This window comes from Marmota monax, unplaced genomic scaffold (genome assembly GCF_021218885.2).
Source record: "Marmota monax isolate L192 unplaced genomic scaffold, Marmota_monax_Labrador192_F-V1.1 WCK01_AAM20220418_F8-fsc00020, whole genome shotgun sequence".
Lineage (NCBI taxonomy): Eukaryota > Metazoa > Chordata > Mammalia > Rodentia > Sciuridae > Marmota > Marmota monax.
The window spans coordinates 23,693,116-23,753,906 of record NW_026692912.1 but is presented as its reverse complement, the minus strand read 5'-3'; the positions used below and the strand labels follow the sequence as shown (position 1 = coordinate 23,753,906).

The following is a 60,791-nucleotide window of genomic DNA, read 5'->3' as shown; positions in this document are numbered from 1 at the left end:
GGTGGGGTGGGGTGTGTGTGGATGGGGGACAACCTCTCAGTCTGGGGAAGCTCCTAACTTGTAGTCTTTAGCAGCCTGGCCAGGGGAAATCGCCCTGCCTGGGGAGCCTGCCGAGAGGGCTGCCTGTCAACCTCACGGGACCATCTGGGAAGTGGTGGCCCTGATAGGGAGATCATTTCTTAAAGGCTATTTTGTGGGTTCCTCCATAAGCCCCAAACTTACTGGGGTATCCATCAACACAGAAAGAAAGGCCTGGGAGGCAGCAGTGAGCACTCTTTACTCTGTTCGGTTATACACCATCAGCCACCCACGGTGACCAGCTTCCACCCAGTCCCTCCTTACAGGGGACAGTTAATACAAACAAAAATAGTTCTCTACAAAACCAAGTTTCCACCCCTCCCAACCCTTCTTTCTACCCCCAACCCCAGATGGTGAGTTCCTTGGTCACCAGGCCGCTGTGGGGCTCGGGGTCTGGTGGGTTGCAAAGGAAAATAAAGAATATAAAAGAGAATCGAGTCAGCCACTAGAGTGGTAGGCAACTGGAGTTCCGGGGCCGCTGGCTGGTGTAAGCCAGGGCGAGCGCAGGGGTGTGTGCAACAGTCCTGCGTGTATGTGAGGTCGGGGCGGGATCTGGGGGTGTTGGGGCGAGCAGCGTTTCTCCCGGCCCCCTGTCTCACGGACAGCAAAGGAAAAGAAAAGTGAAAAGAAAGAGAAATTAAGAAAAATAAAATAAAGAGGCGGCAGGTAATATAAAAGAAAAACTAAAACCCAAATCGCAGGCTGCAGGGGCAGGACCCCACAGCGCCCCAGCTGCGAAGGGAGGGCAGTGCCGGGCGGCGCGGTGCCGCGAGGCGGGAGCGGGAGGGCGGGAGGACTCTGCTGAGTAGCACCTGGGAGCAGCTCGGCCGCACCCTTGTCGCCGCCCGGCCTTGGACGCCTAGGATCCCCGGACGCGAAGCGCGGGGCGCATGGCGCAGAGCGCGCGGTCCACCCTCCCCGGCCGCGGGTCCCCGGGCAGAGCTCAGCAGCCCAGGCGGGCGGCCAGCCCTAGCAGCAGCAGGCAGCCGAGCAGGGTGGCGGGACGCGGGGCGGCCCCGGGCGCGCGGTCGCAGTCCAGGCCGCCGTCGTCGTCGGCGAGGTCGCAGCGCGGCTGCTCGCAGCGCACACCAGTGTAGCCGCGCGGGCAGGCGCAGCGCTGGTTCTGCAGGCAGGTGCCGCCGTTCTGGCAGAGCAGCTGGTCGTCGTCGCACACGTTGGCTGCGGGGCGGAGGGGGCAGTTGACGCGGCTGGTGGCTGGTCCACCCCCCATGTTGGAGCTTCTGTGACGGGCATAGGGGAACCCTTGGGGCACGGCCTGGACCAGGGCACGTGAGGCTCAGGGCGTACTTGGTGCAAAACGCCCCTGCTTGGTTGGTAACGACGCCCGGCAAGACCTGGCCCCGTCTGCCTCTGGCTGCCGCTCCCCCTGCTCCGCTCCGGCTCGGGCCTCGGCGCAGTTCTTCAGGCGCACCTGCCGCCTCGCCTCCAGAGCCCTGCCACGCTCTTCCACCCTCGGCTAACGCCCACTCACCCCTGGGCTCTCCACCCGGGCTCGGTCTCCCTAGAGGTTTCCACCGGGGAAGGACCCTGCCCACTAACACATTAGGCCCCGCCCACAGGGGGCCCCTCCCACCCCGCCCCGCCCATCCGGGCGGGCGCGCACTCCGCACTCACGGTAGCAGCCCTGGCGCCAGTAGTGCGTGGGGAGGCAGTCGTCGCACTTGGGCCCCACCGCGCCCTCGCGGCACTCGCAGAAGCCCGTCTCGTTGCACCGGTCGTGCACGGAGCCGATCTGGTTGCAGTTACATTCTGGGAGGACATGTGCATGGGCGCGCCGTCAGGGTGACCGTGGGTGCCATCCGCGGGGACCGCATCCCACCGGGCTTCGCACCTCTCCCAGCCGGGTCTCCCTGTCTGCTGGAGCCCGCGTCTGGACAGCAGGTGGAGACTGCCTGGAAAGTCTAGATCTCAAGGGAAGACTCCATCTTCCTCGCTTGGCCCTGGCGCTGTGTGGCTCGGGCTAGTCCCTTCCCCTCTCTGGACAACTGGAGGGGTACTCATTCTTTTCAGCCCTGAAGAGCTATGAGTCTGACAGGTGGCAGGCCACCAAGCATCTGTCTAGGAGGCTGTGGAGTGTGGGTATGAGGGGTGACCCCTCCACAGGGCTGCCCTCCTTCTGCCCAGCAGGATGGTGGAGGGGTCGAATCCCTCCATCTCCCAGTCGTGGAAGCCCAGTGCTCTTACCGGGATTGGAGATAGAGACAGGGAGAGAAGGGGGCACCTCTAATCTGACTGGCCCGATGTAGCACTGGCAGCAGGATTCTGTTTCCATCTCTCAGAGGAGATGGAATTACCTGAAGGCTGCTGCCTTGGTTCAGGCCACAGCTCCAGTCTCACAGCAGCCCCTCCTCTGCAGCCTGCGGGGGTGCACAGTGGGGCCCCCTGGCTGGCTGGCTGGCAGTGGGGACAGCCTCTGAAGCTGAGACCTGGTCTCTGCTGCACACAGGTGGCGGGCAGCCCGGGCTCCCCTCCCTGGGCTTACAGGGTGTGTTGGTTGGGTGTTATGGGTTTGGCTCTCTGGGTTGGTCTGTCCCGTGTGGGCCCAAGGCCTCCGTGCATTTTCTTTTCCTCTACCCCAAACCCGTCTTGGAGTAGAGTGTTGAGAAAGCCAAGCAGGGCCCACAGGGCAGCTGGTGTGAGCTGGGCCTCTGCTTATGAAGCATTTGAAGGAGACGCTTCAGCAATAGAAGAGGTTGAAAGCCTTTAACCTGATCACCTCCCGATCTTAGTGTGGAGTCAGAGAGGGCAAAGGACTGGCCCAAAAGCACACAGCAAGGCCAGCTCTAGAACCCAGCCTTTGCCTCTAGCTAGAGGCTCTACATCTCCAGGACCCGAGGGAAGAAGCTACGGGTGGTCGCTAGCAGAGCAGCTCTGCAGGCATCTGTCCCTAGAGGCACCTACTGGAGGGGGCCCTGGGTTGGGATTTCTGCACCACCCAGGTGGTTTCACCCAGGGCCTCCGCCCAGCCCTGCCCTGGCTGCCTGCGGCCTGCACCTTACCGATGCAGACGTTCTCGTCGTCCAGCTCAGCCGAGCCGTTGCGGTAGTAGCCCAGGCGGCAGTGCTGGCAGTGCTGGCCCCTGGTGTTGTGCTTGCAGCTGACACAGGTCACCACGTTCAGGAAGTCGATGTAGCTGCAGCGGTTGGAATGGCCGTAGCACTCACAGTCTGGGCCGGCCAAGCGGGAGAGACACCCACGGTCAGTGAGCATCTGAGGAAACTGAGGCATGGGGCAGGAAGGACCCACCCCAGGACATGAGGGGAGGGAGGGAGGCATCTTTGGAAGAGGACCCAGAAGGTGCCCCAGGCCTCAGACACTGGTGTGGCATTTGGAAAGAGCCAGGCCTTCTAGCTCAAAGCCAGCAGGACCCATGCAGTCCTGTGGTCAGGGACCAGGAAGGGTGCCCGCACACCAGGGTGACTAGAAACTGATTCATGCATGGAGGACAGGGTGGTGCTGCCAGGCTGTGAGCTCAGGGGAGGCAGTGCCTGAGTTCCTGGCTGGCCATCATGTGGCCAGGGTTCCGCGGATGGCTGAATGCATGCACAGATGCTGGACGAGAGGGAATGAGCCAGGAGCTTCTTTCCCGTGCTGCTTTGGAAGAGGGTTGGGAGAAAACCACCTGTCCCTGTCCCTACAGGACCCTTTGTGATTAGTCTGAGCTTTTCATGGTTTTGATTGGCATCAGAGGGCAGGTTTTGCAGGGCCCTAGGCATCTCCCTGATCCCTCCTGGTCCCAGAGGGCTTCTGATGCTCGCTGATCCTGGAGAAGAGCCACCCCAGTGCCATCACAGGGCCGCCGCCAGCCCCTTCGTGTGGTTCTTAGGCTGACTCCTGCCCAGTGGCTTTGCCAAAATCGTGGCCACCTGGGGCAAGGCTCCCAGGTGGACTCCACAGGGTGTGAGAGATGCTGGAGAAGCAGCCTATGAGAGATGGGGGCCTCCCCACCCATGGGCCTCCTGGACCACCCCTTCACCTCATCACTTCAGAAGGAGGAAGGGCATCTTCCAAGTGTCCTGAAGAGCAGCGCCAGTGACCAGAGTGGCCCAGATTCTTCTTCAACCAAGCGAGCCCCTGGGCCACACCTCCCAAGGGAGTCAGGACAGACTATTTCTGGCAGCAACTCTGCTGCCGTTGGCCTGCCCACTGTCCCCAGGTTGGCTTCTGACTCATACTTGTCTCCAGCTCCCGTGGGGCCGGAGGGCCGGAGGGCAGAGAGGCGCAGTTTAACCTTGACCCGGCTACTCTAGGAGGGTTTTCTGAGCAGGACGCCAGCGGTCCTGTCCTGCACCCTTTTTTTCCAGTGGAGGTGGGGAAGAGATGTGGGGGGGAGGGCTGGTCCAGCCCCAGGCCTTCTCTTACCTTGGAATTCTTCAATAGGCATCACTTGAGGAGATTTGGGCTTGAGCTGGAATAGTTTGGAGCTCTTAGCAGGGGTGGGGACAGCAGCGGAAGTGCCCGCAGCTTGGAGAGATGAGAAACAAGCTCTTTCACCTGCCACTGTCCAGCTGCCCCGGGGTGGGCAGCCCAAGCCCAGTGAGAAGATGGACAAAGTCTCCTGAGATGCCCTGGGCCAGCCTTGTCACCTGCTCACTTGGAGGTAGGGGGAGGCCACCCTGGTGTCAGAACACATGCCCTCAGGGGGGGAGTCAGGCCCCTCTCAGAGGCTGGGAGTCGAAGCACCTTGCTGCAGGTGAGCTCCCAGGGCCGGCCGGATTCCGTCTCTGAGACCATCTACTACCCATCTGGATCAATCCCCCCGAGTGACCTCTCTGCCTCCGACATCCCCCAGAGTGCCGAGCGAGACACTCCCTGTTGGAGGGTTTCTGACAGGATGAGACTCTCTCTAAGACTCCTGGCACGCCACCCTCCGCCTCAGCCCCCAAACTCTGTGGGCATCTGACCCACCATCTGAACCCAGCACTAGCGACCTGGGCATCTCCTGTCCTTTCTGAAGAGCCTCCCTGCACCACTAAGGTGTCTGTTACTGTCCCTGGATTCCCACTTCCAAGCGTTTCAAGCCAAGAATGCGGACGTACCTGTCTCCATCGTCTGGGATCCCAGGGAGGCCCCAGCCCCTGTTGGGGGTGAGCATGCCACTGTCCCCTCTGGGAGTCTGTGGAGACTTACTGGGTCCAAGGAAGGGAAATGATGGCTTCAGCTGGCTCTACCTGTCTCTGTCACCACGGGGAGGCCTCCAGGTTGCTAGGAGCTGAACTCCATAACTGTGGGCCCAGCTGGGGAGCCCCTTGCCAGCAGAGGGCACTCAAAGCCCTGCTCGCCGCTCAGAGATGGCACAGGGCTGGGAACAGGTGAGGGGCCAGCTCCCCTTGTGGAGCTAGATGGGCCTGTTTCCTGCACACGTCCCCCCTGACTCCCCATGAGGCCTGTGTCCCCCACTCCAGTGCAGAGAGACACTCTTGGCTTGTCCTCACGGCCTTCTGCTGTCCCTCCCCGGCCTAGTCTGACCAGCAAGCTGACCAGCTTCCTGCCGCTGCCTGGCTGAGCCACCGCCCAGCCGCCCTCCCAGGTGCGCGCTCCCTTCTCCCTCACCCGCTTGCCAGCACCCTGTAGGTCTACCTGTCCCCTCTCTGGGCTCCGTCAATGCCTGTGATGAGGGTCCTGTGAACCGGGCGGCCAGTGAGAGGATTCCTGTAATGAGGGCAGTGTGGCCACCTGACTCTGACACCTGGGGGACTGTGGTGTCATGCCCTCCACTCAGCTGAGGCTGGCTGCAGAGCTCGGGCCTCCCCTCCCTGCTCTGGCCTGAGCTCCCAGATGCTTGTCTCTCTACACCCCTCCCTCAGTGCCTGGGATCTCCGTCCCACCCCGGTCCCCAACATGTGCACCTACTACCTCTACGAGGGACAGAGGGGCCCAAGGAGCTAAGGAGGGGCTTCTGGGGTCCTAAGGCCTGTTGCAGGCCCTGCCCCCCATACCTTCTGCACTGGAGGAAACCTGGGGCTGGGGGGAGCTCTCCCCAAGAGGGGCAGCTGTAGATGGCCTGGTCCACTCTTGCGGGGAAGAAGAGAAGAAGTCGAGTTATGCGAGGAGGTGACACCACCACACACCCACAGGCCCCTCATAAGAAGCAGCACTATGGAGGAAAGGCTCTGTCTACACTGGCCAGAAGACCTGGGTCCAAATCCACTACAGAGGCAGCATCTACACTACTGCAGCCCTGGGAGGTGCAAGCCCATGCACACACACACGCACAGTCATGTGCACACACATGCACACACACATGCACACGCACACACTGCTGGACACCAGGGGGCCCCGGTGCCTGAGAATCTGCGAGCCCTGGGCAGTCCTTCCTTCTGTGGAAAACTTGAACCTGGGGACTCTTCGACCCTCCCTGTGTGGTTCCCATTCTGACCAAAGGGTGTTGGACCAGGTCCTGCGCCTGGCCCAGACTCTCTGCCGAGTTTCTGGCTAACGGCTGCAAAGGAGGATGCGTGTCCTGGCAGGGTACCCGATATGTCCAGAGGCTCCCTGACACCTCTTTTCCAACCCCCAGCCAGGGACTGGAGTGTCCTCTGCCATCTGACCCACCTCCTGGGTCACAGCCCTCCCACCTCCCTCATTTTCTCTGGGGACCCGACATGGGTCGCCTGCCACACACCACAGTGCTCATCTCTAAGACCAACTAGGCACAGTGGGCAGCGTGGGCTGGGCTGGGGACGCGCTGCTCTGAGGGCATCCGAAGGACAAACCCAGAGGGCCGGGGGGGGGGGCTTCCCACTTCCTGAAGGGGGCACCCACAATGAGGACGGAGGAGAAGAGACAGAATCTGCAGCTAACGCAAGCAGGACCCCTCCCAGCTGCAGCGAGGGCCTTGGACGTCAAGTTGACATTAGTGTGGCCTTCAGAGAGGAAACCATGCCAGGGGACTCAAATTGGCAAGGGCTTAATTAGGGCCGCAGCCCTCAGGCACCCTAACCCTAACCCCCTCCAGGGCCTAGCGGGGAGGGACTAGCGGCCCCCTGTCAGCTGAGGGAGAAACCTCGAGGCCAGGGAGTCTGACCAGAGGCTAAAGGCCTGTTGGAAGGGCTGGAGAGGCCTGGGGCTATCTGGGGGCCAGGGTCTGGGGAGGAGAAGCCTCCCGCTGGGCTGTCCAGGACACGCTCAGGAGTGTGAGAAGAAGGTTCCATCCAGAGCTAGGGAGCCAGGAAGCCAGGCCATAGAGGTGGTGCCACCTCACGGCGCCCAGGCCCGGGCTTGGGTGGCAGAGGGGGCAGGGGCAGCTGAAGTCGGGGAGCCCTGAGCTCCCGTCCAGCATCTTCATAATCCTGAGGCCTTGGGCAGCTGCTCTTCCTTCCCTTCCTTTTCTTCTTTTAGAACAGCTTTACGGAGGTCTAGTCCACCACCACAAACCCCGCCGCTGCTTCCTAAGCCTCAATCCCACTCCCAGCGGGACTGGGAAAATGACAGCCTCCGTCACCTCCCCGCAGAGCAAGGGGCACAGCACGGCAGAGCGCAGCTCTGGGCTGGGCGATGCCCGCTCTCACCAGCTGGAACATCACCCTACCCACGGGCCTTCGGGCGCCCTGGGGGCTCCAGGTTAAGGCTCTAGGGGAGGTGAGGACCCTAGACACTGAGGGCTCAGCCCACTGGCTGTCACCCTGAGCCACTGCTTCCCTTAACACTCGCTGCCTGGCACAGGGCGCAGGAGGCAGGGCCCACAGCCTGCCCACCCAGATGTTTGTTCTTGAGTCTGGAGGGAGGGTGTCTCCTGCTCCCAGCCAGGGTCCTAGGGACCCTCATCATGCAACCCTCTGGGGTCACCACTCTGACCCCTGTCTCCTTTCATGCTCAACCTCAGGGTCTGCCCTGCACCCCTCACGCCAAATCAGAAGCAGCTTTGGAAGAGGATTCAAGGTTGCTCAGAGTGCCCAAGTGGTGGGGAGGGTGGCCTGGCCCCCCGTGGGAACGGGGCAGACCCCCTCCCCTTCCTGGCCATTTTGCTCCTATCTGCCCTTCACTGTAGCACAACCGCAGTCAGGAGGCCGGGTCACTTACGTAGGAAGCCCCGACTTCTTCACCCCATCTCTGCCCGGGAGGCTCCTCTGAAACACTATGGTCCCATCTTAGTTTGAGTGTCAGGGTGTCCCTTCGACCACTGGCCCCCCTGGCCCCTTGGCCACACTGGGATCAGGACCCTCCCAGGAGTGCCTCAGAGGCCAGGGGAAGAGGACTTTGGGAGCGGGAAGTGATGCCTGGTGCCTGGCTGGGGCTTGATGACAGGCTGGCTCAGCGGCCTGGAGGTCCCCTTGGGCCACACTCTGGCACGCCAGGGCACGAGTGCTTCCTACTCTAGGAGGCGGGCCCTGCCCGGGGCCAGGAGCAGCAGCAGTGGGTAGGGGACACTGGGATCACAGGCACCCACCTGTGGGCAGTGGGGTACTGGGGGCTCTGGGGGCCTGGGCAGTAGATGTGGAGGGGGTGGAAGCGATGGGCTCCCCGCTTATGGCCACGGTGGCCACGGGGGGCTGGGGGGCAGGGTCTTTCCGGGACCTGCCGGCGCCTGGTGAGAGATGGGAAAGCAAGAGGAGGTGAGGGTCAGGGGAGCCGGGCACCGCCAAGAAGACGTTGTGCCGATGCCGGCTGTGCAGACCCGCGTCCCCTGTGGGGCCCTCCCTGCCCACTGGAGTCCCCGTGGGGGGGCAGCCAGGTTGGGGAGGGCAGCTGGATGGGGTATGGCCCACAGAGCTGTGGTAGAGGGTGTCAAATGTCTTAGAAGCACTTCCGAGATTTGGGGTTTGCCACCAGCCGCCTGTTTGACAGGGGCCAGCCCCTTCCTGCTGGCTGCCAGAGCAGATGGCAAGCCCTGCACCCCCCGGGGTGGAGGGCTGCCAGGAGGGCATAAGTGAGCTAGTACCGAGTCCTAGTAGCCGGGTGCCTGGAGCCCTGGGGCCTGGCGACCTGTCCAGATGGTAGTAACAGCCGGTGGGAACCCCCGCCAGCACCCTCAGCCTCCTCATGACTCCCAGGACTCCCTTCCTGCAGGTGACCCACCAGTCTGACCTGCCCTGGGAGTTGAGCTGAGCTGGAAGGTGGGGGGCAGGATCTGTCACTGGCAGGAGAAGAAGGCCCCCCTTTCCTTGCCTAGCAGGAGAGACTCCTTCCAGATTTGGGGAGAGAGAAGAAGCCAAGGAATGAGTGGCAAGGGGAGCAGGGAGTGGGCCCAGGGGTCTAGGGGACCTGTGCAAAGGCCCTGAGGCTTCCAAAGCAGCACTAATGAAGCTCCTGGGGAGAAACGAAGTTGCCGGAGAGAGGCAAGGAAGCAAATGAGGGTGATGAGCAGAGGGAGCGCGAGGCCAGAGGGACGTCCAGCCCCCCCCTTCTCTGCTGCTCTTTCGGGACATACAAGGAGGCTTATGTAGTCTACTTACTGCCAAAGGCGGAGCCCGCAGCGGCACCTGCGGGGAGACAAAGGGTCACAGAGCTGGCTGTGGGGGCAGAAGGGGACAGCTGTCTCCTCCCTGCAGAGGAGTGAGTGGCAGGGCAGGGTGAGCCCTCGGAGGTGTCCCTCCCTCCGAAGTCCCAAGCTCTGCCCCACTGCACTGCGGCAGGAGGAGCGGCCTCTGGGCCCCGGGGACCTCGGCGGAGGACGAGCCCATTTATTCCCACTGCCACCAGAGAGGAGGGGCCCACTTTGCAGATGGAGAAACCAAGTCTGGGAACTGTGAGCCCCCACGTGTCTGTGAGTGCCAGGCACCCCCTTTGTATTCGATTTCAGATTTGGGGCCCCACAGTGCAGGCAGGGACACGGAGGTGGCCCAACAGCCCGCCGGGAGTGCCTGGCTGCCCTGTGTTAGGGGTCTCCGCTGGGCAGCGTGAGCACCCCTGGAACGGCAGCCCCACATGGGGTCCTGATGTCCTGCCCTGCAGGGGAGGAGGGGGCGTGGGGAGGAGGCCACGGGGCGAGGCCAGGCGCACCCTGAACCGGGCTTCCTGTGCCTCAGGAGGGAAGGAGGCCTGGGGTGTCTGACCGGAGGCCTCCCCCAGAGCTGGGGACAGAGGCACAGCCACAAACAGCAGGCAGGTGTTCCTGAGAAGGGCGTGTGGTGGCCCTAGGGCACATGGCTGTGGCCCCCACAGTCCGGGGAGGCGGAGGATGAGCACCCACACCCGACTCCCTTTACCACCCATGTGGGCGGGGTGTGGAGGGCCAGGCAGAGCTGACTGCAGGGAGCTCAGATGGACAAGGTGGCCCCCCACTGGGGCCTAGAGAGTGAGGGAGCAGTGGTCAGGGCAGAGGAGGCTCCAGGCTGCAGGACAGTCACAAGAGACGTCAGGAGAGGGATGTGGGGAGTTGGGGCTCAGGGGTAGGGGATAGTGGGGTTCTCCCAGCAGGTCCGATGAGTAGGGGTGCTTTCGGAGGGTTCCCAGGGCTCTGAAGCAGGTGGCCCCCAGAAAGGACGGCCTGAGGGGAAGTGGGGGGTGGAGGGCCGTGGGGTTCCTCAGCAGGGCTGAGGCAGGTTGGGGGGCACAGGCTCTGGGAAGGGAGGGAGCCTGGGCAGGTGTGGGCGGGGGCTCCAATCAGGTGACCCCCGCCCCGGCAGCTCCCCTGGGGACTATGCTACTTGCTGGGATGGGGTCATGGAGAGGGGAGGAAGGGTTGACCTGGGGCTGGGACCAGCTGCATCTCCTCCTCTGTCCTCTCCCTGTTGCCCCAGAGGCAGGGGACCCAGTGACACAGCACCCCTCCTCCCAGAGGTCCAGGAGGACCCTTCCTTCCTGGTGACGCCTGGGGAGGCAGTGGGGGGCTGGCTCCAGGGCTGTCTCCCCAAAATGGGAGCTGTCCCATCCACCCGCTGTGGAGAGGAGCGGAACCAGGCCAAGGCCAGGGCTGAGGTCTGTCTGTCCACGCTGGTGAGATAGGCGAGGACTCCCGCCTGGGGTGAAGGTGGGGCGCGCGTAACAGCAGGCCAGAGACCTGGCAGTGGACGCGGGCAGACAGGAGGCCCTGCAGAATCCTTCCTGGAATGGGGGAGAGGAGCTGGGAGTGCGGGCGGGGGTGGGTGGGACAGGCCTTGGGACAAAGCGGAGGCAGGACTGCCAGGGGAGAGGGTGACACATTGAAAGAAAAGGTTCAGGACAAAAGAGATGGGGAGGGGACCTGGGAGGAGGGACCAGGCAGGGGGTGGGCCGCACCAGAGCAGTCAGTCTCTGTGCCTTTGAAGACCCTCCAGTGCTGTGAGGTGCTGGAGCATCGCCCGTTCAAAGTCCTGTCACGCCGGCCCAGGCCCCTTGTGTGACATGCCTGTCACGGCCTTGCCGAGCTTCAGCTTTGATCAGCCTAAAGCCACATGAATCTTTCCCCGTCAGGGCGGGTGCCCAGCAGGGCGGGGCGGTCCTGGGGCAGGAGGCTGCTGCCTGCCCTTGGCGTGGTCCAGGAGGTCTGGACCCCACCCTGGCCGTGACTCTTGCTGTTGTGCCGGGAGGCCCCGAGGTGGCTGGCTGGCGGAAGTGGCAGTTCGTCAATGTTGGGGGGAGGCCGGGGGGCATGCAGCGGGCCCGCTGTAGCCTCCGATGGGGACAAAGGACAAAGCCCTGACAGGTGTTGGACACGGGAAGAACCAGAAGCGCTCCAGGGTCCGAGGGGTGCTCCCCGAGCCAGCCAGGCCCTTCTCCACTCGCAGCCCAGCAACTCCCTGGGGTCCCTGATTTCCTGGAGGCACCTGTGGCCTACACTGGGGGCATGTGGTGAGTGGGGGACCCCTGAAGGGGTCTGCGATGCTGACCCTTGTGGGCAAACCCTGCAAGGCCTTCCTGGCACTGGGGAGCGGGGGAGGGTAGGACTGGGCAGGCCCTGGGGCTCACCGAGGGCCTCAGGGGGTGCCTCAGAAAACAGGAGAACAAGAGCCCCAGGTCCAGGGGCTGGGCTGGAAACGCCCAGGGAGGGGCCCCTGCAGCATGCGACACCATGAGACACGTGACAAGCATCCCGTGACATTCCGCGTGGGTCCTGCTTGCCTGGAGGGGGGTCTCCACCCCCTGCTTCCAGGGGCCTCCTGCCTGCTTCTCAGTCAAGGGGGGAAGGGCAGCAGGAAGGGGGCTGGCCAGCTCATCCCGGGTTTCCCTGGGGCAGTGAGCCCGCGTGCCAGAGGGTCTTGTCACAGGCTCCCAACAAAATGTGTGTGTGTGTGTGCGCGCGTGCGCGTGTGTGCGTGCACACATGCACACACCCAGGCCTGCGTACATCTGTTAGTGTGTGTGTGCTTATAAGCCCAAGGGCACATGTGTGTCCACATGTGTGCCAGGTGCACATCTGTGGGCCGCAGCCAGGCTGGCGGGGGCCGGGGCGTACGTACAGGCGTTGGGAGAGCCGTGGGGCAGCGGCAGGTAGGAGCCGGCGCGCCAGGCCCGCGTGCGGAAGTTCTTCTTGCACCTGCCGCAGTCGGGGCCCGTGGTGTTGTGCTCACACTCGCACTGCAGGCTGCCCTCGCGCACCGAGCACAGGTTGGCGTGCAGGTTGCACTTGCACCTGGGGAGACCCAGAGAGGGCAGAGAGGTCAGCAAGCAGAGGGCAGGCCGGTCGGAGCGCCCCCAGGAGCAGGCTGGGTGGTGCCGGGCTGGCCTAGAAGGCACCCTGCAAGGCCACCAGCCCAGCCTGCACCCAACTCCTCCTCTGGGACAGAAACTCCCAACTCCCAGTCCTGGGGAGGGTCTGCGGCACTTTGAGACCTCTCCCAGCTGGAGCCTGGACCTGCAGTCCACCCCTTCTCCCAGCGTGTGGTTTCCAGGGTCCGATGCCGCTGACGGGTCGGGCTGATCCCTGGTCCCAGACGCTGTATTTCTAGGAACTCAGCTCACCTGCGCTCCTGACTGAAGGCTGACAGGTAGCAAGCGCTGCTCCCGGCCCTCCTTACTCAGACAGGGACCCCACCAAGGCGGCTCCTGTGCTACCCAGCGGTGGCCCACACCTACTTCCTGGAGGGCAGCAGAGAACCCCAGCTCCCAAACCCGCCAGTTCATCCACACATGTATTATTCATTCACTCATTCAAATATTTATAGGCAACTCATTATTCTGAAAACTGGTAAATAAAGGGAAGAACCAAGCATTGATCCTGCCTGTCCTACACAGACTGTACCTCAGGGCCACTGAACGTGGAGGGAAGTTTCTTTTTATAGAAGCATTTCATGTTAGGATCAGCAGCCCCAATGAATAAAGGGCTCCGGGCGTTGAGAAGTGACGCCCCGAACATCACAGACAGAGACAACCTGAGAGAGTTTCCTGTAGGAGAAACGCCCCTGCCCAGAGCCACTGAGGAGACTGAGTGGACTTGAATGGGACCAGACAGTTCAGAGGATGGAGCTGCTTCCACACAAACCAGGGACACAGCCGCACGATCCAGGCTGCAGGAAGGGCCGGAAGGGAGGATGGATGGCAGAGAGGGGACCCCGATCTAGAGGCCCTCAGCGGCCATCACCCCGGGCAGTGTGAGCCTCCTGGATTTGGTTCCCACGCTATGTACCCTCCACCACACACGGGATCCGTGGAACTTTGGACGCTGACTATATTTTCTGCTGTTAACGTTCATCGGGTGTGACGATGATGATATGGTCATGTGCCACAGACAGAGTCCTTGTCTGTTACAGAGGTACCACAGATAATGGCAGGTGAAATTAGCTGACGACTGGGATTTGCTTTCAAATACAAAAAGGGGAAACATGGATGGAGATACTAACGAAGGAAGAAGGACCGCTCGTGGACAGCTGAAATGACAGGCGCGTCATGGTGGATCCCCTCTTCTTTCATATGTGTGTTGGAGAGTCTCCACAGTACAAGGTTAGAGAGAAAGAGCTTTATATTCTGATACGGGAAGATTTCCAAGATATACTGTCAATTTTTGGAAAAAGCAGATTGAAGACTGATGTGTTTAGTAGAATCCCATTTTTATTAAAATATGGAAGGAGAAATATTCACAGGGTTCCTGTTAAGAGGCAGGCTCTAGCTTGGCACAGTGGCCATGCCTGTAATCCCAATGGCTCTGGAGGCCGAGGGGGGGGATCACAGGTTCAAAGCCAGCCTTAGCAACTGAATGAGGCCCTGAGCAGCTGTGATTAAACACCCCTGGGTTCAATCCCTGGTACCAAGGAAAAACAAGAAACAGGCTCTGGTCCGAGAGCAGGCGTCTGCTAGTCCACAGGGCAGAGGGGCCGCTCTGGCGGAGCCTCAGGTCCAGCTGAAAGACGATCTTAAATATCAGTAATGGGCGTGGAGGCCAGGAAGAAGGACAAGTAGGTCACCCTGGTGACACTGGACAGTAGGTCCAGAACCCTCGCCCTGTGGAAACTGGAGGGAGCCTAGGGTGTCTACAGACTTGTTACTAAGTTACTAACCACTGACCTTCATAACCGTAACAGGTCGCTAACAGGGAAACTGCAGGGGAGACGGACTCACGGCAACTTCCGGCCACAAGTCTCTGCAAACCTGAAACTGCTCTAAAGGAGTCTCCTAATTATTGCAGTCCACTGTCCTTTTCAACCGTGTCAGTGCCCAAGCGCTACATAAAGGGGGAGCAGGGGGTCCTGATGCCATCTGAGGGTGCAGGACGGGTTTCTAGGAAGACAGCATCAGGCAGAATAGAATCCAGCTTTGAAGGAAATAAGAAAGTTTATTCTACTCTCTGCAAATTTTGATAAAAACAGGATTCTCCTAAACCCATCAGTCTGCGATTTGCTTTCCCCAAATATTGACAATCCATCTCAGAAATCCTCCCATATCAGAATAAGAGGGAAACATCAAATATGAGTGACCAGCTCTGGGAGCATGGATCCACGTCTTCACGAAGGAGAGCTACGAAGAGGAAGAAGTAGCCACCACTCCTGGGGACAGATTCAGAGGCCGTGCACATCAGCTCATTCAAGGGCACCCAAGGCAGGGAAAGGTGTGGAGGGTTTCTGCCCCTGGACTGCGGGACGTCTTCCTGCGTCTCAGTGGGAAGACTGGTCCCACTGGGGCTGCTCCTTGACAAGTGGAGGACCCTTACCAGGCCCAGCACACACCCCGGGAAGTCTGCCCACTGTGAGGACAAGCCACCAGTTTCCCAAGGCAGAGGTGGCCCCTGCTCAGCCGCCTTCTAAAAGGTCAGCCGCTGGCACTTGGTTGGCGGGGTCTATTGTGATCTGGTTTCTTCTGAAACATCACAGCAGTTTTAAACTAGAACCTGCAAGGGGATTAAGTGCCGCCAGCCAGAAAGGGAGAACCTTCTAGAAAGAACAAGAGCATGACGGAAGCCCCCTGGGGCTAACAGGAGGTCAGAGGGAGGAAGCAGCCTCTCCAGGGCACGGGGTGGGACAGCCAGGGGCGGGCGGAGTGTCCTGCTGGGTGTGTGCTCCATCTCCACCGTTGCTCCGTTGCTCCGGTGACTGGTTGGCTTGGGAGCAGAGGGAGAGCTGTGGGAGGAGGCGGGGACCAGGGACGGGCACCTTGGGCCCTGTCCCCTCGTGCCAAGATTGTGTTCTGAGGGCTGGGACGTGGCTCAGGGGTGAAGCCTGACTAGCGGGGTGGGGTCTGGGCTCCGCCCCAGTTCTGCAGAAAGAAAAGAACACGGTTCCTGGCTGTCTGGCCGGTGCCCTTCCCTGCTGCTTCCCCCACGGGCTCTCACACCGCCTTCCCAGGGCGGGGCACTGAGCCGTCCAGGAAGTTGAGGGCAGAAGGATTTCCCCGGCCTAGGCTGGCTCCACGCGGGGTCTCTGGGCCTTGCTGCAGGATGGGAGCCCGCGCAGCGTGGGTTTCTGCTTTCAGCACCCCTTCCATGAGTTCCCCGGGGCAGCACTTATTCCAGAAGAGCCTGGCGCTAGAGGCCACTGTCAGGTGCACCTCCCCCGAAGGACGCGTCCAACCTGCAGTGGGTTGGTGGGAAGGAACCGGCCGTCCCTCGGGAATTCTCTGTGTGGCCAGATGGCAGGAGACTCTCAGGTTAGGCACCATCACGTTGTCAAATTCTACTTCAAGCCACAGGCAACGTTCCTAACACGAACGGTGCCCAAATGTATGCCAAGTGGGTCTCACTGGAACCTCTTGTCACCTTCATGTTACCAGCAAGGACACCAAAACTTGGAGAGGTGTAGCCCCTTGCCCAGAGTGATGGGGCTGCCCTCAAATGTCACTGGGGGTAGAACCCAGAGGAATCTACCCCCAGAGGCCAGGCCACCAGCATGGGATAGAATAGGAGTTGCCAGACAGTGGGACACGGGGTCGGTGTCGTAGCTGGGGCTGGAGGCGATGTGGTTCTCTTCTCTGTCAGTTCTTACACTCTCAGCATCTCTACAGCAGCAGGCGCAGCTCTCCTCTGCACAGGGCAACAACGTCACCTCGCGGAGCATGGAGGGCCTTCCGGCAGTGGCCCTGCTCCAGTGACCCTACAGTGGCGAGTCTCGTCATCACGATGGTGGGTGTTGACAGCAGGGGAAGCTGGGACAGGGCTGGGGACATGGGACATCTCTGCACCTGAGGCTCAACTTTGCCAAGAATCTAAAATTGCTCCAAAATACAGTCTGCGTTTATTTACAAGCAGGAAGGGAGGCGGCTTGCTCCCAAGCGCACTCCTGTCCTGGTAGGAGCAGCGAGTCCTTCCAGCCTTGGGGGCTGTTCCGCAAGCCGCCACTTTTCATATGCACCGTGCACTGCTTGTGTCCCCCTGGAATTCTCTGGAACAGAATCCCAACGCACAGCAGAGGCCCTGTCCATCAGCATTAGCTGATGGTGAGCTGTGTGGGCTGAGCTCCCCAGTCCCGTCTGGAACCCCACACGCTCCCAAACCCATCACTTGGAGCGTGGAAACGAGGCCACAGTGGAAAGTCCCTCACCTGAGCTCAGGCTGGGGGTCGAGCCACATTGTGGGAGCACTAGAGACGGCACAGATGACCTCAGGCTGAGCTCATGAGACGCACATGGGCAAACATTCCCAAATCCAAGACATCCCAACACCCCAGACGCAGGCAGCTCCGCCTGGTTCCTTTAGTCCACTTGGCTAGCTCGGAGGGCAATCCTGCCCCGGAGAACTCAACAGCAGCACCAGCCAAAAAGGGACCGAGAAGAAGCCTGTTCACTCTCTGGAGTCCCAGTCCCTCCACCCGCACATAGTGCTGTGGACCTACTATGTGCTCAGCTCTGGAGAGGCCCAGAGGGGCTTGGGCAGGCACTTGCTGGCCTCAAGGGCTCTTCTTCCTGGGAACACTGGACGCCAGAGATGGTCCACAGCAGAGACCAGTTCCTGTGCATAGACCTTTTTGGTCAAGGTTATGATGTCCTCCAAAACCCCCAAGCCCCACTCTCTGCCCACTGCACAAGAGTCACATGCACGTTACTGTATTAAAGGCTCTGACAAGTCCTGCAGGAAAGAAACCTGTCTGACTTTGTCTGATAAAAGTTTGTTTGCAGAATGTACTTGACCTCAGAAGGTTTCAGGTTTTTTTTCCTTCTAAATTCCTATTTAACACCCCACTGAGCCAGCTGGAGAGGAACACCCCAGTTGTATGAAGCCAGGGATGTTCTCCACACCATTGGCCTGAGAAAGGGATATTTTTAGATATCAGCTACATAAAGAAAAGATTGCCATCAACTCTGGGTGATCACATTGACCTTGACTTATTAAAAATGCATAAGAGCCCGGCTGAATCTGAGCAGCATATTGCAACCACGATAACAGGGAGCCTGAGCTGTCAGGGCTGGACGGGCCTGGGCGCACGGGGTGGGGAGCAGCCTGCTCAGGACCACGCAGTTGGTCTCTCCTGACCCAGCCCAGCTGTCCCTCCCTGACCCCGGCTCTGCTCAGGGGCCATCCTGCCAGCCCCGCTCCCCAGTCCCGTCTCTGTGGGAACATGAGACAATGTCCTGGCCTGTCCCACGCCCTGGCTGAGCCCTGGGATGAGCGCCATGCCCCCTCTTCACTGCCCTCCCAGCGTGGCATGGGACGGCTGGTCAAGGGCAAGCACTTCTTGGTCTTCCTGACTTCTCTAGGTGCTCGGAGTGACACCGTGCACGTGTGTGTGAGTGTGTGTGAGTGTGTGTGTGCGCGCGCGCGTGAGCATGTGCGGTGCTTGGGAATGGGGCCTGACTTCTCCAGCTCTCTGGTGTCCCTCTCTGTCCCTTGCCTCTCTGCAGCATGTGCTCCGATCCTGCCGTCCTCTGAGCTTTGCACCCGCTGTTCCCTCTGTCTCCACAGCGCTTCCAGGCTCCCGCCCTCCTCCTGGAGCCCACACTTAGGGGCAGTGTCAGGCCCCAGGCCAAGTGCCACTTCTCAGGGCAGCCTCTGCCACCCCTCCCTGCGGGTACTCTCCCTGGCTGTGGAAGTCCTCACAGTCACTGTCATCTCCCAAGGGGACATCGAGGTGATCTGGGGTAGAGGGTGCGTGAAATGCTGAACGGCTCCATAGGCCGCCATCTAGTTTTGAACAAGAGTATTTTTTTCAACAAACTGATCAAACAGAACTGTGACCTCAGGAATGTCATTGCCCAGGTGAGGCCAAAACATTTAAAGTGAGAAATACAACGGGGTGTACACCGGCATGTGGCCAGACCCTCATGTCCCACGGCATGAAAAATCAACTCAAAATGGACCAAAGACCTAAAGGTAAGAGCAAACCCCAGAAACCCTCAGGGGGAAAATTGGGAGTGAATGGTCAAGACTTTGGATTAAGCAACAGTTTCTCAGAAATCACAAAACAAAGGCCAACGTGGGAAAACAGATACCCTGGACTTCATCAAAGCTAAATATCTTTGTGCTTCTAGAAGGTGAAAAGACCACCCACTGATGGGGAGGAAAGGTTTGCAACTTTCATATCTGAGGAGGGGCCTAGGTATGATATGGGATGAACTCCGACAGCTCAAAAATAAAAAGACTGATAACCCAAGGTCTAAAATGGAGGAAGGATCTGGATGGTCACTTCTTCCAAGATATGTGAGCTGCCAGCGGGCAGGTAAAGTCGCTCAGCTTCCCTGGCCACCAGGGGAATGCGCATGGAAGCCAGGAGGAGCTGGCACTTCACACCCCCAGGTGGCCAGGGGAGAAAGAGGCGCCACCGAGGGTGTGGGGGGGTGGGAAGCAGCGCTCCAAGGCAGCCCTCTGCTGGAAGGGCTCCGTGCGCCGCAGAGAGCTGGGCAGGGGCCGGCCATCCCAGCCCAGGTGCGCGCCCAGGAGGGACGAAACACAAGTCTTCGAGAGCCCTCCGCAGGACAGCTCGGGCAGCACCAGGCAGACGCGGGGGCGGGACAGCCGGGTCCGCAGACAGAGACCAGGCTCTGTGCAAGGGCATCGGGAGCTTTTCAGCCTTAAAACCAGATGGAGCACGGACGGTGCTCCTCGGCTGCACCTCGAAAACCTCCTACAAAGTGAAACAAACCGGACACCAAAGGGCAGCTGCCGTGAGTCCATTCACACAAAATGCCCTGCGTCCGAGACGGACAGCAGGTCAGGGCTGGGCTCACTGGGAGGCGGGACTAAGGGAGTCCCCTAAGGGGGCCGGGTTTCTTTTTAGGGCCACGAAAATGCCCTAACACTGCGCGTGGCGGTGGTAGCACGCGCTGGGGATGCTCCAGAGGCCACTGAGTAGTGGGTTTCAAATGGACGGGTTGCAGGGCAGACGGGGGAGGGGTGCGGGGACATTGGAGGGGGTGCCTGGGCCAGGGGCCGCTCCGAGGTGTGCTCACTCCACGTACAGCCCGGTCCCTCTGGGCCTCGGATGCTGCCAGGTAGAGACAAGGACCCTGGGGGCTCAGGGCGCAGTTGGCTGGGCTGAGCGCCCCGGGGAATTGGCACAGCCCTTCCCCACGACCACCATCTCCATCCTGCCGAGGCCTGGGAGGAGGAGCGCGCCCTGAAGTCCCGCAGCTGGTGAGTGGCAGAGCCAGGCCTCGGCTGCGCTGTGGTGTCCCCAGCCCTCCCCAGAGCCCTGAGGCATCGGTGGGCAGGTTCTCCCGTCTGAGTGAGCACGATCCTGCTTGGCCTGGGCTGTCCTGAAGATCACGGACGTGGCCGCTTGTGATGGGGTGGGGGTGGGGGGCAGGAGGGAAGGGACACCCGCTAGTCGGCCGCCTGCACACCCAGGGCTGGGGCAGAATGAGCCCCGACACTGTAGGGGCCACATGGGGCTGTGTTCCTTCCTTGTGCCCTTCCCATGGACGCGAGAGGGTGGCCCTGTTCCCCTGCCCACTGGCCTGGATGCTCTGCCACACGCTGTGTGGCCTTAGTCAAGTTGCTGACCTTGCTTTATTCCCACTTCCCATCCCTGGGATGGCTGTCGGGAGCCAAGGACCAGATGAGACACAGGCTACAAAGAGCTGGCTTGAGGTGGAGAAACACTCAATGAATGCCCTTTCCCATTTCTTATACTTAACAGCGTCTAGAGCCAGGGATCCCGAAAGCTTTCCGTGAATGAACGTATCTAGCTCTTCACAAGAGCCTTAAAAAGAAGATGTTACTCCTATCAGACAAGGGAACGAGGCACAGAGAAGTTAAGCAAGTTGCTCAAGGCCACACAGCAGGTGAATCCTGCTGTAGGAAGGGTCTCATACAGGCAGCAGGCAGTGGCCTAAAGTCTCAATGTGTGTGTGGGGGGGTGGGGGGCAGAAGTGCAACCAGGCCACCACCCCTGCAGACCCAGGCCTGTGCCTCCTCCCGCCCTCAGACCAGTGTCCTTCTGTGATTCTCTTCCCTGTCCCAGAAGGCCAGTGGGAGATGAAGTAAATAAAATAAACAAGCAGCACATATAAATAATTCACCGAGCACTCGTACGCGGTCGGGCGCTGTGAAACCCACAGGCCCACTGCTCCCGCTCTGCAGGGGAGAAGGCAGGACTGCCACAGTCAAGGCCTCTGGGTGGGAGCAGGGCTTGGGGTGCACTTCAGAGCCTGGCCTTCTCCAAACAGAGGCAGCTCCTGAAAAAAGGGATCCTGGCTCATGTCCCCCCAACGCGGGCCTCTGCCTGCGTCCAGGGCGGGGCGGCGTCCCGCGAGGCCTCCGGTCCCGATTTCTCCCCTCATCTGTGGGGTCAGTTTTCCCAAGGAATCACTTACTGAAGCTGACCTTGGAGCGCCGTCAGCCTCCCCGGAAAGCCACCAGCTGGGTCACCTGACCCGCTAGGCAGCCCTTCACTTGTCCAGCAGAAAAAAGCAGGACTCAATCAGGAACCGAGGGGCAGTTCGAGGCTGGCCTGCCTCCAGGGAGGTTCCCTGCCCCCCGGACCTGGGCCCCAGCAGAGCCCCCAGTGTCAGCTTTGGGCAGCAGTGGAAAAGGTGTCGGGCAGCAAGCACAGTGTCTCACACACACACACACACACAGGAACACTTGGCCAGCAGCCAGGTCTGGCCTGGCCCTGCTGCTGATTTGTTGGTGACCTTGAACTCACCTCTCTGGCCCTCAGACCCCTTCAGCTACTCAAGGAAAGGCTGCGGGGTGTCTCACACACCAGCCTTGGTGCTTAACTGTCTGGGGGCCTCACTCTGCGGGGCACACAGCAGGTCCTCCATGTCTGAAAGGTGGGAAGGCGTTTTGCGCTCTGCGGTGACCAGACCCCTGCTTAAACCCGTCCCCCCACGTCGGCACAAACGTGGGCAGGTCTCACGGTGGCCTGTGGGACTGGAGTGAAGCTGTTCCCCTTGTCCAGGTGACACTCAGCAGCTCAGCACAGGGTCCGGCTCAAAGCGAGCCCCCCACCAACACCAGCCGTCAACACTGTTGCTGTTACTAATGGCCAACAAGCCAGAGAGGGAAGGTGGGGGCACAGGGTGTCCGAAGCAGAGACTGCCCTTCCCTGGCCACCCCAAGGCTCAGGCTGTCCTGCTGACATTCCACTCCCGCAGCCATCAGACCCCTGAAGCAGACATGATCAGTGTTCTCCGGGGCCCCGGGGTCTCCCCCAGTGGGATGTATCCTCTGGTCTCTTGAAGTCACTTCTCCAGAGTCCCTTGCCCCATGGTTGCCAGATTTAGCAAATAAAAGTCCAATGTGGTAGCCTGGGACAGTGACCTGTGGTCTCGGCTACTCAGGAGGTTAAAGCACGAAGAAACTAGAAGTTCAGAGTTCAAGGCCAGCCTTGGGGACAGGAAAAACAAAATGGAAAAAACAAAAAGAGTAATAAAAATACAGATGCCAGGTTACACTTGACTTTTAGATAAACAATGAATGATTTTTTGTTAGCATAAGTATATCCCATGAAATATCTGGGACATACTTATACTAAAGTTATTCCTTGTTGATCTGAAATTTAAACTTAATGGGGCATCCTGCATTTCATTTGACAGCTCCCCCCACCACCTCTGCTCAGCATGTGGCTGAGATTCACCTTCTGCCCTAACCCTGACCCTTCTCACTTCCTGGTGTGAGGTGCACCCACTCTCCTGCTGGAAGCTGGGCCTGCTGGCCCTCTGTCTACCCATGGACAGAGAGCTGCAGTGACCTTCTCAGATCAGTTGTCTCTTTTTCTGGAATTGGCGGGTCCCCACTGAGCCCCAGGAGATCACAACTGTTCAGGGACAGCGCCAGGCCTCACCTCCAGGGGAAGACAACCCAAGTTCTCGGAAACGTGGCAGGCACAGCTGGGGACCTGACAGCCAGCCACACGCAGGACGGCAGGGACACCAGCCCGTGCCAGGCTGGAGCGTGCCCTGTCCTGCAGGGAGGGGCAGGCAGTGCCCAGGAGCTGCCAGCGGGGGCACCATCTGGACCGGGTCCTGGCACCCGTGAGCCACAAAAATCGTGAGCTGGGTCCTTCCCTCTCCTGGCAGCAAGGAGCGGGGTGTTTGGAGCATCTCCCAGACAGGAGGGCGGCGGAATGTAGGTCAACCCCTGGCTGCCGGAAAGAGTGATGTCACCACTCCTGGGGAGGGCAGGAGCGGGAGTGTGGGGAGCCAGGACAGTGCTGGGCTGCACAGGCCCAGACCCGTGGAGACATGGAGCCTCACAGGGACCCCCTGACACGGGTGCACGGGGCGGCGGCAGGGGTGAGGGCAGGCCTCGCCACGGGGCACCCAGGGTTCGATCCACGAGTGCTTCTGAGGCCTGCAGGGGGCAGGCGGGGGCGCGGCCACCGTCCACACAGCCGCAGGGCCTTTCTCTTGCCAGGCAGAGACTGGTCTTTTGTTTGGGGAAAAACCTTTTTCTGGGTCTTGGGTTCTGAGAAAGCAAACGCCCTCCCTGCGCTGGCCTGGAGATGTCTCAGGATGAGGGGCAGGAGTGACCCAGGCCACCTCCTGCGTCCAGTAGAGGTGGCCCAAGGGCTTCCCTCCCAGCCGGGCATAGCCAGTGGGTGGGCCTCAAGCCTCCAGGCTGGCGCTGGCCACGGCCACCATTCAAGGCCTCCTCCTGGACACGGTCACTCCCACCCACTCTGAGTCAGGCTGTCACAGGACTCCATGGCCTGGGGGGTCCTTAGATATTTTTTGGTGGGTAGAAGAGGCCATCTCTGGCAGCGAGGAGACACTGGCAGCATCTAAGCAAGCCAGGGTCAGGAGAGAAGCCACAGAGGCCGGCTGGGTGCATAGGTAAGGAGTGACGGGGGCTGAGACGTATCTGGGATGGCGCTGAGGGGCAGCTGGGAGAAGCCGGGCTTCCAGCCCACAGGTGGCTTGGGGAGGCATGGGCCTCGAAGGGGTAAAGTCTCCAAGGCTGCAAATCAAGACCAGAGACCCTGAGAAGAGGAGGTGGGGGCCTCGCCTCCTGACCTGATCGGCTTTGCCAGGTGACGTGGACAGACGCCGGCTGGTGTTCCTCCCAGGATGCAGTGAGGCCGGCAATTGAGTTCACTGGCTAAATCAAATTTGGGCTTCTTCTATATTAAGTGCTTAACATCCGCCACCTCTCTCAGGCCATTGATAAATCCTGTTACAAAGCCAGCAGCCGCCCGGGGGAGGGGGACGGGTGGGGAGGGGGGCTGGTGGCCTTAGGTGACCAGGCCGGCTCCCTAAGGCATGATTCCTCTTTCCCGTGGGAAGTCCCTTTACCCCCGAGGGAAGGGCCAGGCCCAAGCCCTAGGCCCAGGAGCCACTCCCCCACCAGGAAGGACAGGAGAGATGATGGAAGGGTGGGCGGCGATGAGGGTTGGGGAGCTCTCTGGTTCTGCTTCTGCCTCTGCTGGCCCCACGCCCCGTCCTTTGCTTTGATAAGACTCATTTGTCAGCTAAGTGAGTTCACTTGGCCATGAACTGGTGAGTGAGCGGGTTCTCCACACGCGCAGCCTGCCTGCTTCTGGGGCAGGTGCCACCAGCCTGGGGCGCACGAGCTCAGAGCCCATGTGGGGTGTCAGAGCCCATCTGGGGTACTGGAGCCAGCGTGGGGTGTCAGCTGCAAAGCCATGGGGCTGCTGTGCCCCTTCAAGGCCAAGGGGATGCGATGGGGCTGCAGCCTCCAGGAGCTCTGGAGAGGTGCTCACGGGCCCAGCCTTGAGGGTGAGGAGGGCTGGGTGCACAGGGTGCAAGAGCCCAGTGGCAAGCCCCGGGGAGGAGACCCAGGGCGGCTGGTGAGGGTGGGAGGGAGGCAGGTGGCTTATCAGGCTGAACTACACAGTGGACTTGAGGTGAAGGTCAGTGGGAGGCCTGGAGGGTCGTGTGCAGAGACGCATGACCATATTCGTGTCCAGGAAGGCTGTGAGGGGAGGGGCCAGACTTCAGGGAGTGAGGAGCAGGCCGGTCACCCCCACACAGGATCCGGATCCCCAAATACCTCTTTTCTTGAGGCTGGGAGCTGATGGGTGCTCAGGCTGAGAGGGAGGGGGCAGAGGGTGGCCAGGAGTCCAGAAAGGGGCATTTCCTCAGAGTGGCAGGTGGCCTCTAGGAGCCCAGGTGCACGGTGGGAGGCCTGGAGAACCCCCAGGTGGGCAGCCAGGCCAAGGCCCCTTGGCTGACCCCCGGCTCTGCCTGGTGTGAGCAGCTGGGAGCAGGGTGCTGCGCGCTCGTGGCTGGTGCTCACGGCAGTGTGTCCGCGTGTGTGCCGGGGCCGGAGTGCAATGTGAACCTGGGTGCTTACGAACACAGGGCAGTGGCTTGTCCACACCGCAGGGCCTGCCCCAGAAGCAGGCAGGCTGCGCGTGTGGAGAACCCGCTCACTCTCCAGTTCATGGCCAAGTGAACTCACTGACAAATGAGTCTTATCAAAGCAAAGGACGGGGCGGGGGGCCAGCAGAGGCAGAACTCCCTAACCCCACGGAGGCTCTGCATTAGGATCGCAGGTGGCTCGGTGGGCGTGGCCTGGGGTGGGTGTGTAAAGGGAACACCTGTGGATCTAAAATGTGCCTGAAACCAGGTGCACACCTGTGATCCCAACAACTGGGGAGGCTGAGGCAGGAGGGTGCCGAGTTTGAGGCCAGCTTTAGCAACTTATCAAAGCCCTATCTGAGATAGGGCTTTGATAAATTGCTTGGTAGAAGAGCACCCCTGGGCTCAATCCTCAGTACCCACCTCCACAAGCCTGATACAGGGGTCCAGCTACCAGCAAGGATTCAAAATAACCTGCTCCAGGCTCCCTGTTGGGAAGTGTGTATCTGCAGCCCAGCCAGGTGGGGGCCGGGGGCAAAGGTGGGGGACAGGAACAGGGTGTGGTAATTGGTCTGGAATTGGTCTCCTCCTCCCCGTAGGGTTTCCAATCTCCACCTCCGCCTATCCAGTCCAGGCCTCATTAGCCCCAGTTATGGCTGATAAGGCCCCATGAGTCCCCAGGCTGGGCTGGCCAAGTGGGACAGGACTCCACCCCCGATGTGCAGCAGCACTCCCAAGTCAGTTCCAGCTACATCTAACCCTAAAATGACTTCCGCTAACCAACAGAAGGCTGGGGGACAGAGCGGGCTTGACAGGAGGGATCCCATGGCACCCAAGTGGGGCTGCACAGGAAGGGGGGCCTGTGTTCAGGTGACAATGTGTGTGGGCCAGGCCTTGAGCTAACCTGCAAGTTCCAACAACGCTCATTACACAAGGATCCCATTTTGTTGGTGGGGAAACTGAGTCTGGAGGCACCCAAGAGACCTGCCCTGGGCCACAGAAGGGCACATAAAAGGCACTGTAACTGTAGCTCCTGCTGCTCTGAGGCACCACGGCGCGCTCGCCACTACGCAGAGCCACCCAGACGCCCTCTGGCTCGAGAATGGGTGAACCAGCCACAGCACGCCATCCAGGGGATCCTGCCCTGTGACAAGCAGGAGGAGCCATCTGGGCAGCAAGGGGACCAACCTCAGAGTCACTGAGCTGAGGGAAAGAGGCCAGTTCCGTGTCCCGCGATTCCACCCGCAGGGCCACAGAGAGTAGGTGCCTAGGGCAGCGTGGGGGACAAGGGACTGTCTGGATCCAGGCCATGGTGGGACCCACGTAAATCTACACATGTGCTAAAAGCCATAGAATTTTACCCTCAAAAGGTCAACTTTGCTGCATGATGATACAAAAATAAAATTAAAAACAGAATTTAAAACAATTCTCTCCAGAAACGTTTTCCTGAGTTCTTTCCATTTGATTCCATCCATTCAGCACCTCAAGCCCAATACCTGGGGGACCCCTGGAGGCCGCCATTCCCTGCCCCCACCAGCCCTCTGGCGACTCTACTGCCCAGGACCGTCCAGGTGGCCCCCGTGTCCTCCCTTGGCTGCCAGGACCCAGCGGGCTTGGAAGGACGGGTCGCGGCTCCAACCTGGTGCACCAGAGGCCTGCAGCCCTGCAATGGCACCCACCAGACCCAGGACAAGCCAGGCCCCCTGAGAGGGGCCGCCCAGCCTGGCCCTGCCTGCTCCCCCTGCAGCCCTCCGAGCTGTGGCCGGGCACGGAAGTCCTCACAGGTGAAGCCTTGGCACCTGCACTCCTGCTGGCACTCTGCTGGGAATGCCCCCCACCTCGAGGACTGGGGCCTGGCCACTGGGGCCAAGTCTCAGGTTGGTCCTGGTCCACTCCCACGTCCCCCTGGCTTGGTTGCAGTCATTAGTGACTATTTGGTTTGTCTCTCCTGACACTGTCCCTGCCAGTGTTGGCTCCCTGAAGTTCCTGGCTGTGTCCAGCAGGAGTGGTGCCTGTCATGGCCTCAGCTGTGTCCACCAGAAGACCCGCGGAGGTCCTGACCTGATCTTTGGCATGTGGGGAGCGTGACCTAAATCCTACGTGACACCGTGCCAACATCCGCGCAGGGAGAGGGTGGGCGGGGCTGCAGTGAGGGGCCACGGCCAGGGGCCTGGAGATTGCTCTCCGTGGTTTCAGAGCTGACTTCAGACCTCTGGCCTCCAGAAGCATAGGTGAGAAGCTCCTGTTCCAAGCCACCCAGTGTGGCATTTTGAGAGTCACCCGAGGACGCAAATACAGCGCCAGCAAAAAATATTTGAGTGAATTAATACGAGAGAAGTCCCTGAGGAAGGCCTCTTGCCGCACCAGGGAACTCAGGCAGGCACAGAGTGAGCGACTCTGTCCCCAGAGCATCCGCAGCCCCCACCCAGGCCTTGCATTCCTGGGACCCGGCCAACCCCAGGCCCCCTCTGCCCGTCTGCACCAGAGGAGCCTCGTGAACACACGGCCCAGGGGGTCCACACTGCCTGCCCAGCCTGCCCCCGTGCCCCCTCGCTACCCAGCAGGTGGACACATCACGGGGGGTCACTCTTGGCAGAGGCGACAGTTCAGGAGGTGGCAGGGCAGTTCGAGGTGAGTGAACTGCAGTCAATGAATCTCTGCCCCCAGAGAGCTGGGCACAGGTCACTGGGCACAGAGCTCTAAGCTGTCTTTTAGGGGACGTCCTCTATGTTTAGGGATCACACGCCCTTTGGGAATGAAATGGAAACAGGTCCTCTCCCCGTTGACCGCACACACAGCACTTAGTTTCTGGGGGTCCACAGGCCTGCAGAAGACCCCAGGCTCCCTGGGACCTGGTGCTCTGGCTACGTGACAATGCCAGCTGTGCTTGCCACCTGCTCCCCACTCCCCGGGGGCCCACGCTCTCCACGCTCTTCAGGCAGGATCCTGTTTAAACCTCAAGGTTACTGTCTTCACACGACAGGGAGGGCCGGAGGCCCAGGCAGGTGGGGAGCCTGACTCGCTCCTGCAGGGTCTGACGTGGAGGGCACCCCCAGCCACCCGCTTCACCCCAAACTGAAACTCCATCCCCAGTGAACCCCTGGTCCCCACCATTCCCACCCCTCCCCTGGCAACCACTGTTCTTCTCTTCTCTTTAGCACACCTTGGACCAAGCCCAGGGCCTCAGGCACACCAGGCGTGTACCAATGAGCTACATCCAGAACCCTTGTTTAAATTTTGAGACAGTGTTTGTCTAAGTTCTCCAAACTGGCCTCTAAGTTGCCCAGGCGGATCCTGGTTTTGTGAGCCCCTGACTCAGTCCCCACAAGCCCCAGTGGCTGGGATCACAAGCACATGCCACCATGCCTGACTACCCCTTCTCTCCTTTCTATCTCTGTGAATCTTATGGCTCAGGGAACCTCGGATAAGTGGAGTCCTACCCCACTCATCTTCTTGTAACTGGCTTCTTTCATTGAGCATGTCTTCAAGATACAACCATACCAGTATGTGTGCCAGAATTTCCTTCCTTTTCTAAGGCTGAGTAATATTCCACTGTGTGTATAGACCACACTCGCTTCTTCATCCATCTGCCAATGGACACTCGGTTTATTTTTGAGTTTAGGCAACTGCTATGAGCGTGGATGTAGGACTATCTGTTGGAGTCCTGCTTTGATTCTTCTAAGATCTATCCTTAGAAGGAGGATTTCTGATTATATGGTGATTCTGTATCTGACTTTCTCAGGAGCCGACCTAGCGTTCTCCACAGTGGCCACACCAGTTTCCACTCCCACCTGTGAGGGACACGTGTGTCCAGACCCTCGTCAACATGCATCATTTTCTCTTTTTCTGATGAGAGCCATCTGAAAGGTGCCTTCATCTATCTCTTAGTCCTCAGTTTCCCGATTGGTCTAAGGGGGACAGGATCCTCCAGGTGAGGAAAGACCCAGAAAGGACTCAGGGCGCCACCTGGGTGGTGCCTTGCTCAGTGAGCGATAGGACTGTTGTCGAGGGGCAGCGCCGTCCTCCCTGGCCCCCAGGGGGGTCACAGTCACAGGGAGTCAGCACCATAATGTCCCATGACCCCCCCCACCGGGCCCCGTATTTCCTGTAGAGCAGCTGACAGGAGACTAGAGGGAGGGTCTGGTCCAGAACCAGGTGGGGCGAGGGGCGGCCTCTCCTCCTCACCCCGCCCACCCGAGGATCCCGTCCCTCTGCTCTGTCTGTTCTGGTCCTGTGCCCGTCCATCTCCAGTTACCGGCCATCAGTCGGGACGGGACACTATGGAACCAGTCAAGAAGCAACAGAGAGGAACCGGGCAGCCCCGGGCCCCACGACGAGCGGCCAAGCCCCGGCCGGGCAATCAGCAAGCGCAGGCCCACTCGGCCTCCGCCTCTGGGTGGTGTCCTCCCTCTCCCGGGCGAGGCCACAAGGCCACGGAGAGGCTGAGGTAGGCTGCCTGCTGCTCCTGCTCCCTGAACCCACGCTGGGCGGGCCATGCTGGGCAGGCGGGGCACCCACCTGGAGAGACGCAAGACCTTGCTCCACCACCTCCCACAGACACCACCCTGGCCGGCCTGGAGCCTCCAGAGCGGGGGACCCATTCCCTCTTGTCCCTGGATGGCAAAGGCCCCGTGAGGCTGGTTCTGGGCAGAGGAGTTTGCCTCAGAGGCAAGGCTGGGGGACAGAAAAGACCAGCCCGCTTCCCCGCCACTCCCAGACGCGGAGCCCCCGCTGCCGCAGCCAGCCCTGCCGTGGGCCCGCTGAGCGTGGCTGCTGCCACGGCTCCAAGAAGACCCAGGGCTTCCCAAGCGAGGCTGCCAGGCAGCGCGTGAGGCCTGAGGTTGAGCAGCATTTTGTTTTACTTGAACAGTTTCAGAATTTTTCTTAAAAAGCTGTGCACTTGCCGGGCTCGGTGACCTACTCCTGGCTGAAGCAGGAGGATTTCAAGTTCGAAGCCAGCCTTGGCAACTTAGTGAGGCCCTAAGCAACTCAGTGAGGCCCTGTCTCTAAATCAAATACAAAAAGGGCTGTGGGGCTCAGTGGTTGAGCACCCCTGGGCTCAATCCCTGGGACCAAAAAAAAAAAAAAAGTCGTGTGCTTTCTCTTGTGACATCAGAAGATCTGGCAAACTTGGCTCTGCCATCCCCTCCCGTGAGGGGCCTGCCGGCTCCATTTCCCCACAGACCACACCCTTCCCTACTGCTCTGCTGGGCCATTTCTCTGACGTCTCCCACCCCTGTGGACATTTGGGTCTGCGACACCCACTAACCCAAGAAGCTTCCACACACCTTTCCTGAGCGCCAGTGTCTGGGTCACGTGGCTGTCGCATGCTCCAGCACCCCTGTCACTGAGGCTCTCCCTCCCTCTCTCCTGCCATGTAAGCCAGGGAAGGGACACGGGATCATGCAGCAAGATAAACAGCACGTCACTGACTCTTCTCAACACCTGTGGAGGTCACTGCTCTCTCCCCATTTTGCAGACCCAGAGAGGTCGGGGCCGCCCAGCCACTCTCCTTGGCCACTCCCAACCGTCGGGCCCCTTGAAGAGTTCTATCGGCACGGCTGCCTGGAGCTCCCCCAAACCTACCAGACGGAAGCCCTTTGGGAGGAGTGGGGGTCTTGTCACAGGAGGCTCTGCTGGAAGACCCTGGTGGTCCTCTGTCCTTGTTCCTCCCACCGTGAGGGGTGACCTCACTTCTCAGGTCCAGATGTCCCTCCAGACTAGCTGCAGAGTTTAAAGCCAGCCACCACCCCCCACCCGCCCCCAGGGCCTGCAGGGGGGAGGGAGGCGGGCGGGGCTGGAGGTGCAGGTGGCTGAGTTTCTCTGTGCCGTGTTGCTGGCCTCCACCCTGGCCTCCCCCCGTGGGGAAGTCCGCCCCCTCTCCTCTGGCCCCCCCGACTTGCACTAGCTCCTCATGCTCCAGGGCCCTGGGTCTCCAGCCGGTCAGGCCCCCTCCCCACCCGCAGCTCAGTGTCTCTGTCATTCCTGTCCTGCCTCCCGGCCATCCAGTCCCCCTCCGAGCTGGACGGCTTATGTGACAGATCAAGGAGCCACATCTGAATCAAAGGACTGTGGACTCCGCAGGAGAGGCCAGGGAGATGGTCCCCAATACAAACTTCTTGAGTGTAGGAGGGGACGACTCGGAGCTGGGGCCCGAGCGGAGGAGCCCACGGGGCCAGCACGTGGCCAGAGAAGGCTCAACCGTGGAAACCCCTGAGCTTGGACGCGCTTAGGGTTTGGGTCCTGGTGTCTGACGCTTAGTTTAGCTGAGCGATTCCTCTTCCGAAAACACCAGGCTGAGGGGAGACCTGTCCCTGCAGGGAGAGCTCCACAGGGTAGGGGTCAGGTCCGGCTTGTTCAATGCTTTTCCTCAGCTTGTGGGATCGTAGGCCCCCAGGAACCATCAGGGAATTAAATGAATATTGATCAAACAAGAAACTATACACGAAGCCCTTCACACAGCACCGAAGAGCAAATGATCCCACAGCAAATGTTCGATGATATTTCCAGATTACCAGCAGGCCACAGTGGGGGGCACAGGGACCATGGAATTCTAAGGGAATCCCCGGAAAGTCTCAGTCTGCGATCCCAGAAACTGAGAACACTCAGGAACACGGCGGGCATCATCTGTCAGGCCCCGCCCTGCTTCCTTTGTCCTGGGGTCCTCTGATTCCCGGCACAGGGGGGCTTTCCCAGAAGGAAAGATGAGGAAGTCACAGCCTCTGCCAAACCACCCAGCCAGACCTGATTAATCCATGACCACGCTGCCGCTCCTGCCAACCAGCTGCCTGAAGAGTACTTACTCCACCTGTGGATCGAATCGGGCGCTGCGAGGCTGGGTGCCCAGAGGAGCTGTGGGCAGGGGTCACCTGCAGCCTCACCAGGGAGATGCGGGCTCTGGGCAACCCCTGTCCTCTTGTCACAGATGGGACACCGAGGCCTAGAGAGGGGTGGGCCCTGAACCCCAGAAAGGTGGTCACTCTGCAGAGGTTTAAGGTACCCCACAAGGCCCCGACTGTCACCATCCCAGCCTGGCCCAGACATCAGGAGGCTGCATGAACCTCAAAGGAAGTGTAGGGCAGGGCCTTGGACAGGCTGAGAAGATGAGGGTCCCCTGTGGCAGCTCAAGGCTGGCCAGAAAACAGGCGATGACTCTGCTCAGCCGGCTGGGGAGGGCGAGCCTTGACCAACCTTGGACTGTGCAATGCATTCCAAGGGCAGAGGTCGTAGGTCACAAGGAAGACCAGAGACCAAAACCGGGGCCCCCGGCTTCCCAAAAGTGCTCATCAACAGGTGGCTTCCAGATCCGCTTTCAAGTTCCTGTAGAACTTAGGGAAGGCTAGGAACATGGGGGTCCAAACAGACCCCTGTGGGTGTACCTGCTTCCCCTGGTCTGCCAGCCTTGAACCTGGCGACTCCACAAACGTCTCCCTTTGCCTTTGTCCACGGAATCCACACACATCGTCAGAGTGAAATCAAAGGAGCCTGGCTCGGTGGCGCGCCCGTGGTCGCAGCGACTCTGGAGGCCCATGCAGGAGAATCACAAGTTCAAAGCCACTCTATCTCAAATTTAAAAATAAATAAGGGCTGGGGGTGTAGTTCAGAGGCAGAGATCCCCAGGGTTCAACCCCCAGCACCGCAAAACAGAGTAAAACAAAACGCAAACAAGCGAAAACAGGAGGCCGCACTGGCCCTGCCCACCCACTCACAGATCGTGCCTGTCGCCAGCCAGCCAATGGGCGGCCAGCTTCCCCCACACCGGAAAGCTCTGCCTGAGCCCAGACCTGCTTCTTTGCAAGGCCTGTTTAAGATGTGGAAATTATACACACAGGCCTATTACATACTGTACGAAAATAGGATTATGCTATGCACACCATGCAGCAAATCGCTCTCCCCCTTGTGAGGAATTACACACTTGGTTAGTACTTAGAGCTGCTGTGGAGGCATGCCCAGGGCCTGCTGTCCCAGCTGGGTTCTGGGTGTAGCCCCCGCCCACGCCCACTGACACTGTGCTCCTGGCCCCAGTTATGCTTCAACACCCCCGGGCCTCCCTCAGCCTGCCCCAGTCCTTTCATGCCATTATTTTGGCCAGTATATATTTTATTCAATACTTTTTTTTTTAAGCATGCACTGTGTGTCAGGCCCTGTTCTGAGCACTTCACCAACTTAAACTCATTCACCCTCATCACGATCCACAGGAGGCAGAATCAGCAGCCCCCTCTACAGATGGCTCAGGGATGAGGTCCTTGCCCCTGCAGACCAGCAGAGCATCTGCCAAATAAACAAACGGCCTGGGACGTGCAGAACCAGTTGGTCACCTACACCCACAGTCTAAACAACAGCTCTGAGAATCACAGGTGGTGCTTGCCTTCCATGAGTCTTGCCTCCCCACAAAGTGTCCTCAAAACACATCCTTTTCCAGAACTGTGCATCGAGAGCTAGTAGTTTTAACTTGCCCACACCCTGTGTTCCCAAGAAAGGTCTGACCCTGGCCCAGCCCCTGGAGGTGATGTGTAACTTCCAAGCCTTTGGAACATCCTGGCTATGTTCTCCTGAGGTCTTGAGGCACAGCAGAGTCTATGCTAGTGATATGACTTCTGGTGGGGTCTTGGGCCATGTAGTTTGACCTCTGGAGAGTCCAGAGACTAAGGTCAACCACACAGGCATCTAGCCATGCAGATGTGATCAACCCCCTAGTTAAACCCTGGATGCCAAGACTAAGGCCAGCTTCCCTGGCTGCTGATGGACCACACCATGGTCACACCTCACTGGTGGGATTCCACGCTGCTGGCATGCCTCTGCTAGGAGAGGAGAGCCCTAAGCTTGTACCTGGTGTCTCCTGGTCCCACCCTGGACTCTCTTCCGTTGCTGCTTTCGGTCTGTCTCCTTTTGCTGTAACAAACTATAACCTCAAGCATAATGGCTTTGCAGAGTTCTTTCTAGTGAGCCTGGGGGGAGGGGGTCTTGAGGACCCTTGAACACAAGTGCCCACTGACTCCATGGACATCCCCTGCACTTCAGCACCAGGCTTTAGCTCAGCCTCACCCATGCTGCCAGTTCCACTGTCCCTAGGCCCCAGGAGACACTCTCATCCACAGGAGCACATCCCCGATTGAAACCTAGGCTTCTGTGTGCACAGCCTCAGGAGTCAGAAGCCGTCCCCTTGGCTAACACCTGGTAGCATCCCAGCAGGTAACATCCTCAAAACCAGGTAACATGCCAGGATCAAGATGGTGTCCCTGGAACCAGGTAACATCCAGAAAGCAGGTAACAGCCCAGTAATCAGTTAGTGGCCATGGTTACAGATAATGTCCTGGGCCAGGTAACATCCTGGGACTCAGGTGATGTCCCAGCAACCAGATAACATCCTGGGTACCAGGTAATGTTCCAGGTGCCAGGTACCATCCTGGGTATCAGATAACTTCCCAGGTAATATTCCAGGTACCAGGTGACATCCAGGTACCAGGTACCCCCCTGGGTATCGGATACCATCCCAGGCACCAGGTACCCCTGGGGAACCAGGTAATGTCCCAGGCACCGGTGACAGCAGCGCCCCAGGGGGCCTTACCTGCCCACGACCTCGATGTTGGAGATGGCGTAGAAGTACTTGTAGAGGTTCTCGCGCTGCACGTAGGTGCCGCCCAGCGCGGGGCGCAGCAGGCGCATGCGCAGGTCGGTGAGGGTGAAGAACTCCTTGAGGCCCTTGGCGCTCTCGAGCCGCGTGTACAGGTTGTCCATGTTGCGCAGGTCGGGGCCGGCGAAGATGGCGAAGCGGTCCCGCACCTCGAAGCGCACGTGCTTCTCCTTCTTGGAGCCCGCCCAGCGCGAGTACTCCTCGGTGCACAGCACGCGGTGGGCGCTGGAGGACGACATGTCGCGGGCGCGGCGGGCGGACATGCCGAAGGCCTCCATGCAGTCCTCGGCGTAGAACTGGTAGGGCTGCCACGTGCGCCCGTTGTCCAGGGACTTCTCCAGGACCATGACCGTGGGCCGGCCGTACTCGAAGGTCATCACCACGTCGTCGGTCAGCTCCACGCTCTTGTTCCACGACAGGGTGATGTTGGCCTCCAGCGGGCTGGGGTAGCGGCTCCACGTGATGCTCTGCCAGTAGGTGGCCAGCCCCTCCTCCTCCCGGTCGAACATGAGCCGCGGCGGGTGCGCCAGGTCGGGGTTGGAGGCGTCACACTCGTTGCTGCACAGGTAGGGGTTCTCCTGCGGGGCAGAGAGGAGGCCAGGGTGGGCGGGCTGCCAGGGCCTGGGAAGCCCCACAGCCAGCCCCTGCCGGTGCGCCCAGATGTCTGCCTGCCATCACAGAGCCTCTGGTTGGGCATCAGGAAGAGCCCAGCCCCACACCAATAATATCACATCAGGGAGACCGTCAGGGTGGAAAGACGCGGGGTGTTAGGCACTCTGTGCTCTCCGCTTAATTTTCTGCAACCTTAAAACTGCTCTAAAAAATAAGATCTATTAATTAAAAAAAAAGAAAAGAAAAGAAAAAAAAAACTCACGGTCACTAACAACCGCACATCGCCTCAGACCACTTACAGCCCTTTGATAAATATTTCAGGTGTCTGGTTTGCTCAGAGGCAAAATGGCTTGGATCTGAGTTAAAAACCTCTCACTCGCAAATGAGCCATTTGGCCCCCTGGGGGGGGAGCGGATACATCACCTTCTGAAGGGCTGACTTGGCACCCCTGCTGCCCCTGCTGGTGGCACTGCAGCCTGCCTCTGGCCATGGCTTTGATCCTCGGGAGTGGAGGACCGCTTCCCAGACGGCCCAGGGCCCCTCAGTGGGCAGGGCCAGCCCAGGGGTTCACTGAGGCAGGATCCACAAAACTCTCTTTGACTAAAATAGATATGTCCTTGGTACCCCATGGTGGCATTGCCCACTCCACGTGGCCTGTCCCTGCTGATTCATGGGATCTGCACACTTTGGGGTACAAAGAACTCACCCTTGAGTCCACACTCACTGATCAGATGGGGAAACTGAGCCCCAGGGCAGGCAGGACGGGTGCCTCGGACCTGCTCCTGCCCTGCCTGGTGCCCCTCTTCCTCCCCCTCCTGCCCTGCACAGCTTCAGGGACCAACACTGCGGTGAGCTTACTGTCACCATGGCAGGTAGAGGGCTGCTCCGGCTGACACCTGTGACGAGGCCAGTCACAGCCCATCCTGCGCTGCGGTCCTGAATGAGGAGGACTGGAGGCCCTGGGGGTGGCCAAGGCCAGGCCTGGTGATGAGAAGGCAGAGCGCTGGGGTGAGACGGGCCTGCCTGTGAGGGACAGCAGCCAGGGAGGGCACAAGTCCAGGGGCAGACCGAGCGTTGTGCTGGTAGGAGGAGGAGCCCCGGGCAGACACCCTGAGAGCTGCCCCGGCTCTGGGGCTGGGCACAGTTTGCACTAGGCCCTGTGCCCTGCGCCTCCCTATTCTGCTGCCCCCGCCCCCTGCCTTCTTAGGAGTTGACTCGTGTCTCCTCAAAGCCACGTGTTGGTACCCTAGTCCCCGGTACCTCAGAACGGGACCATCTGGGTGCAGAGTTTTTAAAGAGGCAATTGAATTAAATGAGGGGTGGGCCTCTCCAGCCGGATGGGTCTGTTTAACAAGAGCAAGTGTGGGCACCCAGAAATACTAGGGCCCGCAGAGTCAAGGCCACCTGTGAGCCTTGGAGAGCGGCCTCAGGAGGAACCAGGCTCCCAGCACCTTGACCCGGGACTTCAGCCCCCGGCAGGGACACCTTTCTGTCGCCGAAGCCACTGGGTCTGTGGCACTTTTCACAGCAGCCCCTCCTGGGAGAACAAGAGGAGCGGGCAGAGGCTATCGCTGGGCCTCTTCCACAGCTGGGTTTCTCTGCCCGCTGGACCAGGGGCATGCGCTGGCCTGCAAGCTCCTCTCAACCCAGCACTGAAGCTGTCCCCTGGCTCCCACGCCCCCTCTTACCTCAGGGCTTCTGATTCTTGGCCACTGTCCCTTCTCCCTGTTTTCAGGGCCCTCCGGGTGGCCCTGATTACCTGACTCAGTCCGTGAGCCAGTTCCCTCCCCTGAGACAGTGAAGCCTCCGTGAAGGGCCTGGACCTGGAGACTGCCCACTAGATCGTGGCTCCTATTATTGTTATATTAATTAGCTTAGTAGCTAATTAATGACACGATGGTAACTGTAGTGATGCTAATGGTCTCATGTTGAGTGCCGGTGTTCCTGTTAACCGCAACGGCAGTGAGTCAGCCACACCTAGTCTCCCTGGTCCCTCTTCCATCCCCCTGCCTTCCCGTCCCCTGCCCTGCCCACTCTTTTGATGGTCCCTGGGGAGGGGGACAAGGGACCCCTCAGAGCCCCTTCTGCTCCCGGCAGCCTGTCTGCCAAGGGAAGACTTGCAGCCGGCTCTGCCAGGAGATGGGGCTCCACCTGGCTGCCACCAATGTGCCTCTGTCCCAACCTGCAGGGCCCAGTGGCCCCCAGGAAGCAGATGGTCAGAAACTAATGAATCAGCCTGAGTGTTTACCAGCCTGCACCTGCTGCAGGGGGGCTCTGTCAACAGCCAGCAGGAGAAGTAAACCCAGGCGGGGGCCACCACAGCCCTCCCTCTCCCTCTCCCTCTTCTATTTCTTCCTTTTCTTCCACCTCCCTCCACCCTGAGGACTCAGAATTCCATTTCACCATTTAGGAGCATGGACGGTGTGTTCCGGAAAGGCCACGTCCACGCAGAGCTCACCACCCTCACCCCAGACAGCACCAGCTCATGCTCTGGCCCTCTTCCTGTCCTTCCCTGGGGGGGATCCAGGGATGGAGCTGCTGATGAGCCCAGTTTGCCAGAAGCCCCCTCCAGAAAAATGCAGTGACCCACTACATTTCCCATGTGACTTCCAGGGACCCTCAGAGCCCCAGGTCCCCTGTTGGAGGCTGCAGCCCTAAGGAAACTGGCTCTGGGGTCTGAAAGCCCTGAGTTCCTTCTCACTCGGCTCTATCCTTGGAGGCTGTGTGACCTTGAGAAAGTCACTTTACTTTTCTGAACCTGTTTCCTCATCTGATATCATGTGAGATCGTAAGTATGAAAGGTGGAGAAAATGCCTCCAAATGGTAGCAGTTGTTCTTAAGCAGCGGTTTCACACACATTAGCCCCAGGAGTCTCCCGGCTAGCCCCAGGAGTCTCCCGGCAACCCCCAGGGAGGAGTCGTGAGGCTGCACCGTGCACCACCTTGGCAGCTGCAGACAGAGGAGCCCAGCAGAGACGCCATGTGGCTGGTCTGGTGCTTCCCACCGATCCCCACTGCATGTCCCCTGAGGAGGGCCGGTGCTATTGCTGTGTCCACCTTATAGATGGAAAACTGGGTACACATGGGCCCCACATCACCTTCCCTGGATGCCAGGGGACCCAACCTTGGGGAATCTTGGGGAAAACCCCACCCCGGCCATCTGCAGCTCTCCGTCTCTAGGGACAAGTTCCCTGAAACTCGAGGCAGAGCAGCCAGCCTGGACCAAGAGCACCAGGGAGCCAGGTGGGGACGAGTCTCCTACCCAGACACTAAGCAGGAGATGTCTGGCACGAGATATTCTGTGGAGAGACCATTTTATGTCAGGCGTTTGAAACCTCCGTCTCCTAAATGCTTTTGCTTTTATGCTATTTTCTGTGCAAAGGGTACAGCTGGAGTCAGAGGCCAGGTTGTAAACACCGCAGACGAGCTGCAGGCGCACACGTAATTGAATGGGAAGGTGAAGTGCAGCAGGGACGGAGGGAACGGTGCCCTTGGGAAGTCCAGCTGCTGGAACCTCCAGGCCACTAACCAAGGAGCCCGTGGAGGGACAGCCACCAGAGACGTGGAGAAGATAGCTCACCTCCCCTGCCCTGTGAGCTCCTGGGCTGGAGGGCTAGCTCCCGAGGGCAGCAGCCTCCTCCACTTCCGTTCCCACTGTGGCCCCAGCTCCTGGCATCCCTTGGGCACTTGGGAGGTCTTGTGGGATGAATGGAAGTCCCATGAAGGCCATGACCTGGACCCCTCAGAGTTGCTATAAGAATGACACCAAGTGCCACGTGGCAAGCCCCCTGGTGGCACTCAACAGCTGGTCTGGATGCAGGGAGGGCGCCATGACCGTGGTCTGGCCCTGTGGCTCCAACCAACAGGAAGACGGGCCACTTCTGCCATACGCCCTCGGAGCCCGCCCTGCACAGAGCACCCCTTGGGAGTCACCCCACCCCCGCTGCTCAGCCTTCCTCAAGGCTGGAATCCTTTTATTTACATTCTACAAACAAGAAAAGACTGAGAGACGTCCCAAGATCACGGAGCTCTGCAGCAGGACAAGAAGCCCCAGCTCTGAGACAAGTTGGGAAACTGTGCCCTTCACCCAAAAGGGAAAGGACGACACCGCCCCCAGCCCGTGCCACTCTCCCGAGACACGGGTTCCACCCGGGAGGCAGACAGCCCATCTCTTTGCCACCCAGGCATGTGGGCAGGCCTGGAACAGTTTAGCAGCTGACAGATTTTTTGAACCTGTCTGCCGAGTTGTCAACCTCACTGGGGGGCTGCAGGCAGCTGCTGTGTCCCAGGTGGGAGGTGAGAGATTGCCAAGCAGAGGCTCAGAGTGTGGGGTGCTGAGGGAGGAGGCTGAGCTCTGCTCTTACAAAATTTGGGGGCCCAGGGAGGAGCCAAGGTCAGGGAGGGAGTGGAAAGGCAGCAGTGCTAGCCCCACCCCCACCTTGGCTGTAGCTCCTGGAACTCTGGGGAGAATCTCTGCTGTCTTGGGCAAGCGTATAAATCCGCAAGCACCCTGCCCCCCCCCCCCCCCGGGTCATGGATGCAGGGGACTTCCCCTAACACCGTATGTGACCTTGGGCCCAGCCTTGCCCCCTCTGTGCCTCAGTTTCCCCATTCATGAGATAAGTGGGAGTGGGTGACCAGGTTTGACACCGACATCCTAAGTCTTAAATCCTGCTTGCTCCTGAGTCCCCCACGCTGCTGGGCAGAAGGGCACAGAGACAAGCTCTCCTCCCCCAGACTCCAGGGAGAAAGCCGGGGTGCCCGGGGAATTCTCCCTAACAAATTATTTCCTATTTAATGGTAAGAAAAGTTGCAGCGGGATAAATTATTAACAAAGCGGAAACGGAGATTCTGCTGGGAGCAGCTTCTGACTGAGCGGCCTGCGTCTCTAATGTCTCTCCTCCCAGCCCCTCTCCGGCTCCCTCTCCTTCTCCTTCTGTGGTTTCATTGATCCCGGTCCCTCTAGCTCTCTCCGCCGCTAATTTTTTCCCCTTCCTCTTTCGGTTTCTCTTGGAGCGAAAGCCCTGGACAACAGCAAGGTCACCCTCCCTGCTCTCGTGAATCAGCGGAAAGTGGCCCAGAGCCGCAGCTGCCAGGGAGGTTTTCTTATTTTGTTGGAACAATCTTCCTCCCAGCCCAGATTCCTCACTCAGGCAGGGGAAGGCCAGGGGGCCTATGGGAGGTGACTTCCGGGCCCCCTTCATCCCAGCCACGAGCCTCCAGAAGCCTCTGTGACTGCCTGCCTCCTGCAGCAGTCCCCAGACCCAGCCTCACAGGCATCCCGTGGGCAAAGGTCCAGCTTGGACCGAGACATGGGCCACCTGCTGGACCTGCCAGGGCCTGATATAGCTCAGTTCTCCAGAGCCCAGAACTGTATTCGAGGACAGGGGGCCCTGAGGCCTTTCATGTCAACCCTAACCGAAGATCCTCCTCCTTCCAGAACCTTCCATGACTAGGCATGAATGTGAGGAGAGCAGGCACTGGCTCCCGTCCTCTGTGCCACACTCCCCAGCACACCACCATGTTTAACAGACATTTCCAAACACAGCAGGGAGGGCCCTTAACTGTAGCTCTCCTGGTGGTCCCCAGGGAGGACTGTGTGGTCCTGGAGGAGGCAGGAAGCAGCTGACTGAGATGACGTGGACACCCTACGACTCCAGTCTGCTTTGGGAAGCCGTTTTGGCAGTGGGACAGAGATGCCTGGATCCTCCATCTTGCCCATCCCAACTTGGACTGCCCCAAAAGGCCCCCACCCCACCCACGAGCCTTTTGGAGCACCTGGGGGCATCCAGCTGCTCTGGCCAATGAGCTTCCCAGGAGACTGTGCAAGGTCCGAGGGCAAGGGTGCAATGGGGACCCTGTGTGGGCATCCACTGCCCACCCAGACACAAAGCTAAGAATGGTTTCCTCCATCTGCTGAATAGCCAGAGGGGTGGGGCTGGGGTCTTGGCAAGGCTCTGGCTAGATGAGGGTTAATCTCTCCAGGAACTTAAAATTGTATTCTTAAAAAAAAAAAAACGCATTCTGCTCTGCCCTGGGCATATGTGGATTCTTCCCACAGCCAGATTCCCAGGAATGCCTGGGATGGGAGGCTCTTCCCACTGAAGCGTGCCTGGCACGGAGCCCTGTGGCCCCCAGAGGCAACTCATGCTCTCCTGACCTTCACTGGTACCACATAACCAACCAGACACACATGAGCCCCTGTCTCAGAGGGAATGGGCCCCCTCATTTGCATACCCCAGCTACAGAGAGCTCATTACCACAAAAGGCAGACAGCCCAAACTAGACTGCTCCGTTCCTAGAGAGTCTGGTGATCTATTTTGGCATGTGCTCCACATTTTTCTTTGCTCTAGGCCCCCTTTCTTTTCTTTTCTGTTTTGGTCCTGTTTTCTGATTATGCTCTAAATATTTTCTAATTCATTAGAAGAAAGAGAGGGAGGTAGGGTGAACCCGAGCCCGAGCCCTGGCCTTCTGCAGTCGGGAGCTCTGTGATCCTCCACCGCCTGCTAGCCAGGGCCGTGGGAGTGCCAGCAGCCCCTCCTCCGCCTCTGCCCCTCCCTGCACACACAGGCTCAGCCTGCTCACCAGAAGCTGCCTGCGGGAGTGCCCAGCCTGGCACCGCATGGTTGCTCTCCCTGCCCACCCCACCCGCTCCAGTCACCACCTAAGCAGCCCAACGCTCCTATTCAGTACCTTTTAGAAAAGTAACTGAAAGGCAAGGAGGGGCAGAAAGAGGGAAGGAAGGGGGGGAGGGAGGGGGAAGGAGAGAGGAGCAGGCAAGGCGGGGGAAGGGCAGGGCCATGGAGAAAAGCCGCGTCCAGAGCCACCGCTAAAGTGCATTATTGATTCGGGACTTAGAAAATGCTTAGAGGGTAGGAAAGCGTCCTGCTCTTTAAAAGCTTGTGCGAGGCGTGAGCTAGACACGGCAGAGTCCCAAAGAGGGCCCCGCTCTGCTGACATGAATATTTTATCAGGAGGAAAAAGCAGCTGGAGGATTCCGGCTGGCAGCAGGGCAAGGGGACAGCAGCGGCCCCTCCTCAGACCCCTGGCCTAGTCAGGGTCCCTGGCCTGCCTCCTCCACAGAGCTGCTGGGACTTTCCTGCTGCAGAGTGGGCCAGAGGGCCCTGCCAGCTGGGCACAGCCTGGGTCGGCATGGGCCGGAAGACCGGGCTGACGAGACTTGGAGGGGGTTAGGCTGAAGCGGCACCCCAGGCAGCCCTGCTGGCCAGTCATCCACTCTGCCCTGGCCCCACCCCTCTTGGGCCACCACCAGACCCCTCAGCCTGGGTCTCCACCCTTCTCAGCTGTCCCCAGGTGCCCCATGCAAAGCACCAACAAGGAGTCTCCGGTACCTCTGCTGAGGGCTCAGTTAGGGTTTGCAAGTGACGCCTCCTTAGTGGGTGCCTTCTCCGGGTCCTGTGTACAAGGGTGCAGCAGGTCTCAGGAGTGGACACAGCGCCGACATGGATGGGGACTGCCCAGGCAACAGATGCCAGTCAGGGCCCTCCAGGCTTCTTCCTGCTGCTCTCTGAGGAGCAAAGCAGTCATGCATGGCAGAGGAAAAGGGCAGAAAGTTGCTGGGCATGTCCCACGGACACACCTGGGCAGGTGCAGGCTCTGGATGAAGCCCCGGCGGGGGTGGGGCAGTAGGGCGGGGCAGTAAGGTTTCATTGATTTATATTCATTCACTTATTCATCAACTATTCATCAACTATTTCTGAACAAAGTAGCCCTGGAGAAGCAGCTTTTAGACCTGGCTGTCTGCCAAAGTACCTGAAGGGGAGAGGGAGACACTATTCCTGGACCCCAAAGCCAGAGATTCTGCTCCAGATTGAACACAGACTAATCAACCAGTTAACCAGCCAGAGCCCAGGGAGGGCCCAGATGTGCAGCGGGGTCTGGGAGGCTGGTGCAGTTGATGGGAAGAGGGCACCCGGCCGTCCTAGCTGTCCTGCTGTTAGCCTCCTCTTATAGTAAGAGAGTGGAAGCCCCCCAGAGGCCAGGCACTTACCTAACCTCACGTTTCTGGTAACCTGGGCACTCTAACCCCTGGTGGGAGCCCAGAGGAACTGCCCCTGGCTTGGTCCACCCAGGCCAGTGGGGGATTTCGCTGGGTGGTCAGGAAGGCTCCCGGGGCAGTGGGGTTCAGCAAGGTGCAGCAGGCCAGGCATGGAGGGCCCCCCGCGGTGGAGGGTCAGAACACAGGCTGCAGGGCGGGGCCGGAGCATGGCGGGGAGCAAAGGAGATAAGGCAGGGAATCCAGGGCTGGCTGGGCCGCCCTGAGTGACAGTTGGCACCTCCAGAAAGGCCCTAGCTCCAGTGGCAGCCTCCTCGCAGGAGGAGCAGTTAAGAACCTGGGTACAAGGGCCAGCGACTCCAGGCTGCCCCTCGTCTGACGGAGAGCCTGGGGTTCAGACACCAGGAAGGCTTCGAGAGCCAGGCAGGCAGAGGGACGCTCTCCCTCTCTGGACTTTGAATTTAAAACAACAAGATGCTTGAGGCTGGGGGGTGAGGGCCTCCATCAGTGGTTCTTAAACTTGGCTGCACAAGGACCACCTGGGGAGTTTTGATGAGTCTGGAGGCCCCCCTAGGGCCTGCTGCAGCTGGGCTGGGGTGCAGCCTGGGCAGGAGGCATGATGGACCCCGGTGGAGGCCATCTGCCTCCCACTGAGCCCAGCTCCAGGGGTGAGGAGGCCCCGCCTCCTCCAGTGCCACTGGTCCCAGCTGCCCACCTGAGGTTGGGCCCTTCAGGAAGACCACCCAAGGGTGAGGAGGTGTGGGACGGGTCACTGTGAGACCCCCTCCCTGTCCTGCTGTGGAGACACCTTTACCCCCGCAGTGGCGCCAGGGCAGACTCCCTGGGGAGTCCCCGCAGACCACCAGGGACCCTCTGCAGCAGGTCCTGTGCAGGGACTGACTACGGCCACCCTCGAGGTTGCGGTGTGCACCCAGAGGCGAGTCTGCTCCCTCGAGGACCCCAAGGGGGGAAAGGGTCCACCTCAGAGTGGCCAGTGACAGCAAGAGGGGCAATCTGCCCCTCAGTCCTGTGTCCTACCCTCCTTGTCCCTCGCCCCCATCCCAGGCCACCAACCCCCCGGAAGCCAGCGTGAGAGGGTAGGGGCTTCCCGGTGCCAGGCAGACGCCAGGCACCCCTCTGGTTACTCCCCCATCCTCTATTTTTAGGTCCATTATCGTCCACTGTCGGTGTAGTTTCCCCCACTCCTTCCCCAGAAAAACAGCTCGGGTTCCTCCCGGCAAGCGTGGAGCCTCCCTGGAGCTGGCGCGTGGGAGCGTGCGCCTGCCAAACAGACATGAAATCAGTGAATTATTAAATAAGTGGATTAGCAGACTCCACCACGGCTCAAAGGGCAGGGGGCGAGGAAGTGCCAGCATCGCTCCTCCCTGACCCCCCTTCCTCCTGGCTGACAGGGACAGGGTGCTCACCTAGCGCAGGGCAAAAGCCACCTCCATCTATCGGGCACATGCTGAGGTGTCACAGGGATTCACATCAGCGATGCAACCTGGCCAGGGGGTAGGGGCTGGTCTAAGCAGCCCAGGCTGGAGATGCCAACATCCTATACTTAGAAGCTGTGTGACCTGGGGCCAGTGGCTTAACCTCTCTCAATCTGAGACCACTCATTCCAAACTGGCGTTCATTTAAAGCCTTCTGTGAGAATTCAATGAGCCACTTTAGGTTAAGTGCTTAGTATACACTTGGCATGCAATAAATGTTAGCTGCTGCTGCTCCCAAGAGTAGGAGGGTGTGGAATCAAGAAAATTCTGAGACAATGGGGATCAGTCAGTAACAAGAAGACAAACCTTAACTACTCTGAGCGTAAGGGCCCCAGAGGCCAGGATCCTCTGGCTGGATGGCTGACCCCAGGCTCTCCAGGTGGACTGGGCTGTCTGGGAAGTCCCCACAGCGTTTGCGACCTCGTGTGCATGTGCAGGGGTGAGCCTTTGCACGAATGAGCGTGGGTGCTATTCCAGGAAGAGTGGCGCGCATTCTCAGAAGGGCCTGTGACCCCTAAAGTCGCGAGCCTCCTGCACTGGGGTTCTGCTACTAAGACAAGCTGGCCTCCTGCCTTTGGCCCCCGGGTCTTCCTGGGTGTCAGCAGGTATTGTTTTCTGCTTTTCTCTCTCTCCCTCCTTGAGCAGCAGAATCCAGAAATCCAGAAAAGAGGGGCTCTGAGGTCGACACACAGGCAGGGAATCTTCACCCCCAAGGGGAGAGCCTTGGGTGAGGCCACTCAGCTCCTGGCAGCCAGTGCAGAGGGAGCCCCATCCCCCTGGAGGCCGCAGGGTGGTGCCAGGTGCACAGCTGTTGGCAAAGGTTCCGGTTGGTGCCGGCGGGGCAGGGGACAGGGCAGAGACAAGGTGCCCTCTGGACAGCTGGCTTCTCCTGCTGCCACCTGCCTTTGGCTGCTCTTGAGTCCTAAGGGAAGGGACGCTCCAGAGCCTGCAATTCCACAGTGGACCCATTTGCTCTCTGCAGCCTGGCGGCCAAGGGGCTCCTGGCCCATGGGAGCTCCCGGGACACCCGAGGGCTGTCGTACTGGCCTCCCTGTCACCTTTTGCCCAACGGCAGACGTCTGTTCCCGCGGAGGGGACGAGGACGAGGCTCACTGCTCTGATTTCCCTGGCCGGCCCTTGGAGTCAAGTGGACAAATGACTTGGGCAGCAGAAAGGAGTGGAAGGGGAGGCTAAAGAGGCCCTAAGGACTCAAGACAAAGTGCTCGGGAGGAGGCGGGTCCTGGCAGAGCGGCTGCAGGACTTTCACAGGCGAGGGGCAGCTCTAGAAACCCCAAGGTTTGGATCTGGAGGGACCGTAACCATGGGGAGTTCAGCTCCTTCCAACCGAGGAGGCCCCTTTGTGGTGCCTACCATCAAAGCCGCCATTCAGACTCTCAGTCATAGAACAAGGTAGGGTGGGACAGTGGTCAGGGCCCTGGGGAACATATCCTGGCTTTGGCTGTGCAATCTGGACTAGGAGTCTCTGCCTCTCTGGGCCTCCCTTTCCTAATCTGCAGCACTGTATTAGCTGTTGGTCTTGGTGAGAAGACAAAAGGCCACAACATGGGGCACACTGGAAAGGCTCCAGCACGTGGCTATAGAAGGTGCCCTCCCCAGGCTCCAGATACTCTCCGAGCTCCCGCTGACCACACGCCACCCAGACCTGGTTGCAGATCATGGAGAATGCATCTTTGCAGCCATTGCTGATATACCCACCACCCCCCTGTCCCACCTCACCCTGGACCCTGCCACCTGTCACAGAACATTCTCTCCTTGTCACCTTCATGGTGCTGCCACCAAGGGGGACCATGGCTTACAGATGGGCTGGGAAAGGGACTCTTGATCCCCTTGGGCTTGCAAGAGCCAGCTCCAAGCATGTCTCCACTGACAGGTGACAAGATGGCCCGAAAGAGAATGTGTCAACCTCACCCACCTTGCAGGAGCAGGTGCAGACCCCACTGGCCACAGGTGACCTCCAGGACATATCCCATGTCCCCCCACCGATGCCACCACGAGAAGTCAAATCTAGGGCACGAGCGGATGGATGGGGGCCTGGTGTGAGATGCCTCCTGTCCCTAGGCTCCACTCCCTCCTGGGGAGCCCAGGGCTATGCTGGGGCTGCTGGGCCTCTCTGCTCCCTCTCGGGGGGCTGAAGGAAGTCACTGGGAGGAATGGGAGGCCCTGACTTGACCCCTCAGTGCCTTTGCTCTGTGCTCCCGGAGCCTACAGAAGGCCACCTGTGGCCAGGTCCAGGCTCCCACTTCCCCCTGGGCAGCCGTTTCCATGAGCTCACAGATATTGGGGTCCCCTGGTCTTAGGCCATCTCTAGGACCGCCCCGAGGCTGCACTCTGTTTGAGAGGAGGGACAAGAGGCATGAGGTCAGCACCTACCACGTCCAGTACTTTCTGCATAGCCAGGGGGCAGGCACAGAGTCTGGCACTGTGGGGACACGAGGGGCACAGGTGGAAGCTGGAGAGATAGTGGGAGACCAGAGGGGAGTCACAGCGTCCCACCCCAGTGGCCCTCCTTTGAGGGTCAGTCAGCATCGCAGCCTAAAAGGTAAACCAGGGAAAGGCAGGAGAGGAAAAGTGGGGGGGGGGGGTTGTGGGAGCGTTTGGCTCCCTGCCCCCGGCCCTCAGGCCTCGCCACAGCACAGTCACTACCTGCCTGGGATCCGAGTTGGAACCTCAATGCCACACCTCAGTACTGGAGCCTCAGTTTCCGCATCTGTGAAGTGGGCACAGGAGGATAGCAGTAGTTTCTCCCAGGCAGGATATCTGGAAGGGTCTGATGAAGGACTGCACACAGGATGCTCACTGCTTTGATAAACAGATCTGAGAGTCCAGAAGTGAATTCACACACCTATGGCCAGCTGACCCTGGCGAGGATGCCAAGAACATGTAATGGGAAAGACCAGGCTGTTCAGCAAACGGTGCCAATAACACCGGATAGCCACATGCAAGGAAAACACGGGGCCCCTGCCTCACACCAAACACAGGAACTAGATCCCAGCGGACCAGAGACCTAAACATAAGAGGTGCAGCTACAAATGCTTTAGAAGAGAACATAAGGGTAAACGCATGACCTTACTCTTGGCTATGGTTTCTCAGATAAGACACCAAAGCACAAGCAGCAAAAGGAAAAAAAAAATCCACAAACTGGACTTTATTAAAATTAAAGATTTTGTGCACCGAAGGATACATCAAGAGATGGCAAAGATCATCCACAGAATGGGGGAAATATTTTCAAATATATATTTGCTATGGATAAGGGTCTAGTATTCAGAATATATAAAGAGCATGTACAACTCAACCACAAAAAGAATCCAATGAAATAGTGGGCAAAAAGACTTGAATAAATAGACATTTTCCCCCAAAGAATAGACAAATGGCCAATAAGCACTTGAGAAGATACTCCACAGAGAAATGCAAATCAAGACCATAATGAGATACTACTTCACACCCACCAGGCTGGCCACATTGGATGATTCCATTTATATGAAATGTCCAGAGTAAGTCATCCACAGAAACGGAAAGGAGACCGGTGTTGCAGGGGTGGGAGGGGGATCAGAGCGATGTTGAATCCTACGGGTTTCAACGTGGGGGATGGAAACATCCTGGACTAGCCACGGTGGGAATGTGCTAGAGGGCCATGTGGTAGAGCAGCTAATCCAGCCACACACCCCTGTGGCACAGTTGGGGAAACTGAGGCTCGGGGCTTGGCTCGGTCTCCCTGGGCTGGGCCTGGAACCCCCCAGGCGCGGGCACCTGCCACGGGCACCCTGGCTGCCCCTGCCGGCAGTCGGTGTGTGCTCAGGGAATTAGAAACACATTTCATATATTCAAGCAAATCTGCTGCTGCTGAAAAACTAATCAGATCCCACAAAGCCGCAGAACCGCTCTCGCTCCTCTGCCATTCCTGCATCACCCGGGGCTCCCCCAGGAGGGAACCGCGCATCCACACGGCCTGGGGGCCCTGGCCAGGCCACAGGTGGGCCAGCCTCCATCCTGGCTGGTGCTAGAGTCAGGTCTGCAGTCCACACTGTTCCTGGGGTGGACACATGTGGGAGGGGAGGCAAGGGGCCACATTGTGTGGCCTGGTCAGCTGGGGTCCACCCCAGGGCCAGGCGCTGCTGTGCTGTGGGTGGCTCTCACCTCTGCCCCTCCTCCACCCTCCTCCTCTTAGAGCCCTGGGCCTAATCCCTCCTAACTGCAGAGAGTGGACAGCACAGATGGAAGAAGGGTGCTCCCGCCCCCCTGTCCCTGCAAGAGGACCCTGGGAAGCCCTGGGATATTCTTGTGTCAAGTGGCACAGTGACATTCCTGCTCACAGCCCTGCAGGGACCTGGATGGGGTGCCAGGTGGACAGCCTGTCCACCCTCTGTCATCCACACACGCCCTGTCCTCTGGGTCCTTTGGCCTGGCCCCCATTTCTTGGAAACTTGCAGGACCCCAGTCTGAGCTGGAGGCCCACGCCTGGGCAGCCTGCCTGGCCTTCGGGGTCATCTTCTGCCCATCACCTTCTCCTCCTTTTGCCCCTTAAGCTACATTCGAGAAGGAGAAAAACTAAAACGGTCAAACAGTCCTTTTTTTTTTTTCCTGGGCATTCATTCTGCGCAGGCGCCCAGCCGAGGGCTCCACACGCCCGTCCTCCTCAGTCCTCAGACTCCTTCCAGGTGTTTTCAGATGTGAAAGCCCAGGCTGGAGTCTCAGGGACTGAGCCAAAGTGCCCCAGTGCAGAAGGGGAGGACGTGGCGGGGCCTGTCGGGCCCCATCCCAGCGCGGCAGGGAGGGCTGCGGGTGAGCCCCCACAGCCTGCCCCAGGGCACACGGGGCTGGAGCGGCTCGCCATAACCGCTCAGAAACGCCCAAAGGAAAATCTACCCAGAGCAGCGTCGGGAGCGGAACGGAAGAGGGGCCGGCAGAGTGGCCCATGTCTCTGACCCTCTGGAAAGATGTCTCTTCCAGGCCTTTTGGGTCCCCACAGTACCCCAACTGAGCAGCCCCCGCCCTCCCTGGGGCATCTGACCCAAACCTGCTCCCATGAGAAGGGCCAGAAAGCAAAGATCTGACCCCGTGGGCCCGTGGGCTGATGCTCCGTGACAGTGCCCCATCTCCTCATGTCTGCTCCTGGGCTGGAGACATCCCTGTGCCACAAGATGTCACCTCATGGAACTATTCTTGTCCCAGGCTGGGCCCTGCCTCGGGCACTTCAGGAGACTGAGAGCTGAAGTTGAAGGGTGAGCAGCTCAGTGCCCAAAGGCGCTTGTGGAGGCTGACGAAGACAGAGCTGTGCAAACCCCAGGCTTCATCGACTGCAGACTTGCCGGAACAGGGGCTTCCAACTGGAAAACCCCCGTTCTTCCTTCAAGACAGCTTCCTCCTCCAAGAAGCCTCCCTGGATCTCACCATTCCTCCCATCCACCCATTTGTTCTATCAACGTGCAGTGGGCAAGGACTGCAGAGGTGACCTGCCTTCGAGGAGTTTCCAAGGGGAAGCAAACATCTGCAGGTAGAGCACTGGGGCTAATAGCCAGCATAAATTGAGCATCTGCTATGTGCCAGGCCCCGAGCTCCCGACAGGCCCCCGGTGCATGGTCTATTAATAGCCATGACTTGAAGAAACCAGGCTCAGAGAGGCTAAATCTCATCCTGAAGGTCACACAGAATGGATTCCAATCTCTCTCTGGAGCCTCGTTACATGAAAAGTTCAGTGTTCATCCATTTCCACGTGGACGGAGCGGGATGATCAAGACTGGACAGGAGATAAGACTCAAACCTCTCACTAGAACAGAATTCACACTGTCAGTTAAGCCCCTGCAGACTTTGAGAGGTGTCTTCTTCTCCCAGGAAGGCCATGGGGCAGTCATGATTGTATCCCTCTTTACAGATGGGGAAACTGAGGCTTGGAGAATCTGAATGACTCGCTCCAGGTAATGGAACCTGCAGGTGGCAGTGCTAGGATATGAGCTCACAGCTTGAATTCCAGGCTTGTCGCTCTCGCCAGAATATAGTGCTGTCTCTCCCTCTCTGGAACCTTTCCCAAGTCTCAGAGTGCAGCCCGGGTCCCAGCGATGGCAAGGTCCCACATGCACCTGGGGATTCCAGTTTGTAGCCCCGTGCCTTTCTCAGGACCCTCTGTGCCCCTCCTGCCTGCCTGTCCTCTCTCCTAAACCTGCAAAGATCCCACAGGACCCGCAGATCTCCTTCATCAATAACAGGCTTCACCTCCATGAACCAGACGCTGCGTCTGTCCAGCAGAATCCTCTGGCTCTCTTGTTAAAAAAAAAGAGAATGCAGATTTTAACCCAGCAGGTCTGCGGCAGGGCCCTAGATTCTGCACTTCTAACCCAGTGAGGCTGGTGCTGCTCAGAGGTTGGAGGACTAACTCTGGGTAGCAGGGGTGTGGAATGGGGCCAGGGCTGCCCTGCCTGGGCGGGGTAGGCTGACCCAGTCTCTCACCCGAGTCTCAAGGGGTCAACTTTCATCCCGGTGGCACAAAGGGTGCCCCCTTGCTCTCATGGGAGCACAGGTAACTGGCAGGTGGCCTCTCGCAGAGCACCATGGGGCTGCCCTCAGGCCTCTCCACGCCCTCTCCATCCCAGAGGGGGCCTGGGAACAGCAGTTGCCTTGGGAGGGTGAGCAGCCTGTGCTGGCTGAGCCCTGTCCCCCTCCCAGCCCTGGGAACTGCGGGAGGGGCTTGCCTCTGCTCCCCCGCAGCCCTCATTGAAATTTTGTCCTTGCCCAAGAATCCTCGGTTGAGAGCTCATCCCTATTAATTCTCCTTGTGCATCTAGAGCCAATAGGCTTTTATTTATTCATTTATCTTGTCTTTCATCTCCCTCCCCTTCCTCGCCAGGCTGGAATTTACAATTTGGTTCTCAGGTGGCCTTGTCAGAGGACAGGCAGGAGGCCTGGGAGAGAGGGTCTGCACGCAGGATCTGAAGACAGCGCTGCCCCTCGGCCCCTCTTAAGTCCTGGGCTCACGCCTAGGACGGCTGCAAGCTGGGACAGGCAGGCCCACATCTGCCAAAGGAGGGGCGCAGGGGAGCAGGGACCCACTGAACCTTTGCAAGGCTGAGGGGCATCGGGTGGGCTGGCTGCTGCTCTTGCGCCCCCTGGTGGCTGGTCAGCCACCTGCTCTGACTGGAGGCGTTTAGAGACTCCCTGGGCAAGAATCCTCTCTGCCTGCTGCCTGGAGACTAGGAATGTAGGTGTCCCCAGGCTGGAGAGAGGCAGAGAACTCCAGGGAGGGAAGGAAGGAACGAGGGACAGAGGGAGGGGGGAGGAAAGGTGGGCCAGAGCCACAGGAGTAACAATAGTAATAACCTAGTAGCAGTCACTAACCGTGGGGCACCTACTTGATGCCAGCAAGTGCCCAGCGCATGCATGGCCAGGCTGTGTCCTCCCACCAGCACTGTGACCATCCTCAGTACTGTCTCCATCGAAAGAGGAAGAAACAAGGCTCAGGGAGGTCAGAAGCTCAGAGAGGGCGGACTGTGCCACCTGCAGGTGTGCACATGACCAGCTACAGACAAGTTCCTGGCCTGCCCTCTACACAGTGACCTTGACAGGACTTAGGCAACCCTTCCTAATCCCTAAGGAGGGATCAGAGCAGGCCTCACCCTGGGGCATCCTAGAAATGATTAAATGGGAAATGCCGTGGACCTGTCCAGGAGGGGCCATGGTACACAGTGGTGCTACGTTTGAATCCAGACTGGAGGTGACTTCACCTCCCTGCAGAAGCCAGCCTCCACCTGCCAGCAGCCTCCCAGACTCATATTGTGTCCACATTTGTAATCAAAGGCAGAGCTGTCATGAAATATTCACATCCACCAAACAGGTGGCGCGACGCTGAGGACTTGGCCACTCGGAGTCTCTGGATGCTGACCTTCCTCCCTGCCCTCTTCACCTGCCTTCCAGGAAAGGAGTGGAGGGGAAGGAGTGCTCCTTCAAGACCCCAGGGCTCAGGTTCGGCCAGCATCAGGACCTGTAGGGGCGCCGCTGCCCCTGGGAAGCTGCGCAGGGTGCTGTCTGTGGGGGGAGGCAGGGCAGTCCAGGGCCAGGGGTCCCTCAGAGCTGGCTTTGACCAGGAGAGGGCCTCGGACTAGCATTTGATGGTCATCTTCATCCCTTGATCCCTGGACTGGAGGTCCCTCCTGTGAATTACCATTTAACTGTCCCACTCCCCTGCCATAATAAGACAATAATAAATACTTAAGAGGAAAAAAATAAAGCTGAGGCTCTACACAAGGAGCAGAGGTTGACTCTGCCAGGGAGCAGGTGGACCAAGATGTGGACTCAGAACCAGGCTCCCCGCTTGCCCTTAACCCTGACTTTCAGGGCCCAGCCCCCTGGCCTGTCCCTGAGCCAATGTGGCCCTGCGGTCCCCATAGCAGTGATGCCCACGGACTATGCGATCCAGCCCTGGCTCCCAGCCCTGTGCTGCTTCCCCCTCCCTCCCCAGCTGGCCCTGGCCCAGCCACCACCCACGGTGACAGCCTTATCTCCACTGACAAGCCCACGTGGGAACCGACCTTCCCAGGCTGCTCTGTGCTGGGACTGAAGATGTCCCACGGGACTGAGAACTTCAGGAAGCCCAGGTGGGGACACCGGGTGGCCCTGCCATAACCCCAGGCTTGGTGGCTCCCCCAAGGACATTCAGAGACACCAGCCACCTGGAAGATGACTCTGAGCCCCTCTTGTGGCTGCAGCCTGGTGCCCTACCCAGCCTCCTGCTGGAGGGGCCCGGAGAGCTCCTGCTGGGGGGTGGGGGGAGGCCGTTTAGCTCAGCCACTTGGGAGCCAGACACTCAGCGGGAATCACAGCTCCACCACCTCCTGGCGTGAGACCCTGGCCGCGGGCCTTCGGGCCTTCGCCTCTGCTGCCCCAGTCTTCCCAGCTGACTGCTGGAGTGCCAACAGCTAACACCTACAGGAGACTTGCTCTGTGCCCAACCCTATTGTGAAGAGATGTTCCTCAAGCCACCAACTCCTTCCAACTACCCTATGAGTGTGCTCCGTTGGCGTGCCCATTTTACAGATGGTAGAACAGAGTCCAGAGATGTCGCTGGTCTGGAGGCCACCCCCTAAACCTGCTACTTTATATGACAGAGAATCAGGCTGGCAGAGCCTGGGGGTCTGGGGGGACTCCACAGAGTGACGCGTTAGCTCTCAGCCCCATTTCTGCTATTACTGTGCTGTTAACATTCCCCGAGTGCCGGCACATTCTGTATCCTCTGACTGGAGACTCAAGGGACAAGGCCAGAATGCCTTCCTTCCCCTGACCTATCTGTGACTGTGGTCATCACACACAGGGATGGAACTAGAAAGGTCACTGCTGCCCTGTCCCTCCCAGTCTGACCCTGCCCTCCTCTTTGAATCCCTTCTTGCAACCCTTTTCTGCAAAGCGCCAGCTCTGTGCTGGCACACGCTGGCCTCATAGCTGTCTAATGGATTGGGCTGGGTGGACGAGGAGACTGCGCAGTGGAAGGGAAGGACCCAGGCAGGTCCAGTCCTTGGCTCACTCACTCGCCCAGGGGCAGACTTCCTACAGGGAGGCGGGGCTTACCTTTGAGGCTGCAGAACTGGGAATACTACTCTCTTCCTGAGAGAAAACCATCCTGTGGTCAGCTGGCCAAAACTGCCCTGACCCCAGAGAGTGTCACATGACCCAAGGGCTGCTATGCTTTGGCCCATTTCCAAGGTGAGACAAAGACCTGGTCCCAATCCAAGACACAGGAGTCAGCCTTGTGACTTGGCCCTCCTGCTGGGTTCACCACCCCAAGGGTCTGCCCCAGGTCCCCTCCCCTGCAGACTGAGCCAGAGATCGGAGATCGGCTGGGGGTGCACTTACATGGGAGCAGAACCTCTCAGGGGGGTCTCCACACGTGATGCCCGAGGGCTCCACCTTCACCCTGACGTAGTCCTTCAGACGCATTGCCTTGGGCTGGCAGGCGTAGAACTCCCAGGTGGGGCCCTCATCCGTGGTCACCCAGGATTTGCAGATGTCGTAGTCCCCAGAGGCCAGAGGGAGGCAGTGCAGGAAGAGAGCCAGCAGGTGCAGCATGGCTGCTCAGTCCGCAGGGGCACGGCCCAGAGAGGCCCTGGAGAGGCAGCGGTGGGGTCAGCTGGGACTCGCAGCCTCAGCATGGAAATGCCACATCTACCAGGCGATGGCAGCTGGGATGTCCCAGAGCCTCAAGCACTGCAGGTTTGCAAACAGTGAGGAGCTTGTTTTTTCCGAAAGACCGATACAGAAAATTCAGAGCCAGCGTTTCTCAAACTGCTGATGGGCAGATCAAAAAGTTGCCCGTAACTTTGCGTCCTTGTAACCTTGGCATTCCACCTCCCCCGGAGGTGGATCTGATCAAATCAAGCCGACTCTCAAATTGTGACAGTGGATGGAAATGGGATAAGGAGACAATCCGCAGGGATCCGGCATGGGGCTGGATCAGATTGCTTTTAATTTTTGTCCTTCCAATCAATCCAGGTCTTTAAAAGGCCCTTAACGTGGGATGTGCTCAACACAACTGCGTAACAAACCTCCAGCCTGCATTGTAAAGATAAAATAAAATCAGGAGGTATACATGTTAGCTGCAAACGTGTTCCCTCTTTGGGACTGGACTTGGCATCTCAGTCCAATAAAAGAGATTTCTTTTCATATGGACAAAAGTATCAACAACTGGGCAGCTGGACTGGAAATAAAAAGCGACTGAGGTGTTAACCAGGCAGGCTGTTTGGCTCTGCTTTGGTGGGGACAGGCACTAATGGGGGCCAGCTGACCTTGGCTGGTAGCCACCAGCAACTTATCAGCAACTTATTAGGAAGTTCCTGAGACTCCAGCTCTCCATCCACCCAGAATCCCAGGGTCTGGCTTGTCTTTCATTGTAAGAAGGGAGGAGAGAGGAGAGAGCGGGAGCACTCATTAGCAACAACACCTGCAACAAATTAAAAGAGGGGAGATTAGGGATGTATAAGAACAAAAGCTCTCTGGCAGAATGTGCAAAAAATGAGGCTGCATTAGCAAGATCTCCCGAGAAAACTGGGTTATTTTTATTAATATTGGAGTTGCACATTTGGAGATCGGGCACATTATTAAAAAGGTGAGGTGTTTTCTCACCATTCATGGGTGCAGCAGAAGTGTCTGCCCAAGGGCCCCAGGCCCAGGAGCCAACAGTTAATGGTCGCTTTAAAATACCACGCCCTGCAAGTCAAAGTGTCAAGAGTTGTTAAAGGAGGCGGGGAGACTGTAACTATAGGTGCAGATGAGGCCACACCTACAGGTACAAACAGAGTGGGTCACGCGTGGCCAACAAAGAAACAGTAGACATTGACAACTACCTCTTCAATCGCAGGTACAATCTGAAATGGCGACTTTAATTTTTTTTAACAGTAAGAAACTAAGATATTGAATACTTCCACAGAAATGATAATGTTTTGTCATATCAGATTTTCTGATCAAGGCCAACATTTTGCAATCATCTTTGAAGGGTATGTCTATAAATGGATCACTATTAGGATTACTGCTTTACTATTTTAAGTCTCTGGTAATTATTTAAAAACCAAAATAGATATAACTAATACAAATGTTACTGGGAAACACATGGCTCGGATGATGTGGTGATCCCAGGCATTTAATACATCACCAGGACAATCCGAGTCCAGTCAGCAGCATGGAAGCCTAGCCCAAAGAACTGGTCAACAGGGCAAAGGTTACTGCAATGAGTTACAGCATAAAATGTCTGTGTTATTAATTATTTTGGTTGTTACGCCCATGATTATGCATTTCAATTCCCAAATAATGCAAATGGCAGCCTGACTCTTCATCTGACATCCTTTTGAGCCACTGTTCACGGGAGGTCTCTGGGGAGTTAACTATATTTTCATGAAGCCCCACTTATACCCAGATACAAACAATGGCTTGCCAAAAATGAGAAACTGAAGGCCAGACACTGCCCGCCTCGGTGCTGAATATATCTGCTCTGGGAGAAGCCCCTAGCTAGGCGACCTGATCTCCATGCCCAGAGCGGGACTCATCCATCTGCGTTAAGTGGGCCTCTGCCCCTCTCTCAGGATGAAGGTCTCCTAATGCAGATGAATGAGGACCCAACCAGGACCACATTTTCCCGTTTCACCCCTGGCTGTTGAGAGAAACCTGTTATAGAGTCAGCCCGGCCTTGAATGCGCTCCTTGCTAGAAAACTCCCAGAAAGAACGTGCCCAGGTCTATTTTTACAACCTGAGAAAATGTAGTAAAAATAAAATAGCTCGGCCGGCAGAGGTTTGGACGCCTCTACCAGAGCTCGGAGCTGCCCAGAAAACAGCATGCCTCTAATTAATTCTTCTAGAAGCTGACTCCCGACTGTTCCCTAACAGGTAGGGAGCTCCTGATGGCTAGGGACGACCAGGGCGCAGGGCTGCGGCTCTTAAGGAGGGCCCAGCTGCGGGCTTCAGCCGCAGGACCAGCCTGGCCGGGCTGGGATGGCGCGGGGCGCGAGGCAGGCTGAGCAGGCAGCGAAGCTCAGCCTGGAGGCCGCGTGCGGGGCAACTTGCAAATTTATTAATTGCTTTGCAGTTTTGTTGACTTAAATGCCACGCATTCCCTGGAAAACGGGGGGGGGGGGCAACAACAACAAAATCTGCCAGGGGAAAATGTGTTTACAACCAGTCAATCAACTGGGCGTTGATTGCGTTGCTGGCATCGCAGGGGGAATTGTGAGCTCAGCGCTCGAATATTACAGTCGGCTTTTGCCAAAAAAGCAAAAAGGGGAGGGGGGGGAGAGCCGCAAGAACCCCGGGAATAACGAGGCGATGGCAGGGAGAAGCCGGCAAGGGAAATTTCAGAGTAAGAGGTTGTATCCTGGTGGATCGTTTTCTCCTTGGAAAATAAATCTTCACCTGATATTATTAAGAAACTGCAGCTCTCAGAAACAGATAGAATCAATGCGCTTTATTTTCTTTTAAGAGTCCTCGGGAATCAAGGAGGGGCTGATAGCCAGGGTATTAAAACCCGAAAATTAGATTTTATCAGGATTTCTGAACTCAGATTTCTGTCTTATTGAATTAGCGCCTCTCGGAGCTGGCTGGGCTCGTGAGCTGGCTTCTCTCGGAGTTGCCGGCTGCGCCCTCGCCTTGTGGGAAACTTGCCTCCGCGGGCGCGGGCCCCTGGGGGGACTGGGGAGCGCGTCGGGGGTTCTGGGGGCCCCAGCCCCTCCGACAGGTTTCCTCTTCCTTCCCTGCCGGTCGGTGGAGGGGGTGAAATTTGCTTTGGGGGATATTGGGAGGGGGGACGAGGAGGGATAGCGACCCGAGTCACCTTCCCGTTCCCGCCTCGGAGCTGCCCTGTAGGTGTCCAGCGCTCACCATCGGCTCAATGGGCGGGTTTCGGCAGCCCAGGTGTCCCGGCTCCGCAACTGGAGCTTTCTCTGGCCCCGGTTTGCCCCCGAGCCCTTCTCAGCGGCCAGGGAGCCCTGGAAAGTTGGGGGCGGGGCATGAGCAGGAGGCCGCGGCGGCTGGGGTCGCGCGGGTGGGTCCCCGCGGGCCGGAGGGCGGGGCCACCTAGGACCGCAAACGGCCAGGAGTGGAGGTCCAGTCTGTGCTTCCGGCCGGCTGCAAACCGTGTGCATTGCACATGGACCAGCCCGGCAAACCCGCCGCGGCTTCTTGCTTTTCCGAAGTTGTGTGCAAACCACGAGAGCAATTGATAATCCAGCCTTTAATAAAGGCCCGGTCAGCACTGAGGGTACCCCTCATTTAGCATCGTCTCACTTAATTAAAAGACACCGAGCAAAACGCCCGAGAATTAGTTGCATTCTTTTTCCAGGCGCTGCTGCCAGCAGCGACCCTGTCGCCGCCGCCGCCACCACCGCCACCCACCCCGCCCAGAACTGCGACTTACTCCGGAGCGGGCGGACTCGGAGCTCGCGGTCCTCTTCCCGCCTTCTCGCTGCCTCTGCTTCCCCCGGTTCGAGTTCGACTCCGCACAGCGCTCAAGCCGGTCCTTACCTCCGTCCGCCCCCCAGCCCCGACCCTCTACCGCACGGAAAGAAGTTTCCGTCCTTGGCTGGTCAAGAGTTCTCCGTGCAACTCACACGTCCTCCAGTTTGCAGAGATGGGAGGGCACGGGATGGGGTAGCTCTGGACGGTGGTGATTAAATTGGGGTGGGGGAGCGGCGCTGGAGAAGAGTTAATTTCCATTTCATAAACAAATCCAAGCATTTTTGCAACGTCCATCCCCGCTCCACACACGCACGCATGGCGGGGAAAGAAGGGGTGGGGGAGCCAGCCAGAAAGACAAGCTACTCCTTTAAGATGCTGCTACAAACGCACACTCACACACCCCTCTCGGGGCCACTCCAGTCCTCCTCTAGTAGCAGCCGCTACCAAATAACTTTTGCATCCCAGCCTTCGCTCGGCTGCTTTAAGTGGCTCCAGGGCCCCGGGAGAGCCGGCACGGTCACCAAAGCCCTTTAAAAATGAAACCAGCCTGGCGAGCCGCAGCGCCTCTGCCCCCGCTCGCCTCCCGGGCTCTCCCTGCCCGCCTTACCCCGGCTCGGAGCGGCTTCCCGGAGCGGAGACCCGGGAGGCCGAGGACCGCCACCCTCTGGCGCTGCGCCTCCCCTCTGGATGGCGCTGGGTGGGGGCGAGGGCCGGAGGGCTGCGCGCCGGTGCTCCTTCCCCGCGCCGCTCCGCCGCCGCCGTGGCCGCCGCGCCGCCGCCGTCAGATCGGGGCTGGGGAGCCCTCCGGCCGCCGGGGGGGCCGCCCGCAGCCGTCCCGGAGACGCGGGCCGGGGGAGGGGGCCGCCCGCGCCGCCCGCATCGCCCGCCCGGGCGGAGCGGGAGGTCGCCGCTAACAAGTGCAAACTTTTTGGGTCCCCTGGGCGGCTCCGGGAGGACCCGCGCTCGCGCGCCGGGCAGCCCCCGGCCCGGGTGGGCTTCGCGGCTGCTCCTGGGGGCGCCGGGGCATCCCCCCGGCGCGGCGCGGGCCAGATGGCGGGGCGCTTCACTGCCCCCCTGCACTCGGCTCTAAGTTAATGCCGAGGCTAAATCCTCTTGCCATCACTCACGATCACCATCGGGGCTTTTATCTCTCGGTCTGATCCGGGCTGCGTAACTTCCTCTGTGTGGCTTTAACACACCATCCCACCACGGAGCAACGGTCTTCTTAAAGGTGCAGGAAGAAAATACTGCGAGACTCGGGGGACGCGCCACGGCCCAGGGAGGGGCGCGGCGAGCAGGGGCGTCCCGGCGGGCCCGCGGCCAGGGTGGCCCCAGCAGGCGGCCGCGGGAGCGAGCCTGTGCTGGGGGGTCGCTGCCTACACATCGCCTCCCGGCCCGGGGGCCAGCGGGTCCCTGCGCGCAGAGCGCATCCTCAGCCGGCTCGGGTCAGGCGCGGCGGGCTGCAGTTTCCTTTCCCAAACCCAGGGGCCTGACCGGGGGCCGGCGACCCTGGGTGTGGGAGCTGCCCCATCGGCACCAAGAAGGGGGCCAAGTGAGTCAGTTCCCCCCACCCCCAACAGCCAAGGGCTCAAGGCTGCTCCTCTGTCTCTCTCTCTCTCTGTGAAGTGCTGCCACCCAGAAGGCCCCAAGCAGTGGGTAAAGGGGTGGGTGGGTGGATTTGGGGAGATGGGGAGGGGGAGCGAACTGAGCGCACAACCAGAGCCTGAATACCAGCTGACACATCGCCGCCTCCACCCTGATGGGCCCTGCTTTTGACGAAGCCAAGCCGGCTCCACAGGGAGTGCAGAGTAGGGGGGCAGGAGGGGCCTCGCCTGAGGGGATCTCTGCCTCTCTCAGGCCAAGCCTGGGAGGAGGGCGTGGGAGGACTCTTGCAGGGCCCTGCAGAGGCCACTGAGTTGGCAACCCTGGGCAGCCTGCATTCTCCAGCTCCTGGAGGTTCCCTGCCAGGCTGCTCCCTGGGGCTATTGGGGGGCTTCCTCCTCCTCCA

The 60,791-nt window shown here is 59.2% G+C and overlaps 1 protein-coding gene across 12 annotated transcripts; it reads right to left on the bottom strand.

The window, feature by feature from the left end:
• Positions 1–258: 258 nt before the first annotated feature.
• Positions 259–60,098, bottom strand: Ntng2 (netrin G2). Of its 12 annotated transcripts, none has more exons than XM_058581862.1 (13): positions 59,391–60,098; positions 58,743–59,019; positions 54,700–55,395; positions 34,655–35,298; positions 12,420–12,592; positions 9,495–9,521; positions 8,489–8,626; positions 6,039–6,113; positions 5,680–5,751; positions 4,462–4,563; positions 3,099–3,266; positions 1,714–1,848; positions 259–1,319 (listed from the first exon to the last, which is right to left on the bottom strand). In XM_058581862.1, the coding sequence occupies exons 3-13, from the start codon at positions 54,910–54,912 to the stop codon at positions 1,048–1,050; spliced, it is 2,019 nt and encodes a 672-aa protein (XP_058437845.1). In that variant the 5' UTR covers positions 54,913–55,395; positions 58,743–59,019; positions 59,391–60,098; the 3' UTR covers positions 259–1,047. The 12 variants fall into 12 exon arrangements, with proteins under 12 accessions (XP_058437845.1, XP_058437843.1, XP_058437842.1 ...); XM_058581860.1 differs by lacking the exon at positions 58,743–59,019 and adding an exon at positions 55,629–55,783; XM_058581859.1 differs by lacking the exon at positions 58,743–59,019.
• Positions 60,099–60,791: the final 693 nt, after the last annotated feature.

Coding starts and splice junctions, on each gene's coding strand:
- Ntng2 (XM_058581862.1), bottom strand. CDS start 54,912: ATGCTGCACCTGCTGGCTCTCTTCCTGCACTGCCTCCCTCTGGCCTCT. Junction 9,522..12,419: donor CCACGGCTCTCCCAACGCCT/GTACGTACGCCC, acceptor GTCTCCCCGCAG/GTGCCGCTGCGGGCTCCGCC. Junction 1,320..1,713: donor CTGGCGCCAGGGCTGCTACC/GTGAGTGCGGAG, acceptor TGCCCGTCACAG/AAGCTCCAACATGGGGGGTG.